The 72,089-nt window shown below is 35.7% G+C and overlaps 1 protein-coding gene across 1 annotated transcript; it reads right to left on the reverse strand.

Moving 5' to 3' along the window:
- Positions 1-8,003: 8,003 nt before the first annotated feature.
- Positions 8,004-39,798, reverse strand: CUNH1orf185 (chromosome unknown C1orf185 homolog). The gene is made up of 5 exons (XM_029227502.1): positions 39,782-39,798; positions 30,782-30,886; positions 19,991-20,126; positions 9,609-9,639; positions 8,004-8,404 (listed from the first exon to the last, which is right to left on the reverse strand). Exons 1-5 carry the CDS (start codon positions 39,796-39,798, stop codon positions 8,004-8,006), a joined length of 690 nt encoding a protein of 229 aa, XP_029083335.1.
- Between the last annotated feature and the right edge of the window lie 32,291 nt (positions 39,799-72,089).

The following is a 72,089-nucleotide window of genomic DNA, read 5'->3' on the forward strand; positions in this document are numbered from 1 at the left end:
TCAGTTGGTAGGAAGAAGCGTGAAGCTGTTAGTTGTGTCCCTTTGATATATTCCAAGTACATCAAAGGGACACAACTGTGTCTCTGTGCTCCCCACCTCTCCCAATTGCACAGCCTCGCAGATCACCTCAGTAACCTGAGTTAGGCAAGAAGGAAGTGGACCTCTTGGGCAGCATCCAGCACAGCTGGGAGAGGCAGGCACTCACTCACATGCTCTCCCTTTCTCCTGTGGGAAAAATTACAGGCTGTGGGGGTCTTCCTGGCACCAAGTCCTGCCACCTTGAGGTAGAGGTGACATGGGCAAAGTGAAACTCTTTCTCTAACCCTCTTCAATATATTTATTTTCAGATTTTTTTTTTCTTCTATGGTGTTTTGGAACTTCTCCACTGGATTAATGGACTCCCACAAAGTACCTTCATCTGTGGGTGATTGCTTAAATTGATGTGGAGCCCCAAATCTGCATATAAATGCCCCTGCAATCCAGGGCACAATATTTTTTAAAATTTATTTTTATTTATTTAAAATTTTTTCCAGTTTTATTGAGATGTAATTGACATATTAGTTTAAGGTGTACAGCATAATGATTTCATACATGTATGTATTGCAAGACGGTTGTCACAATAAGTAACATCCATCAGCACACAGTTTTGCAGTTTTTTTTTTCTTGTGATAGGAACTTTTAAGGTCTACTCTCTTAGCAACATTCAAATATATAATACAGTGTTGTTAACTAAAGTCACCATGTTGTACACCATATCCCAGAAATTATCTCATAGGTGGAAGTTTGTACATTTTGACCAACTTCACCCATTTTCTCCACCCCTCATCCCTAGCCTCTGGCAACCACTAATCTTCTATGAGTTTTGCTTTTTGAAATTCCACATATAAGTGAGATCATACAGTATTTGCCTTTCTCTGACTTATTTCTCTTAGCGTGATGCTCTTGTGGTCCATCTATGTTGTCACAAATGGCAAGATGTCCACTATATAGTCCTATACACTATTCCACTGTGTATATATACCAAATTTTCCTTTTCCATTCATGTGTTGATGGACACTTGTTTCAATGTCTTAGCTATTGTAAATAATGCTACAATGAATATAAGGATGCAAATGCCTCTTTGAGATAGTGTTTTCATTTCCTTTGGATATGTACCCAGAAGAATTGCTGGACCACATGGTAGTTCTACTTTTAATTTTTTGAGGAACCTCCATACTGTTTTCCATAATGGCTGCACCTATTTACATTCCCTCCAACAGTGCACAAGTGTTCCATTTTCTCCACATCCTTGCTAACACCTGTTATCTCTTGTTTTTTTGATGACAACCATTCTAAAAGGTGTGAGGTAACATCTCATTGTGGTTTTGATTTCAGTTTCTCTGATGATCAGTTATACTGAGGAACTATCCATGTGTCTGTTGGCCATTTGTATGTCTTCTTTGGGAAAATATTTGTTCTGGTCCTCTGCCACGGCTCACTCTTGAACTGTTACATAGGTGAAAATCCAAGTTATCCAGGGGCAAAACAAGAGCTGAAAGAGCCAGACACTTCAGCTGTTGTCTACCACACTGGAGACAGATTTAACCTATAAAGACTAACTTGATCTGAATAAGAGGAAAAGCTCTAGCTCAATAAATAGGTCTAATTTGAATCACTACAATATAATTGAGTGGTGGCTCCTCAACCACATCCCAGATTTAAGCTTGTTCTCAGACCCAGAGCCCTTTGGATAAAAGATGGCCTTTGATGAAGGACCCTGCTGCTCTCCTAAAAATTGACACTGTAAATCTTCCTCCTAGGCTTCCCCCCCAGATATTTGCAACCATTTGCCAGTGTGATGGTGCATTAGGCTAAGGGAAATAACCAGATTTTCAAAAAGGATTACTAGATAATTTTTGTGAACTGAAACTAATTACTGGAGTTCTAAAATGTCACGGTAGTCCACTAGTCAAATAGGGGTTTATGGAGCTCAAGTCACTAATGTAGTGGTGGTTTGGGTCCATCTCAATGGCTCCAGTAAATTCCAAACCAAATCCATGGTTCTCTCTCCAGTTCCAGAAAGCATAATTGGAATAGACATACTTAACAAAATCTCCATATAGGTTCTCTAACCCATGGAATGAGAGCTATTATGGTAGCAAAAGCCAAGTGGAAGGCACTAGAAGTGCTTCGCCATACCAAAATAATAAACCAAAAGCAATAGCACATAGAGACATTGGAGAGATTAATGTTGCTTGAAGGATGCAGGGATGGTGATTCTTGCCACATCTTCTTTCAGCTTGCCTATTTGGCCTGTGCAGAAGACAGATAGATCCTAGAAAATGAAAGTGGATTGTTCCAAATGACTTATTCATGTAGTCCCTCTAATTACAGGTACTGTTTGGGTGTTGTTTCATTGCTGCAAAAAATCAACACTTTGCCCACAACATGCAGTTGACCACACGATGCAGTTTTGTTTCATCTGGAAGGATTGGCACTACACCTTCACTGTTCCACCCCAGGGTTATATTATTTTTCTAACCCCCTGTCATAATCTAGTCCAAATGGGTCTTGATCTTCTTCATTACACAAGAATGGACACCACAGGATATTTGTGGTACCATGCTGACTTGACATAGTGAGTGAGAATTAGTAACTATCCTAGATAGTTTGATAAGATATATGCATGTCAGAGGGTGGAAATAAGTTCCACAAAATTCAAGGGCCTGTTGCCTCAGTAAATTCTAGGCATCCAGTGGTCTGGAGCATGTCCAGATGCTCCAAGATGAAAAACTAGTTGCTGCATCTGACTCCTCCAACCACTAAGAAAGAGGCACAATGGATATTGGAGGCAACATAAACCTCATTTGGGGGTGCTACTTTGACTCACTGAATAACTTGGAAGAGTTCCAATTCTGAGTATTGCCCAGAAGAATAGAAGGCTCTGCAGCAGGTACAGGTTACCAAGTTAGTTTTTCTGTCCCTTGGGCCATATGGTCCAGCAGATCCATATTATTTGAAGTTTCTGGCAGATAGGGATACTGTATGAAGACTTTAGCAGGCAAATATAGGTTGATCAGAGTTTATAGGATTCCAAACAAAGTTATGTTATCACCTGCCAATAATTATCCTCCTTTTGGAAACACCACCTAGCTTGCCATTAGACTAGTAGAGACTTACCATGTGACCATGGCCACCAAGTTACCTTTGAGTTGAGCTGCTCACCATGAACTGGATGTTCTCTGATTCACTAATACGTAAAGTTAGGTATACAGATCTACACTAGATCAAAAATGGCATTAAAACATATAAAATTGAATTTGAGTGGATTCTGAAGGCACAAAGGAATTGTATGAGGAAATGGTTAATATACTTGTGGCTCTTACTGCTGCTGCATGGTCTTCTCTCTTTCAACATATATCTATGACTTGTCACCAATTGACTGAGGAAGAAAATCCTTGACCCTGGTTCACAGATAGTTCTGCATGGTATGCCAGCATCAGCTAAAAATTCACAGCTGGAGTACCATAGCCCTGCTCATGTATGGCTCTGATGGGCAGTAGTGAAAGATAGTCTCAGTAGGCATAACTCTGAGCAGTGACCTATCTGTATAGCCTGGAAGAACAAATGTTCAGACTGTATAGATTTTCACTGATTCATTGGCAGTGGCTAAGGATTTGGCTGGATGGCTGCAGACTTGTAAGGAGTACAAGGAGTCTAAGGAAGATATATGTAGGTAAATTACTCTGAATGGGCACAGAATGTGAAGATAAATTTGAGTCCCTTGTAAATGCTCCCCAAAGGGCAATATCAGAAAAAGACGTTAATAATCAAGTGGACAAGATGATCTGTTCCATGGATGTTAGTCAGCCTCTTCCAACAGCTACCCTTGTCCTTGCCCAATGGACTCATGAACAAACTTGCCATGTTGGAAGGGATGAAAGTTACTCATGGGCTTAGGAACATGGACTTCCACTCACTAAGGCTGCCATGACCATAGCCACTTCTGAGAGCCCCATCTGCCAACAGCAGAGACCAACACTGATTTCCCATTCCCTGGGGGGAGTATGAGTCAGCCACTTGGTAACAGGTGGATTACATCAGACCACTTCTACCAAGAGAAAGACATCACCTGTGTTCTCTCTGGAATATACACTCACTTTGGATATGGATTTGCCTTTCTAGACACTGTGCTTCTCCCTTTACCACCATCCCTGGATTTCAGGGTACCACATTCACCATCATGGTATCTGAAAAGACTGTTTCTGACCAGAAAATAATTTTACTTAACATGAAATGAGGTATGTCAGTAGGGTCATGCTCATGGAATTAACTCTTCTTACCATTTTCCCCATTACCCAAAGCAAGAACCGATAGAATGGTGTGGAGGTTGGTGGGGGGCACTTTTTGAAGACCCAGTTTTAGTGGCAATAATTTTCATGGCCCAGACAGATAATATCCTCCAGGATGTGGTATATATATGTTCAGGTACTAAGATATGGTGCTGTTTGTCTCTTGGCTAGGATTCTCAGGTCCAAGAGAGAAAGGGTGAAAATGAGAGTGACTCTTCTATTACTCCTGGTAATCCAGTGGTGAATGCTTTACTTTCTGTCTCAGCTGTGACCATGTGACAAGTTACAAAAATGATGGTAGTAGTTACAGGCATTTCACTTCCTACTTTGAAATGAATATATACCAGTTCTTTTTCTTTTCTTCCCCTATCTCATTCCCCTACTAGCACATGTGAATAGTGGCTAACCTTAGGGACTTTGTATCCTCCACTGGGGAGAGTGTTGGTGTATTGTTTATTATAGGAGGGATCTTGCATCATGGAATGTAAGAACATGATTGCTACTTTGTTATACAGACGTTTTAAATATTGTTAAAGTGTAAATGAATGCCAAACTGATGAGTGGACTGAGGTGATTTGTACTCTGTTACCTCATTAAGCTTGAATTATGTTTCCCAGTATCATTTCCCCTGTATGATTCCGGGCGAGAGTTGGCCAAGAGAGGAATATGTGCAACATTTGGAAGGCAGAATTTAAGCAGAAGCCATTTCTCTGTGAAGGTCATCATGCTTAGATGTGGCAACAGCAGAGAGGACAGTGGGTTCCAAATTGCCCTCACTCTCCTCTGTCGTGTTTCCAGTCCTTCTTCCCAATGTCCAGCTTTTCCTCCTAACTGCTGACCCTATTGACAAACAATAGCCCCAGGGTGACCATCAGAGAGTTGGCAAAATACTGTCAAGGCAGTAGCTACTCAGAGGCACATCTTCCTGTAGATATTCTCACAAGCCTTTCCCCCACCCCTCTCCCCCCACTCCACAGTCTCACTGTGGCAGTTGGACAAGGTGGCTTCTCAGATTATCTGACTGGTGACTTCCCTGATTCTCTGACTTCTCTCCTAAACTTACTTCACTTCCCCAGCTTCTCCTACAACATGTAAGATACAATTCCTGTAATAAATTCCTTTTCTCATACATGATAGTGGTTCATTTTCCCCAATCAAAACTTGACTGGTATGAATAGAGAAATTCCTGATGGACTTTGAGCCTGTTCTGTCTGTTCCTGAGGCCCAGTTACAACCTTGTGTTTCCTGTATTTAGTTGCTTAACCATTATTTGATTCTATTTACAAAATAAAAAATTTTTCCTAAGCTAATTTGCGTTGGTTTCCAGGTATTTGTGATTAAAAAAAAAACTGTAACCAACACCCTATGGCAATGTTAATTATGGATCTCTTGTATTTCTTCATGCCTGTGAGCAGAGACACAGACTGCCAAACTCTTTTCAAGGATTTTTATGTAGCAAAGAGTCTTGGAATATATTGTGGCTTCCTATGGTACAAAGGGCACATGTGCTTACTGCCCATTATAAAATATCTGTTTCCCTCACTCAGTGTTCCTTTCCCGTTATGCAATCCACTGTGCAGGTATTATTTGGGCCTCTTCCTACTGCCCCGTGGGAACTGGAGCTCAGGAAATGAGGCAAAAATGATGTTACTTTGGCTATTGCTATTGCTGTGACTGTCCTTTGTCGCTGACCTAAGAGACATGAAACTGTTGCAGGTTAACTTGTCAGCTGGTATGGATGGTGAAATCTCAGATCCTTCACAGTTCTTGAAAATAAGATTATTTTAGACTGGTGTAATTTCATATGAACTGCTCATTAGGCTTTTCGAATAGAACAATGTATATACCTATGATACAAAGTAACATTTTAATAAACAAGTAAATGTATTAGGTTTTGAAGAAATAAACTCAGTTTATTCTATCACTACAGTGTGACAATTACTTTAAGTGCATAGATCTCTTTATTTCTCATTTGTAATGACAAGAATTTGGTTAGGATGCTTTGGTTATAGTAACAGAAACAAAATTCTACTTTATGCAAAAAAGGTAATTTATTTAAAAATTACAAGGGTACCTTACCAAAGCTAAGAAAAACAGTTAAAAACAGGGCTCAGGGATGGTGGCTAGTAACAGAAATCAAATCTTGTTAGCTTAAGCAAAAAGGGGAATTTATAATTAGGATACAAGGTTGCCTTACTAACCCAAGGGTGGGAAACATGAAGGGCTGGAACAAGGGAATGGAGCACCATTAGAAAGCCAGGAATCACATTCTCCTCATCTCTCATCTCTATTCTTCACTTTGCAAATATTTCACTGCTCTCTCACTGCAGATTTCCTGTTTTTTTTCTTTCTAAACCACAGGGTGGGACATGGCAACTCATAGCTACCTAATTTATGTTTCCTCTATTCCAGAGATTAGTCAGACTAAGGCTAGAATCTCTTGTCTTCAACCCCAAATTCCTAGGGAAGCTTTAGAATCTTACCAGATTTAGAGATGACTTTCTTCTCTGAGATAGTAAGATAGAAGTTGGTAGAACACCAAGAGACAGAGACCAATTCAAAATACTTTTTACCTCTCCTTACAAACCTTGAGCTGAAATAGCTTATTTTGATTTAGGAATGGATATAGAGAGATGTTCTCACAACCCATGAGATGTTCTCACAACTATAACCAGTAGAAATGACCAGGTGCTTCAACAGAGAGAGGTGTTCTAATGCTTTTTAATATTCCCCCTAGGAGGGAAGTGATCAGCCTGGATAATGCTACTACCATATTTGAGACAAGTTTCTTTTCATTTATTGTAATAGGCATGATTTATCTCTTGGGAAGATATGCACAGGTCCTGGCATGAGTATTTTAAGCACAAAAGGTAATATTATATTTTGTTAATTGTTTTTCCCAAGAGAAAGAAAAACAGAGACTAATTACATGAAGGGTATTTGTGAGAAAGAGATTAAAAGAGATTAATTACAGGGTGGGTGTCAGAAATCCCTCAGCGCCATAAATAGAAATTTGACCAAGGGTCTCTCAAATTAGAGAGGAATTCTGGTTCATCTAGCTTGAGTCACATGTCTATGAACATAGCTGCTCACATCTTCATCATAGTGGGGTAAGGGCTGGAGGGCTATTCTGAGAAACAGACATGGGAAAGGGCAAAGAAAATTATTTTCTGTATTCTTCACAGTGTTCCAGGCTCCCCTAGAGGAACAAAGTTATATTGCTTACGAAAGTCATGGCATAATAAGATTTAAATGGTAGGTGATTTATGTATTTAAAATTCAGAATAGCTGACGGAAGTATTCTTCCCAGCCTTACCCACATTGAAATAAAACTGAAAATGTCAAAGTATAAAGAAATGCTGCAAATGTTTTATTAAAAATGTATTTGTGCTGAAGATTTCTTAAAGTATTTCTCCTATGTGTTGAAATACATTCCTATTATTTATTATGTCCTTTGATGAGATACAAGGAGTTAAACTTAATGTTTATGATATTGCTCTAGTTCTTCCTGTAATTTTGTTTCTAGAAATAATTGGCAAGGGAAGTAGACCACTCTATGGTAAAGATCAAGAAAAGCAATATTAGCACGGACACGTTAAGAGACTCAGAAGCTGGTAATTCAGTTTTAACTTTACATGATTTCAGTGTACACAAAGTTTCAAAAGAAAAAAGTCATTCAATATTATGTTGAAGGTTTTGTATTTCAACCTCTGTATTTCTTCGTGTAAATATTCCCTTAATGTTGTCATCTTTTTGATCATCATAAAGTGTCATATTTAGTACATTTCCAGTACATTCTTCTAATGGAATGGTTGACAAGTATGAAAATACTTTCTCCATTACAGGCTCCCTGAGAAAAGGCATTGGAGGGCTCTTTTTCACTAGGGAATCATCAGAAAACCAGTCATCAGCTACTTCTATACTTTGGCTGTAATAAGAATCAGATGGTAACGTTGATAAGCTTAAGGTAACACTGCCGGGATTTGTTGCCGAGCTAGTCTCTGAGGGGTCACAAATGACCTTTTTTGTTGCAAGGCAGAATTCATCTTTAGAATAATCTTTAATTGCTGTAAAAAAAAATTAGATTTACTATGAATATTACATATTTATGAGTCAAATCTTAATTATAAGGATAATGTTACTTTCTAAAATTCAAACTCTTCTTAGGGTTTTAATGAACAGGATGATGCAACAGTGAAAATGCTAAGTTGCTATCATCATCCATACAATGTTAAGTATGTAATGGGGAATCAGCAATATTTTCATGATAATCAAGAGTACAAAAATCTATTCTAAATAAAATCAACCTGTTTTAACAGGAGAAGATTCTAAACAGGTTAGAAAGCTCAGTTCTGGAATGTCCCTTACAATTAGAGATGGCAGACAGTTTCTTAACTATTTATAGCTAAATATTGTCTTATTTAAAAAATAAATTTAAAAATGCCTCCTTAAGCAGGTAGATTACAAAATGTTTGATCCACAGTGGGAAGGGCCTATGAGTTGGCTTTATACCAATTAAAGTAACAACTAACATTCATATAGTGCCTTACAATTTACAAAGCAGTTCAATATACTTCCAGATCTCATTTATCCTCTCAGTTTTTCTTCAAGGTAGTTATTAGCCTTACTTCACAAAAGGTATGACTGAGATTGAGACTTAAAGGAATGTCATCAAAATCAGATACAAAATGGACTTCAATCTAGATTTGTGTTACTCTAAGTCCCATGCTTCTCCCACTACATTATTTATGCTGCACAGTTGTAAATAAAAAATGTTAAGTTTTAGAAAAGATCACATTTACACCATATCCTAAAATATCTTTTATAATATTTTACATGTTAATTTTTGATATGAATATATAACATTAATTGTTAATGCTGTTTTAAATACCTTATTACATTTTATATTCAGCATTTCTAAAATTATGTAGGAGGGTAATGATTTGAGGTACTAAGTCAATATCTAAAGGGTTACAAAACACTCATGTCTTTTAACTCTCCATCATTACTATATGGCATTGACTGTGATACCTTTGGATTTAAAGAAGGGACAAAAATTAAAATTTCACATTTTAATTTAAGACATTATAAATTTTGTTTTCTAAAAAATATATGCCCATTCATATACTAATAAATGTTTCCCTTGAATTTTTATGATTTTAAAAAATATTTAGATACTTAGGATATATTTAGGATAGCCTCTTGATTCTTTAAAATGTGAACTGCTGGAAGTTGATTACAATTTATTCTAATAAATTGTTGAGAGAAAGTACCTTTTTTGTGCTGTTTCCATTTTTCTTTGCTCCTCCTACATAAAAAAACATTATTTGTGTTTTAAAAATTAATAGTTTTGAAACAATTTGATATATATTTATATAAGAATAATATATTTTAACATCATAATAAATTTTTGATAGAATCATATTTTCCACAATCTGAATTTATTTTACCAAACTATATTGACAGGAAAGAAAAAGTGTTGAGGTATCATCTGAAAAGAATGTGAATTGGTTCAAGAAGGCAGTCTCCAGGATAGGGAATGAAGGGTGAAATAGAGTTCAACAGGATTATTTCTCTCCATTCTCACTAACTTAGAGTCTCTTGGTTAAAACTAGAGAGGGCTAAAAAAGTAATTACAATTCCTAGACTTGCTCATTCTATTAACTAATAACAACAAAAAAGTGAATTCTGGCAGAAGCCTTTTATAAAAATGCGACTATTCTTTTGAAGCAAGTAAAACATTTGATCAAACAATACATTCCAGATGTGTTCTGGGAAGTGTGGTGGTGTAGTAGTTCTCAAACAGGGCATCAGAATTACCCGGTGTGTTTATTAAAATGCTGATTCTTGGACATAATATCAGACCCTACTAAAACAGATTTTCTGGCAGTAGGGTTTAGGAGTATGCAGTGTAACACACTCCTCAAGCAGTTCTGATTCAGCTTTTCCTTAGACCACTAGATAAACAATGAGCTAGTGCATAGGGTGTTTGGTATGCAGTGGGTGAAGACAGAGAGATAACATTGTCTCTTGTGTTATAGGGGAACAGTGTGGGTATTCTATGCTGATTTTCATTGTCTTGTTCACCGAAAAAGGCTTGCTTAGGATATACATATATATAGGGTATACATATATATGGGATATACATATATATAGGATAACACATAAGTACTTTTTTTTTACAACTTACTTTACTTTTTGGTCATTTTCAACTTTTATTAATATAAATGCCAGTATAGGCTCCTGACTTACCTTGCCTGGATTTAGGACCAATTCAATTTGTGACTCCTGTACAAATTATATTAGAACATTGCTTCTCACACTTTCACGTGCCTATGTATCACCTGGGGGAGCTTGTTAAAATGCATATTCTAACTCAGTAGGTTTGGGGTGGGGTCTGAGATTTTGCATTTCTAACAGGCTCCCAGGTAATGCTGATATTGTTGGTCTGGGAACCACAGAGTAAGGTCCTAGACTGATTAAAATTCTACCCAAACTAAGGGAATGACAAAATGGGCATTCTTATATATTGCTATATATAAATAGGTATAATTTTTCTGGAGGGCAATTTAACATATCCATTTCTAGAAATTTATTATGCCGGGTAAATAATCTTGGATTTGTATAAATATTCAGTTACCAGAATGTTCCTCACAACACTGTTTAGCATTTTTAAAACCTACAATTTAAAATTCTAAAAGTAAGGAAATCTTTAAATATGTTAAGATATGTGGATATTAATACAATGAGTATTCTTTCAAAATGATGCTATAGTATCAGAAGTAAGTAAAGACTCAAAAAAATGATGGGGACGTATAAAAAAGACAGAGGAATAATCTTAAACAAGTGGCTCACTGGTTAAATTTAGGAAAATTTGAGCATCAAAATAATGATAGTAATGGATTATAATCTGCTGAATAAAATAGAAGCCTATGAGTCTATATTAATAATAAATAAAATAAGGAAGAGGGTAGGGCTTCTTTCTCACAGTAGAAAGCCAAATGACAAATATGGATAGGAGTGGCAGAATTAGAAAATCATCATATTGTTACAGTTTTGTAAAGATTAGCTCAAGTAATAATTTATATAGCTAGTAAGTAGAGTTTGATGAAGAGGAGGATATTTACATGTTTTCAAAGTGTCACCACACAGCTTGTTTATTAACTGTAAGGGTAAAAACAGAAATAATTCAGTGAGGAAAGAACAGACATCATCTTGATTATGTGATCAACTAAAATCACCAGTGAAGAGCAGATGTACACTCTACGCCTTCAGATGTGATAAACTGCAAGGAAAAGTCACACTGAGGAACAGTCTATGATCTATAAAATAACTGGCTTGTATTCTTCAAAAATGTCAATATCATTGAAAGACAAAGAATGGAAATTTTAAAATATTTTGAACTAAATAATTACGAAAACAAAACATAAAATTTGTGGGATGCAACAAAAGAAGGCCTTAGAGGAAAATTTAAATATTAAATGTTTATATTATAAAAGAACAAAAGTCTAAGAATAATAAAGCATAAAACTCCAGGCAAGACTGATTTAGGAAAAGAGAAATATAATCAGGAATAAAAAGAGTACCATCACTAAAGATTCTATAGATTTTAGAAGCATAATAAGAAGAAACTACTAAAAACTTTCTGCCAATAAACTTAACAACTTAGGTACAATGGACAAATTTACTGAAAAAAATTTCTAAAACATACAAAATAGAAATATTTTGTATGTTCCATATCTGTTAAAGGAGCTAAATTCATAGCCAAAAATTTTCTTAGGCTTCCCTCGTGGCGCAGTGGTTGAGAGTCCGCCTGCTGATGCAGGGGACATGGGTTCGTGCCCCGGTCCGGGAAGATCCCACATGCCACGGAGTGGCTGGGCCTGTGAGCCATGGCCACTGAGCCTGCGCATCCGGAGCCTGTGCTCCACAACGGGAGAAGCCACAACGGTGAGAGGCCCATGTACCAAAAAAAAAAAAAAAAATTTTCTCTTGAAGAAAAATCCAGACCTTGATGACTTCATTGGTGAATTCTAGAAAAAAGTTTGAGAAAGCAATATAGCCAATTCTACACAAAAATTTTTCAGAAAGTAGAGGAGCAGGAACCATTTCCCTATTGTTTTGTGACGAGAATAAAACTGTGATCCTGAAATCTAACCAGATACTACAAGATAAGAAAATTATAAAATAATATCCCTCGTTAACATAGATGCAAAAATTATTTAAAATATATTAGTAAATCAAATCCAGTGGGGTTTATTCCAGGAATACAGGGTTGATTTAACATTTGAAATTCAATGTAATTCACATTAACAAAATAAAAGAGAAAACTCACGTGAACAATTTTAAAAGATGCAGGAAAAGCATTTGGCAATATCAGCAACCCTTCATGGCAAAACAAACAGACAAACCTCTCAGGAAACTAGGAATAGAAGGGAATTTCCTCAATCTGACTATACGCATCTACAAAAATTCTATAGCTAATTTCCTATTTAATGATGAAAAGCTGAATGTATTCTAAGATCAGAATATAAAAAGGATATATGTTCTCACTACTTCTGTTCATCATTATACTGGAGGTCCTATCCAATGCAATAAGATGAGAAAATAAAATAAAAGCATAAACATTGGAAAAGAAATAAAACTGATGTTTTTCACAGATCTCATGCTTGTACATGAAGAAAACCTTTTGTGGTCCTCAAAAAAACTACTAGAAGTAATAAATAAATTTATTTATAAAGGTCATAGAACACAGGTCAACTGTAGTAAAGATGGCAATTCATTACAAACTAATGTATAAACTAAATGTAACTCTTGGGACTTCCCTGGCGTTCCAGTGGCTAAGACTCCACGCTTCCACTGCAGGGGCCATGGGTTCGATCCTTGGTCAGGAAACTAAGACCCCCATGTGGTGTGGGGTATGCTGCGTGGTGCAGCCAAGAAAGAAAAAAAAAAGGTAATTTTCATCATGATCTCAACAAGATTTTTTTCCAGCTAAAGTTCACCTTAAAATGTATATGGACATGCAAAAGAATAAGAAAACCTAAAACAATGTTGAAAAAGAAGAATGAAATTGGAGAAATCATACTGCTCAATTTTATAATTTACTATACAGCTAGTGTGTGATATTGGTAGAGATAGACACACAGGTCAATAAACCAGATAGAGAATGCAGAAACAGACTAACACATATATGCCTAACAGATTTTTCACAAAATTTGCAAAAACAATTCAATGGAAGAGGATAGCCTTTTCAAAAAATAGTGCTGGAATAACATGACATCAATAGCCCCCCAAAATGAACTTTGATTTAAACCTCACACTTTATACAAAAATTAACTAAACATGGATCAGAGATAGAAATATAAAATGTAAAATGGTAATAGCCAAAACAATCTTGAAAAAGAAGAACAAAGCTGGAGAACTTACTGATATCAAAACTTACTACAAAGCTATAGCAATGAAGACAGTGTGGTATTGGTATAAGGATAGATATATAGATCAATGGAATAGAACTGAGATTCCAGAAATAAATGCTCACATTTACAATCAGTTGATTTTTGACACGAGTGCTAAGACAATTTCATAGGAAAATAATACTCTTTTCAACAAATGGTGTTGGGACAACTAGGTTTATACATGCAAATAAGTGAAGTTGGACCCATACCTCATACTATATACAAAAAACTAACTCAAAATGGATCAAACACTTAAATATAATAGCTAAAACTATTAAATTCTTAGAAGAAAACAGAGGTATAAATCTTTATGACCTCAATTAAGGAATGATTATAGATATGACACCAAAGACACAAGCAACAAAAGAAAAAATTAGGTAAACTGGACTCAAGAAAATTAAAAACATTGGTTCTTCAAACAACACCATAAGAAGAAAAGACAACCCACGAAACGGGAGAAAATTTTTACAAATCATATATCTGATATAGGATATGTATCTAGAATACATAAAGAATACTTAAAACTCAACAAAAAGACAAATAGCCCAAATTTTAAAAATGGACAAAGCTTTGAATAGATATTTCTCTAAAGAAGATATACAAATATCTAATAAGCACATGAAAGTATTTTCAATGTCATTAGGCTCTAAGGAAATGCATATCAAAACCATGACAAGATACCACTTGATGCCCACTAGGATAACTACAACAAAAAAGACAGGTTAAAAACAAGGGTTAACAAGGGTGCCACAAAATATAATCTTCATATACTGCCTGTGGGGATATAAAACGGTGCAGTCACTTTGGAAAAAAGTCTGGCAATTCTTCAAAAATTAAACATAGAGTTACCATATGACACAGCATTTCCATTCCTTGGTATATACCCAAGAGAAATGAAAACATATACCTGCACAAAAACTTGTATACGAATATACATAGTGACATTATTCATAATAGTCAAGAAGTGGAAACAACTCAAATGTCCTTCAACTGATAAATGGATAAACAAAATGTGATATATCCACACACAATAGAATATTATTCAGCCATGAAAAAGAATAAAATATTGATATATGCAATAACACAGATGGACCTTGAAAACATTATGCTAAATGAAAAGGCAGATACAAGAGACCTTATATTGTATGTATCTATTTATAAGAAATTCCAGACTAGGCAAATCTATAGGTACAGAAAGTATAGATTAGTGGTTGTCTAGGCCTAGGAGGATTGGAGGAAAATGGAGGGGCAGTGATTGCTAAAGGTACAGGGTTTCTTTTTGAGGTGATAAAGGTGTCCTAAACTGATTGTGAAGATGGTTCTATAACTCTGTGAATATCTACCTAAAAGCTACTGAATCAGATACTTTAAAAAGGCAAATTGTATGGTATGTGAACTATACCTCAATAAAGCTATTAAATATAAAACAAAGCAACCTAAAACTAAGAAACTTTTAGAAGAGAACTTAGAAACAAATCCTTGTGACCTAGGGTTAGACTAAGAGTTATTGGACATGACACTTAAAGTATGATTCAAAAAGGAAAAATATACAACTCAACAACAAGGAAGCAAACAACCCAATGAAAAATGGGCAGAAGGCCTAAACAGACATTTCTCCAAAGAAGAAATACAGATGGCTAATAGGAACATGAAAGATGTTCAACAGTGCTAATATTAGAGAAATGCAAATCAATTACAATGAGGTACCACCTCTCACCAGTCAGAATGGCCATCATTTAAAAATCTACAAATAACAAATGCTGGAGAGCGTATGGAGAAAAGGGGAACACTGTTGGTGGGAATGTAAGTCGGTAAAGCCACTATGGAGAACAGTATGGAGGTTCCTCAGAAAACTAAAAATAGAATTACCATATGATCCAGCAATCCCACTCCTGGGCATGTATCTGGGCAAAACTATAATTCAAAAAAATACATGCACCCCTATGTTCATAGCAGTACTATTCACAATAGCCAAGACATGGAAACAACCTAAATGTCCATTGACAGATGAATAGATAAAGAAAATGTGGTATATATATATATATATATATATATATATATATATATATATATATATATAATGGAATACTACTCAGCCATAAAAAAGAACAAAATATAAAGCCATTTACAGCAACATGGATGCAACTATAGATTATCATACTAAGTGAAGTAGTCAGAAAGAGAAAGACAAATACCATATGATATCACTTATATGTGGAATCTAAAATATGACACAAATGAACCTATCTACGAAACAGAAACAGAATCACAGACATAGAGAACAGACTAGTGGTTACCAAGGGGGAGGGGGTTGGGGGAGGGGTGGGGTGAGAGGTTGAGGTTAGCAGATGTAAGCTTTCATATGTAGAATGGATTAACAACAAGGTCCCACTGTACAGCACAGAGAACTATATTCAATATGCTATGGTAAACTAACGGAAAAGAATATTAAAAAATGTCTATATATGTATAAATGAATCACTTTGCTGTACAGCAGATTAATACAACATTGTAACTCAACCATCTTCAATAAAAACAAAACAAAAAGGTAAAATGGATAAACTGGACTTTACCAAAATTAAAACTTACGCTGTTTTTCATTTTGAGAGGATGAAAACACAAGTCATCAAATGGGAGAAAATATTAGTAAATCACATATCTGACAAAAAGACTTGTATCCAGAATATACTCTCTAAATTAAATAGAAAGATAATCCAATTAGAAAATGCACAAGAGACTTGAAGAGACTCTTCACCAAAGAAGATATATGGATGGCAGAAAATTAAAAATATGAAAAGCTGTTCAACATCACTACCCATTAAAGAAATGCAAATTAAAATCACTAAACACATTTAAATGGCTAAACTTTAAAATGCTGCTAAGTACCAAATGATAAAGAGGATGCAAAAACATGATTCTCTTATACGTTACTGGTGGATATGTAATATGGTACAATCTGGAAATCAATCTGGAAATTTCTTTAAAAATTAAACATATTTACCACATGATCCAGGAACTGCATTTCTGGGCATTTATTTTAGTGAAACTAAAACTAACGTTTTCCAAAAAGCCTATACACAAACGATCATGGCATCCTTATTTTGTAATAGCTCCTAAATGGAAACAACCCAAATACTCCTCAATGGATAAATGGTTAAACAAACTGTGATATCTCCACACAATGTTACACTACTCAGCAATAAAAAAGGAAAAAAACTATTGATACATGCAATGATATGGAGGGATCTTAAGGGCATTATGCTAAGTGAAAAAAAGCCAAGCTCAGAAGGCCATATGCTATAAGATTCCATTTATATAACATTCTAGAAATGAAGAAATTATAGCAATGGAGAAAAGATCAGTGGTTGCCAGAGGTTAGGGAAAGGGAGTGGGGGAGTGACTATAAAGGGTAGTATGAGGGAGTTCCTTTATGGTGATGGAGCAATTCTTCTGTATGTTGATTGTCGTGGTGGTTATACAAACCTATACATATGATAAAATGTCATAGAATTATATATAAAAACAACAAAAAGTGAGTACATGCATAAACTGGTAATCTTTGAGTTAGGTCTGTAGCCTAAATTTCCTGGTTCTGATAATGTATACTTATAATAAAGTATACTTTTCATAAAGTATACTTATATAAAATGTCATTGGGGGAAGTGGGTGATGGGTATACAGGACATCTTTGTAATTTTTCTGCAACTTTTTGGTCTGTAATTCAGAATAAGATAAGATAAATCTATTGTATTTATATTTACTAACAACAAACAGTTGGGAAATAAAATTTTTAAATCAATACTATTTACCATAGCATAAAAATAACTATAAATAAAACTAAAACAAATGTGAAGGACTTCTATACTGAAAACCACGAACTAAAATAAAAGAACACCTCAACAAATTAAATTAATAAATTTAAATTAAAGAAGTCAATAAAAGTAGAGTGGGACTTTCCTGGTGGCACAGTGGTTAAGAATCTGCCAACCAATGCAGGGGACATGGGTTTGATCCCTTGCCCGGGAAGATCCCACATGCTGTGGAGCAACTAAGCCTGTGTGCCACAACTACTGAGCCTGCGCTCTACAGCCTGCGAGCTGCAACTACTGAGTCCACGTGCCACAACTACTGAACCCTGTGTGCTCTAGAGGCCGCATGCCACAACTACTGAGCCCGCATGCTGCAACTACTGAAGCCCACATGCCTAGAGCTCGTGCTCCACAACAAGAGAAGCCCATGCAGTGCAATGAAGCATAGTCCCCGCTTGCTACAACTAGAGAAAGCCCGTGCGCAGCAACAAGACCCAATGCAGCCAAAAAAAACTTTGACAGTTTGGCAACAGAATTAAACACCTCTTACCATTTGATCCAGCAATCATGCTCTTGGTAGTTACCCAAATGAGTTGAAAATATATGTCCACACAAAAACCTGCACATGAATGTTTATAGCAGCTTTATTCATAATTGCCAAAACTTGAAAGCAACCAAGATGTCCTTCAGTAACTGAGTGGGTAAATAAATTGAAGTAGATCCATACAATGGAATATTATTCAGCACCAAAAAGAAATGTGCTATCAAGCCTTAAAAAGACAGAGAGAACTTTAAATGCATATTAATAAGAGAAAGAAGCCCAAAAAGGCTACATACTGTATGATTCCAACTATATGACATTCTGGAAAAGGCAAAACTATGGAAAGAGCTAAACAATCACTGGTTGGAGGGAAGGATGAACAGGGATGGAACAAGAAGATTTTTAGGGTAGTAAAACTATTGTGTCTGATACTATGATGGTACATACATCTCTGTCTCTCTGTCTTTCTGTCTCTTTGTTCCTGTTTATCTCTGTGTGCATGTGTGTGTGTGCCTGTCTGTCTCTCTCTCTCTCTATATATATAGATATGTCAAAAGCCATAGAATGTCGGATTCAAGAGTGAATACTAATGTAAACAATGGACTTTAGGTGATGATGTGTCAGTGTAGGTTCATTAGTTGTAACAAATGTACCACTCTGGTGCACGATGTTGATAGTGGAGGAGGCTGCACTTGTATGGGGGCAAGGAGTATATGAGAATTCTATTTTTTTCTCAATTTTGTTGTGAACCTAAAACTTCTTGAAAAAATTAAGTCTATTAAGAAAAAACTACAGTGAGATACTATTACACATCCATCAGATTGTTAAAAATTTAGGAGCTTAAAAACATCAGTATTTGTTGATATGGAGCAATCCTAGCAATTATGCATGCCTGAGGGGAATGTATATTGACAAAACTACTTTGGAAAATAATTTGAAGTTACCTAATAATATTAAACATGCACAAATCCCATGAGTCAGTGATTCTACTGTTAGGTACATTCCCTGTGGAAATTTCCTTTAAAAAAACCAACTGAAAACAACTCAAATGTCCATAACATAAAATTTGATATATTAATACAATGGAATATGATATAACAATAAAAAATGACGAATGATGGGTATATGCACCAACCTGGATGAGTCTCAGAAATGTAATAGAAAAAGGGGAGACTATATTAGACGTGGAGTCCAAAACATATAAAATTTAATAATGCATTGATTAGCTATATCATAGTTTTAAATTTCTACTGGTGTCTCCCTTGTTTCACATTGTCCATACAACTATTTTGATGCCATATAACAGAAAGTTAATTATGTGTCTGCCTTTCCCACTTGTACTACACTAGCACTTTTAAAGTAGGGTTTGTATCTTACTATCCTCAATAGGTAGGGCCCAGAGCTCAGAATGTAATGAAGCCTTAATAAACCCTTATTAATTTCAATTAGCATTTTGTATTTAATTTCAATTAGTTGGTTTGGTTAGGTTATTTGGTTATCTGAGTATCCTCTTATCTCCAAATCTCTTTCTTCTGATAGGCTTGGCAATTTTTGCTTTGTTTTTTATGCCATTTATCTTCATCCCTGTAACAATTCCAATATGGGGAATACAGGTTCTCAGGCTAGAGATACAGAGAAGCAACTGTAGAAGGAGACATTTTCATTTAGTCTTTCAGTTTCCTGTAATATAAACTCTAACTAGTTTGGGTAATTTAAATTTAGCTCCTTGTTATTGTACCTCAAATTTAAAAATAATAGTGGATAATTTAAATAATTTAAAGACAACAACGCTAATGACATGGTGTCAAAAGAAATTATTTGAAAACATTGCTATAAAATATTACACACTACCTGTAATTGGAAATTTCCAGTATGAAAATTTTGAGAAATAAAAACACACTGAGAATGAGATTTAATCTTTGCCTTTGATGGTCTTTGTCTGCATCTCTCATCAATTGTTTTAAATTTGGAATCTTGAAATATTTCTCTGAAAAATATTTTATAGAGAATATTATTAAACATGAATTATAAAACAAAATTATTCTGTTTCCAACAGTTCTACATAAACGTTTTAAAATCAGAATATATTATATATTTATTTTTAAAAGCACAAATCAACTTATATATTCCCTTTTCATATGTTACTGATTTCATTACACGTATTTTGTCCATAGACCATAAATTAAGCTACTTCTTCGCAGAGTTAATATTTCCAGTTTGAAGATTAACCATCAGTTTTTGATAACCTTCACTCTGGTTGTGAGAAAATTAATCGATTTAATGTCAATTAGTCTTTTCATAGATTTGCCTTTAATGGCAAAGGAAATTAAATGAAATGGAACTCAGTGGCCAATTTTATATTTAATAATGTCTCTGGCAAAAGTAAGTAGAAGGAAACTGAATTGAAACTAATGACTTACAAGGGAAGAGTACCTGTGATCTTTATGCATGCAGCCACAAGTAATTTTGAGAGAAGGTTAGAAATAATGAAGCAGCAAGTAAACTGATCAAAGCTGATCAAAGATAGTTAAGTATAAAGGAATGTAGTTTCTAATAGTAATTCTAAACTTAACAATTTAAAAAATAATGCTGATTGCCTTTTCTTCTTTCCGAGGTACTAGAAATTTTCCAAATTAATTCAAGAGATCATATTATGTTACTTATTGCAGTATTAACAATTAAAATTCATTCATTTATTGAATTCAATTGACTTAACAAATATTTACCGAGTACTTACTATGCGCCATGCATTATACCGGATGTTGTATATACAGTGGCAGGGGAAAAAAAGCACAGCCACTATACTCATGGAACTGTCATTGCTCTCATGGAGCTTAAACACTAGCAAGGAAGACAGGTATTAATAAAACAATCACAAGAAAATGAAAAATTACAACTGTGGAAAGTGTTATCAAGGAAAGCTACCTGCTACTCTGTGAGTATATAAGAAAGGGAATTAACTTGGTTAGAGAGGTCAGGGAAGGCTTTTCTGAGAATGAGATGATTGAATTAGGCATCTGAAGAAATGGGAGTAGTTATTAGATAGAGTGTAGTGGAGGAGGGGAGTTGTAGGAGTAAGAATATTCTAGTCAGAGAGAATATCAAGTGCAAAAACCTAGTGGCCAGATTAGGACAGTGTAGCAGAAGCACAGAAAGCAAGAGGGAAAGGTGGAGATGAAACTGGAGAGTATGCATGGGCAGACATGTAGGGCCTTAAAAGTCATGTGACTTTGTCTTCATCCTAAAAGCAATAGCAAGTCCTTTATAATGTAGTGGGAATGGGGTGGAAGGGTGGGGTGACTTGATCAGATTTGCATTTGGAAAATATCTGGCTGAAGTGCGAAGAAGAGATTAAATGAGGAGTATAGTGAAGGTAAAGGGTCAGTTATAACTCTGTAGGACTATGTGGGGGATAATGATAAGCTGGATAAGGTAGTGCCAATGATAATGGAGAGAAATGGATAGATTTGAGCAATTAATGAAGTAAAATAAATAGAACTTGGTGATTGTTCGAATTTAGTAGGGGTGGGAAAGAAAGAGGGAGATATCAAGCATGTCTACCATTTTTCAAGGAAAAAAACAAAACAAAACAATCCTTCCTTGACCTCACATTTTCTTCCAGTTTCTGCCCCTTTCAGCAACTCCCCAACATCAAAAAAAAAAAAAAAGCTTCTTAAAAGGATGTATATACTTGTCTGAATTTTCTCTTGTACTTTACACAAAAGTCAGCTTCTGAACACATCACTCCACCAAAACTGTTCAAGGCTACCAATAACTTACATGTTGCTATTCCAAAACTTATTTCTCTATCCTCATCTTTCTCAACCTTTTTTTTTTTTTTTTTTGCGGTACGCGAGCCTCTCACCGTTGTGGCCTCTCCCATTGCCGAGCACAGGCTCCGGACGCACGGGCTCAGCGGCCATGGCTCACGGGCCCAGCCGCTCCGCAGCACGTGGGATCTTCCCGGACCGGGGCACGAACCCGTGTCCCCTGCATCGGCAGGCAGACTCTCAACTACTGCGCCACCAGGGAAGCCCAAACATTTTCTAATTTTGACTTGCTTGACACCACACATCTTTCTGCTTTTCCTTTTCAGATGTTGTTGATTCTTCCTACTCTTTTTCTATATGTCTAATATTGGTGAGCTGAAGACCAGTCCTATGTTCTTCTCTTTAAACAATCACTCCCTGGTTAGTCTCATCCAGTTGTATGACTTTTTTTAATTGGAGTATAACTGCCTTACAATGTTGTGTTAGTTTCTGCTGTACAATGAAGTGAATCAGCTATATGTATAAATATATCCCTTCCCTCTTGGACCTCCCTCCCTCCCACCACCATCCTACCCATCTAGGTCATCACAGAGCACCGAGCTGGGCTTCCTGTGCTTTACAGCAGGTTCCCATTAGCTATCTATTTTACACATGGTAGTGTATATATGTCAATCCTAATCTGCCAGTTCATCCCACACTCCCCTTCCCCCCATGTCCACCCACCGGTTCTTATGTCTGCACCTCTATTCTTGACCACAAATAGGTTCATCTGCACCATTTTTCTAGATTCTACATATATTAGTTAATATACAATGTTTGTTTTTCTCTTTCTGACCCACTTCACTCTGTGACAGACTCTAGGTCCATCCACACCTCTACAAATGACCCAATTTCGTTCCTTTTTATGTATGACTAATATTACATTGTATATATGTACCACGTCTTCTTTATCCATTCATCTGTCAAGGGACATTTAAGTTGTTTCCATCTCCTGGCTATTGTAAATAGTGCTCCAATGAACATGTGTCCTTTTGAATTATGGTTTACTCAGGGTATATCCCAGTAGTGGGATTGCTGGGTCATATGGTAGTTCTATTTTTAGTTTTTAAAGGAACCATCATACTGTTCTCCACAGTGGCTGTATCAATTTACATTCCCACCAAGAGGGCAAGAGGGTTCCTTTTTCTCCACACCCTCTCCAACATTTATTGTTTGTAGATTTTTTGATGATGGTCATTCTGACCAGTGTGAGGTGATACCTCATTGTAGTTTTGACTTGCATTCTCTAATAATTAGTGATGCTGAGCATCTTTTCATGTGCCTCTTGGCCATCTGTATGTCTTCTTTGGAGAGATGTCTATTTAGGTCTTCGGCCCATTTTTTGATTGGGTTGTTTGTTTTTTTGATATTGAGCTTCATGAGCTGTTTGTATATTTTGGAGATTAATCCTTTGCCCATTGCTTCATTTACAAATATTTTCTCCCACTCTGAGGGTTGTCTTTTCATCTCGTTTATGGTTTCCTTTGCTTTTAAGTTTAATTAAGTCACATTTGTTTATTTTTGTTTTTATTTTCTTTACTCTAGGAGGTGGGTCAAAAAAGATCTTCCTGTGATTTTTGTCAAAGAGTGTTTTTCTTATGTTTCCCTCTAACAGTTTTAAAGTGTCCAATCTTACATTTAGGTGTTTAATCAGTTTTGAGTTTATTTTTATGTATGGTGTTAGGGAGTGTTATAATTTCATTCTTTTACATGTGGCTGTCCAGTTTTCCCAGCACCACTTATTGAAGAGACTGTCTTTTCTCCATTGTATACTCTTGTCTCTTTTGTCATAGATTAGGTGACCACAGGTGCATGGGTTATTCTCTAGGCTTTCTATCCAGATCTCTATTTCTGTTTTTGTGCCAGTACCATACTGTTTTGATTACTGTAGCTTTGCAGTATAATTTGAAGTCAGGTAGCCTGATTCCTCCAGCTCCACTTTTCTTTCTCAAGATTTCTTTGCCTATTTGGGGTCTTTTGTGTTTCCATACAAACTGTAATTTTTTTGTTCTAATTCTGTGAAGAATGCCATTGGTAATTTGAAAGGGATTGCATTGAATCTGTAGATTCCTTTGGGTAGTATAGTCATTTTCAAAATATTGATTCTTCCAATCCAAGAACATGGTATATTTCTCCACCTGTTTGTGTCATCTTTGATTTCTTTTATCAGTGTTTTATAGTTTTCTGTGTACAGGTCTTTTGCCTCCTTAGGTAGGTTTATTCCTAGGTATTTTATTGTTTTTATTGCGATGGTAAATGGGATTGTTTCCTTAAATTCTCTTTGTGATATTTTGTTGTTAGTGTAGAGGAATGGAAGAGATTCCTGTGCATTAATTTTGTATGCTGCAACTTTACCAAATTCATTGATTAGCTCTAGCAGCTTTCTGGTGTCATCTTTAGGACATTCTATGTATGGTATCATGTCATTTGCAAACAATGACAGTTTAACTTCTTCTTTTCCAATTTGTAGTCCTTTTATTTCTTTTCTGATTGCCATGCCTAAGACTCCAAAACTATGTTGAATAAGAGTGGCGAGAGTGGACATCCTTGTCTTGTTCCTGATCTTCAAGGAAATGCTTTCAGTTTTTCACCATTGAGAATGATGTTTGCTGTGGGTTTGTCGTATACAGCCTTTATTACTTTCAGATAGGTTCCCTCTATGTCAACTTTCTGGAGAGTTTTTATCATAGATGGGTGTTGAATTTTGTCAAAAGCTTTTTCTACATCTATTGAGATGATCATATGGTTTTTATTCTTTAATTTGTTAATATGGTGTATCATATTGGTTGATTTGCATATATTGAAGAATCCTTGCTTCCCTGGGATAAATCCCACTTGAGCATGGTGTATGATCCTTTGAATGTGTTGTTGGATTCTGTTTGCTAATATTTTGTTGAGGAATTTTGCATCTATATTCATCAGTGATATTGGCCTGTAATTTTCTTTCTTTGTGATTTTTTTAGTTTTGGTATCAGGGTGATGGTGGCCTCATAGAATGAGCTTGGGAGTGCTCCTCGTTCTGCAATTTTTTGGAAGAGTTTGAGAAGGATAGGTGTTAGCTCTTCTCTAAATGTTTGATAGAATTCACCTGTGAAGCCATCTGGTCCTGCACTTTGTTGGAAGATCTTTAATTACAGTTTCAATTTCATTACTCGTGATTGGTCTGTTTATATTTTCTAATTCTTCCTGGTTCAGTCTTGGAAAGTTGTACCTTTCCAAGAATTTGTCCATTTCTTTCAGGTTGTCCATTTTATTGGCATACAGTTGCTTGTAGTAGTCTCTTATGATCCTTTGTATTTCTGCGGTGTCAGTTGTAATTTCTCCTTTTTCATTTGTAATTTTACTGAGTCCTTTCCCTTTTTTTTGATGAGTCTGGCTAAAGATTTATCAATTTTGTTTATCTTCTCAAAGAACCAGCTTTTAGTTTTGTTGATCTTTGCTACTGTTTTCTTTGTTAGTATGTCATTTATTTCTGCTTTGATCTTTATGATTTCTTTCCTTCTACTGACTTTGGTTTTGTTTGTCTGTTTGTTTGTTTGTTCTTTTTTCTCTAGTTGCTCTAGGTGTAAGGTTAGATTTTTTATTTGAGATTTTTCTTGTTTCTTGAGGTGAGATTGAATTGCTATAGACTTCCTCTTAGAACTGCTTTTTGTCATTGTCATCTGTTTCTATGTATTTTTTAATTTCCTCTTTGATTTCTTCAGTGATCCTTTGCTTATTTAGCAGCTCACTGATCAGCCTCCATGTATTTGTGTTTTTACAGTATTTTTCCCAGTAATTGATTTCTAATCTCATAGCATTGTGGTCAGAAAAGATGCTTGATATGATTTAAATTTTCTTAAATTTACTGAGGCTTGATTTGTGACCTTGGAAAATGTGATCTATCTGGAGAATGTTCCATGTGTACTTGAGACGAAAGTGTATTCTGCCACTTTCATGTGGAATGTCCTATAAATTTCAATTAAATCTATCTGGTCTATTGTGTCATTTAAAACTTGTATTTCCTTATTTTCTCTCTGGATGATGTGTCTTTTGGTTTAAGTGGGGTGTTAAAGTCCCACACTATTGTTGTGTTACTGTCAATTTCCCCTTTTATGGCTGTTAGCATTTGCCTTATGTATTGAGGTGCTCCTATGTTGGGTGCATAAATATTTATAATTGTTATATCTTCTTCTTGGATTGATCCCTTTATCATTATGTAGTGTCCTTCCTTATTGCTTGTAACAGTCTTTATTTTAAAGTCTATTTTATCTTATATGAATATTGCTACTCCAGCTTTCTTGTGATTTCCTTTTGCATGGAATATCTTTTTCCATCCCGTCACTTTCAGTCTGTATGTGTCCCTAGGTGTGAAGTGAGTCTCTTGTAGACAGCATATATATGGGTCTTGTTTTTGTATCCATGCAGCCAGTCTGTGTCTTTTGGTTGTAGCATTTAATCCATTCACATTTAAGGTAATTATTGATATGTATGTTCCTATGACCATTTTCTTAATTGTTTTGGGTTTGTTTTTGTAGGTCCTTTTCTTTTCTTGCGTTTCCCACTTAGAGAAGTTCCTTTAGCATTTGTTATAAAGCTGGTTTGGTGGTGCTGAGCTCTCTTAGCTTTTGCTTGTCTAAAAAGGTTTTAATTTCTCCATTGAATCTGAATGAGATCCTTGTCGGGTAGAGTAATCTTGGTTGTAGGTTATTCCCTTTCATCACTTTAAATATATCGTGCCACTCCCTTCTGGCTTGTAGAGTTTCTGCTGAGAAATCAGCTGTTAACCTTATGGGAGTTCCCTTGTATGTTATTTGTCATTTATCCCTTGTTGCTTTTAATAATTTTTCTTTGTCTTTAATATTTGTCAATTTGATTACTATGTGTCTTGGCATGTTTCTCCTTGGGTTTATCCTGCCTGGGACTCTCTGCATTTCCTGGGCTTGAGTGGCTAATTCCTTTTCCATGTTAGGGAAGTTTTCGAGTATAATCTCTTCAAATGTTTTCTCAGACCCTTTCTCTTTCTATTCTTCTTCTGGGACCCCTATAATTCGAATGTTGGTGCATTTAGTGTTGTCCCAGTGGTCTCTAAGATTGTCTTCAATTCTTTTCATTCTTTTTTCTTTATCCACTGCTTGGCAGTTATTTCCACCATTCTATTTTCCAGCTCACTTATTCGTTCTTCTGCCTCGGTTATTCTGCTATTGGTTCCTACTAGTGTATTTTTCATTTTAGTTATTGTGTTGTTCATCACTGTTTGTTTGTTCTTTAGTTCTTCTAGGTTTTTGTTAAACATTTCGTATTTTCTTGATCTTTGCCTCCATTCTATTTCCAAGATTTTGGATCATCTTTATTATCATTACTCTGAATTCTTTTTCAGGTAGGTGCCTATTTCCTCTTCATTTGTTTGGCCTTTTAGGTTTTTACCTTGCTCCTCCATATGTAATATATTTTTTTTGTCTTATCATTTTTTTTTGATGTGTGGGACTGTGCTCCTGTCTTACTGGTTGTTTGGTCTGACGCTTCCAACATTGGAGTTTGCAGACAGTTGGGTAGAGCTGGGTCTTGGTGGTGAGATGAGGACCCCTGGGAGACCTCACTCTGATTAATATTCCCTGGGGTCTGAGGTTCTCTGTTAGTCCAGTGGTTCAGACTTGGTGCTCCCACCACAGGAGCTCAGACCCAACCCCCCCCAGCCCATGAACCAAGATCCTGGAAGCCATGTGGCATGGCAAAAAAAAAGAAAAAGAGAGAAGAACAATAAGAAGGAATAAAAATTTAATAAATTTAGAACACTAACAGATATATTAGAAAAAATAAAAATATAAATGAAACAACACCTGAAAGGTAAAACAGAACCACAATAGTAGGGAAAAAAAAAAGGGGCCAGAAAAGGCCTTGGCTGTGTGGGGCGAGGCTTAAGCAGGGGCAGGGTTTAGGCAGGGGGTGGTGTCTGGGCTCAGTACGCACATGGCTGGAAAAGGCCCTGGTGTGAATGGGGGGGCAGGGCTTAGGCTCAGCATGGCTGGAGGGGGCTCAGATTGCCTCTGACCTCAGAGTGTGGAGGATCATGCCCGGGACCCCAGCAGGCTTGCAGGGTCCCGAGTGGGGGCGGGGAACACTAGTCCCATTCCCCCGATCTTCAGATCCCCTAGGGTCCCTCCCTGTTCACCTCTACTCTTCCCCCTTCTCTTGTTCCCACGTCCCCAGGACCCATGTGGATGGAGGGTCCTCAGAAGGTAGAGGACCAGACCTGGGACCCCAGCATGCTCCCCGGGGCCTGAGTGGGCAGGGGAAACGCTGGCTGCATTCCCCTCTGATCCTCCAAACCCCTGAGGGTCTCTCCCTGTCCCTGTTAATCCCCTTGTGGTGAATGGGTCTCTCCAGGCATGGGAACCCCTTCCCTCTCCCAGTCACCCCTCAGGGGTGCCAGTACCATCTCACCTCCACTTCTCTTCCTCCCTTGCTCCCCCCAACGTCCTACCTAGTCACTTGGGGGTTCCTCCCATCCCCTTGGGTGTCAAGGCCACCCACCAGCATCTGGTAGCTGCCCTAGTTGTGAGGAGATGCAAATTCCATGTCCTCCTACTCCACCATCTTGACTCCATGCCCCCCAGTTGTATTATTTTATATATCCTCTATACATTGATAACCTAAATCTTCAGCCCTGATTTCTCCCCTGAAATTCACACACGTATATCTGACTGTCTAACATTTTTACTTGGATGTTTCATAGGCTTTCAAACTTACATCCAAAATACAACTCCTAGTTTACCACCACTCCCTCAACTTGTTTCCCTCCCAATCACCTCCTCATCTCAGTAAATGGCATGATTAACTACTCAGTTGCTCATGATAAAAATGTAGGTATTAGCATTAACTCTGCCATTTCACTTATCTTTCCTTACCTCATCCAATCCATCAATAAGACCTGCTAACTTTACCTGCAAAACTACCCCAAGTCCAGCCCCTTCTCTTCATCTCCTCTACTTCCATATTAGTCTAAGACACAATCATCCTTAACATGGACTGTGCAGTAGCATCCTAACTTGCCTCTCCGCTTTTACTCTTGTTCCATTAACATACAGGATTCATAGAGACATAAGAAACATCTTTTAAAAATATGAATCAGAACTCTCATACATTGCTGACGGGGATGTACATCCATCTTGGAAAACTGTTTAGCAGTTTCTTTTAAAGCTAATCATACTATCCACCAATTCTACTCTTACCTAAGGGGAGTGAAAGCACATGTACAAAAAGATTAGAATGTTCACAGCAGCCTTATTTCCTAAGGGCTAAATGTTGGAAATGACCTAAATGTCCATTAACAGAAAAATGGATAAACAAGCTGAGGTAAATTCATACAATGTAATACTACTCATTAATCAAAAGAATGAACAGATAAATGCAACAGCATAAATGAATCTCAAAAATATTACATTAAGTGAAAAAAGCAGACATAAAAAGTCCATTTATATGAAGTTCAAGAATAGGCCAAATTAATCTATGGTGATAAAAATCAGAATAATGACTGCCTCTGGGTAGGAGGTGGGGAGAAATTCCTGGAAAGCAGGATGAGGGATCCTTACAGGATGATGGAAAATGTCTATATCTTGACTGGGGTTGTGATTACATGGCAATATATTTGTTGAAATTCAACATCATATATTTAAAATCTATATCTCAAATTTTTAAGTGTTACTAAAATGTAAATCATCTATAGGTGGCATTGTAGTCTTCAAAATGGGAATAATATTACTGCAACTTCATGGGGCAGTTATGAGGTCTAAATGAGATAACTACATATAAAGCACTTAGAACAGTATGCAGTAAACCCTTGATTTTAGCTATTATTATGATGATAATATCATTCCCTTGCTTAAAACCTTCTGATGGCAGAAATAATAAAATCTAAATTCCATGTTTTAGCCTACAAATTCCTGTGTGATTTGACCCTTATCTCCCTCTTTAATCTCATCATTATTTCCCTCTCACTTCAGTCTACTCACACTGACTTTCTGTTTACTGAACAATACCAAGATCATTCCTACTTGGAGTTTCTGTACTTGCTATCACATTAGCTTAGAAAAAAGCTCTTCCACAGGGTTGTCACATGTCTGGCTTCTTTTTTTAATCTAAGTCTCAGATTAAATACTACCCACTTGAAGAGACATTCCCTGACCACTTTATTTGTTAATTATCTGTCTCCTCCCAGTGGCACTGCAAGTCTGTGAAAGAATGAATTAGTGAATAATTTCTGGTTTTCTGACTTGTGCAAGTGGATAGATAGTATGTATTCATTTGCTGAAATAGGGAATACCGGAAGAGTGTGTGGGAAGATCGTATTACAATTTAAATTTTTTAACATGAGCCAAAGCAAATACTGAACCAATTAAATAATAAAAAACAGCAAATTTTAGGGTTGAAAGGAACTGAGGTATCAAGTATCTTTTTTCCATCTCTGGCAAAAGACTACATTTAGACCATACCAGAGATTCTGTCAGCTCTCTTCTTAAATATCTCCTAAAGAAAGTCTTTTTCTCTCAGTAATGTTTTTAACCTCTAAATTAGTAGTCAAAATTTTTAAAGTTTTCTAGCCTTCTATTATAATTCAAACCCATGTCTTCTACAGAATAAAATAGATCTCGTTATTACTTAAAATTTTAATGCATGAAGATTGCTATTATACTACTAGGACTTCTCTTTTCAGGCTACCCTAAACATGTAAAGTTTTCTCTCCCCAATCAAATTACAGAATCAATATTATTATAGTTATTTAAATTTAATACCATTTGAGAAAATCTTTCACTGAATTTTTAAAAGAAAAGTCAAATATTCTAATAAATCTTACCTTCGTTTGCAAATCAGGAACCACAAAGCTGATGCCAAAGCAAAGAAACCAATTCCCAAAGTAACAGCACCAGCAGCCAGAAAATAGGTTAAGTGGTTAAAAAACACCTATACAAATAAATTATAAAAGATTATTTCAGGCATATACCTTCATTCTCTATGTAAAATTAAATGACATAATAGCTTAACACATAATGTAGTGTTAATAACACATAATGTGTGTTAATACACAGTAACACCCATAAAAACACACATAATGTGCATTAATAACACATAATGTAGTGTTTAAGACATTAATGAGGAGGTTGGGAGACCTGAATTCTGGTCCTTTGCAATTCTAATAAATTTCAAGACCCTGAGTTTGAGAATTACTCGGGGCCTCATCCTCATTAGGGCCCAGGGCACATTTCTTTGACCCTACCAAAATTTGAGACCTAGGTTTTGCTTGTTTTTATACAGCTGTCACCTCCTTTCTTCTTATCTAGTTGTCTCCCTTTCCAGACCAGCTGTGAATTTTTATGCTACTTTTCCAGTATCATTCTTTGCAGTCCTTCAACATAAGAGGATTTCCATTTTAAGATTTTTATTATCAATCACTACAAGGAGGTAGGTGAGGGTTGTAAAGAACAAATATGAGGAATCTTTAAAGACCTTAGAAATCTTTAAACATTTTATCTCTACTTTTTCTCAGGAACAGTAAAAGATCATAGCCAAAAGCTAAATAAAAACAATGTAAATAATGATATATCACAGGTTTATAACTGGAAAAGCCTACAGGAATTATATGGTATAACTCCTTCATTTTCCAGATGAAAAAACTGAGGCCCAGGTGAAAGCAGTAAGTGAAGTAAGGTCATGCAGCAAATTAAGGGCAGTCCTCTGTTTTTTTCTATTATCGTATCCCTGCTACCAAACATCTTAATACTGGTATGTATTAAAAAGAATTAAGAATAAAGAAAGCATGAGATATTTATAGTTAGGTTTGTCAAGTATTCATTAAGATTCTGAAATCTGCTACCTAAGCATAAAGCAAGCTGTAGAAAGCTTTCACAGAAGGCTGTATAGAATTTGAAGGGCCTTAAGACAACTTAGGAGTATATTATTTTGGGAAAAAGTGGTTTAAAAGTATAAATCTAATAGAAGATCTTTATGTGTGAACATATTGTAAGTTCCAGTAAGGGTATGAGGTGATAAAGACTTTGTTGTTCCCATACTTTTGTTGTTTTCTAGGTAATTTCCAACTTTCTAGACAGTGCTTCTCAAATCTTAGTTTTCTTTGGGTTCAGAAATATCTACATTTGGAAATTAATTAATGGTACAAAAAAGTTACATAAGGCTATTTATCAAAGTGAAACAATACGAAAAAACACCTCCAATTTTCATTTTTATATATGAAAAAATATAGATATTTTGGACCAGATAATTTGTTGTGAGGGGCTGTCCTGTGCATTGTGCCAAAGGTATCTCCAGGCATTACCAAATGCATTCTGATGGGCAGAACTGTCCTCAGTTGAGGATCACAGGCATAGTGGTATAAGGAAATATCAGATAGGATTAAAAGATAAAAGCAAGATAGATAACACACATATTTTTTAAAAATTTAAAGATATAGTTGTGCTCAAATATAAGATAAATATTTCTATGGACGAAAGTAGAAAAGCAACACACAGAAATAAGTAGGAGCTAAAACCACAAGCATGCTAGGCACCGAGATCTGGAAGCAGGAATTAACTAGAAGCAGAGAATATCAGTGAGAGAATTCCCAGACCAAGCCATCCTCTGGCCTGGTGAATGACCAACTCAAAAGAGGACCAAGGAGGAATCTTGGAAATTATAAATTAAAAAATTTCAAGATGGAGTACATGCTTCTTTAAATACAAAGAATTAATGAAATGAAAGATAATACTGAGAGATTCACCCAATTACATAAAAAAGTGAAAATATGATAAATTATGAGACTTGGAAAAGATTAAGAGTATATAGCATAAAACTAATAGGGGTCCCAAAAGAGAGAATAGAGAAGTAGCAGAGAAGCAATATTAAGAGATACAGCCTAAAAAGGTTTTTTCTTTTCCTTTTTTAAAATTAATTAATTTATTTTTGGCTGCGTTGGGTCTTCATTGCTGCATGCGGGCTTTCTCTAGTTGCGGTGAGTGGGGGCTACTCTTTGTTGCGGTGCACGGGCTTATTGCAGTGGCTTCTCTTGTTGCGAAACACGGGTTCTAGGCATGCGGGCTTCAGTAGTTGTAGCACGCAGGCTCAGTAGTTGTGGCTCGCAGGCTCTAGAGCACAGGCTCAGTAGTTGTGGCACACGGGCTTAGTTGCTCTGCAGCATGTGGGATCTTCCCGGACCAGAGATTGAACCCATGTCCCCTGCATTAACAGGTGGATTCTTAACCACTGCACCACCAGGGAAGCCCAGAAGGTTTTCTCTTTAAAAAACTTTTTTTCAATTTACACTTACTAAAATTCACTTGTGTGTGTGTGTGTGTGTGTGTGCAGTTCTGTAAGTTTTGACAAATATAAAAAGTATTTAATCACCACCACAAGCAAGTTACAGAAAACTTCCATCACCCCAAAACATTTCCTTGTACAGCCTCTTAGTAGTCAAGTACTAACTGCTGGCAACCACTGATTATTTTCCATCCCTATTCTCTATCCTTATGTTTTTGCCTTTTCCAGAATTTCATATAAATAGAATACAGCATGTTGTCTTTTGAGTCTGGCTTTTTTAACTTAGCATAATGCATTTGAGATTCAGCCATGTTGTTGCATGTATCAGTAGTTTGTTTCTTTTTATTGCTGAGTAACATTCCACTTTATAGATGGACCACAGTTTATTCCCCAGCTAAGAGACGTTTGGTTGTTTCCAGTTTGGGGTTGTTAGGAATAAGGCATACTATACATTTGCATACAGTTGCTTATTTGAACATAAATTTTTATTTCAGTAGGCTCATATAACAAGTATATATTCAAATTTATAAGAAACTACCAAACTGCTTTCCAAAGTGGCTGTTCTGTCTTGCTTTCCCACCAGCAAATACAACAGTTTCAGTTGCTCTGTATCATGGCTACCACTTGATATTGTCAGTTTCACTTCGGCCATCCTAATAGATGCACAGTGGTATCTTACTGTGGAGATACAGTGGTATCTTCCTTAAAAAAAAGGAAAAGAAAAAACCCTTTTAAGCTGCATCTCTTAATATTGCTTCTCTGCTACTTCTCTATTCTCTCTTTTGGGACCCCTGTTTTAATTTACATTTCCTTAGTGAATAATTATGTTGAGCGTCTTTCCACATGCTTATTTGCCATCCATATATCTTATTCAGTGAAGTATTTGTTCAAATCTTTGCTGATTTTTTTAGAATTCTTTATATATTCTGGATACAAATCCTTGGTCAGATACATGATTTGGAAATATTTTCTCCCAGCTGTGGCTTGTCTTTTCAATTCTCTTAATAGTGTCTTTCACAGAGCAAAACTTTTTAATTTTAGTGATATCCAATTTATCAACTTTTTTCTTTTATGGTTTGTGCTATGGGCTGTATCTAAGAACTCTTTGCAGGTCACAAAGATTTTCTTCTATGTTTTCCTATAAAATATTTCTAGTTTTATGTTTTACATTTAATTCATGATTCATTTTGAATTAATTTTTGCATAAGGTGAGAGGTAGGGGTCAAGTTTTTTTGGTTTTTTTGTTTTGGGATATGTGTATTCAGTAGTTCCAACACTATTTGATGAAAAGACCATCCTTTCTTCATAGAGTTGCTGTTGCACCCTTGTCAAAAATCAATTAGCTATATTTGTGTCTGTCTATTTCTGGAATCTCTATTCTGTCCCCTTGGTATACGTTGTCTATTCTTTCACCAATAACAACAATAATAATAATCTAATATTTATACAGCAAATACTATATGCCAGGCACATTCAAAGTGATTCACTCATTTAAATTCAAAGATGTTCACTCATTTAATTCTCACAACTCTATAAGCTAAGTATTATTATTTCCCCACTTTACAGATGAGGAAACAGATGAGGCAAAAATGAGGTTAAGTAACTTGCTCAAAGGCATACAACCAATAGAGAACAATAGTAATTAAAAAATTGCTAAAGTCCTTCTTTACCTAGTATAGACAATGAATATCTTTAGATTTTGTGAGAAAAACAGCTAAGTATAAATGCTAAATATTTAAGGGTATCATAAAAGAGGATATCTAAATGGCCAATAAATATATGAAAACTTCATTAATAATCACAGAAATGCAAATTAAACCACAACGAGTCAATACGACAACCCTGTACAATGCCTAAAATGAAAAAGATGGAAAATATCAAGTGCTGTCAAGGTGGCAGAGTAACATGAATTCTCACTCACTGTTGGTGGGAATGTAATTTTCTATAATACTTTGGAAAACTGTTTGGCACTATTATTAAAGCTGAACATATACATACCCTATGACCCAGCAACTCTTAGACATATACCAAACTGAAGTACATATATATTTTCTTAAAAATATATGCTAGAATGTTGATAGCATCACTTTTACGTGTGTATGTTGATAGAGACACAAACTGAAAACTACCCAAAGGCCCACTGATAGTTAAACGGATAAATTTTAAAAGTTTAATTGATTTAAGGAAGCAAAATGTTCTATAACAATGGGAAAGAATAGAGTACAACTATGCCAAACAAAGTGGATAAATTTCATAAATAATGTTGGGCAAAAGAAGGCAAACAAAGACATCGGGGGGAATTCAGGGATGCTGGTAATTAACGTACTGTTTCTTGAACAGGGTGCTGGTTATAGAGATGTGTTCAGTGAAAATTCAAGCTTAACACTTATGACTTATGAATAAACTAGATCTATATGTATCATCATAAATAGAACTGAAAAACCTAGTGTTCAGTGAATAAAGCGATTTCCATAAATTTATATTCATTATTCTAATCACATACTGATTCCATTTATGCACATTAAAAGAAAACACAAAATAATACTTTTTAAAAAACAATGTGACAGAAGTATTAAAATACACCATACTCATGATATTAGTTGTGTCTGGGGAGGAAATGAGGGGAATGGGACTATGGATTGAATATGAACTTAAGACTTTACCTGTAATGTTTTCTTTAAAAAATTAAAAATCTGAAGTTTATATGACCAAAAAATATTTATTTAGTAGAAGATTACATGAATGTTTGTTATTCTTTGTCCTTTTCTTTTTACTTTTCTCAAGTATAAAAAATATAAAAACAATAGGATCTCAATTTTGTAAAAAAAAGAAAGAAAGAAAAGAAAAAGGGAGAAACATACTTTTATAAGGAAAATAATCAATATTGGCTACTCCTGGGGTAAGGGCTTAGTTATAATTTTCCACTCCAGACTTTTCTGTACATTCAGATTTTCTAGCATGAGAATCTTAGAAAAATCAGGAACAAAAATTTTTAATCTTAATATGTGATTCTTGACTCCTTTACTTAGTTAGTACAACTCTCATTGCAGCAAATTCTCTATTGTTATCACTGTGTTTACAGCCTACTTAGCTTCCTCCTCCTTAAGATCTCTGCCCTCCTCTTTATCCTTTTTGTAATTCTCCATTTGGGAAGAAAATAGGTGTGACTAGTAAAACACCATTCTACTCCCTGGTTTAAATGGGCCATTTATATCTCAGGGGAATTCCAGTGAGCTCTAGAGAATATGAAAGTTCCCAAACCACTTTACCAAGAGAAAGACAAATTACATATTTTCTAATGCCTCCAACAAATCACACTTTATCTATAAATCAATCTGTAAAATGAAAAGGCTTGACTCTATGATCATTAAGATCCCCTCTCACTTTGAAGATTTAGTCAATATATAAGTTAAAGAAACACTATATACAGAGGTAGGAGTTTTACTTTCTTGACTCTGCCCTTAAGTATGCTATCTAAAGTAATGACTCCTCACTTTCAACAGTCACTTTATTATGTGACCCTGTTTCTTTGTCTTTAATAATTGCTATAATAAATAGTCTTCTTTACTTATTGGTTTACTGTCTATTGTCTGTCTTCTTCTACTAGAAGATAAATCTTTCTCACTCTGGTATTCTTAGAGTTTAGAATAATGACTGGTTACTCAAAAATGATTGACTATTCAATGAATAAACGATAGGCACTGTGCTAGATGTTAGTATTAGAAAAATGAATAATAAAGGTATGTGGGTTTTTCTTGTTTTTTTTTTGTTTGTTTGTTTGTTTTTTGGCTGTGCCACTCAGCATGCAGGATCTTAGTTCCCTGACCAGAGATCAAATCTGCACCCCCAGCTGTAGAAATGTGGAGTCTTAACCACTGGACCGCCAGGGAAGTCCCTAGGTATGTGGTTTAGTAGGAAGTTCATATATGTGGAAAAGAATAAGTGCAATTAAAAAGGTATTATAATGGAAGAAATAAATACAAAATACAGATACAGGAAGATCTGTAGAAAGATAGGAGAAAATTTTTTTTAAATTCCATAGTCTAGTTAAACATGGTTTGAGAACTTTCTATTGCCAAACCCTTGCCAAGAATTGGTGACTGAGGACTTCTTTGGTGGCACAGTGTTTAAGAGTCTGCCTGCCAATGCAGGGGACACAGGTTCAATCCCTGTTCCGGGAGGATACCACATGCTGCAGAGCAACTAAGCCCATGCGACACAACTACTGAGCCTGCGCTCTAGAGGCATGAGCCACAACTACTGAGCCCATGCACCACAACTACTGAAGCCCACATGCCCTAGAGCCTGTGCTTTGCAACAAGAGAAGCCACTGCAATGAGAATCCCGCACACCGTAACAAAGAGTAGTCCCTGTTCGTCACAACTAGAGAAAGCCCACATGCAGCAATGAAGACCCAACACAGCCAATAAATAAATAAATAAACGAACAAAAAAAAAGAATTGGTGACTAAAAGATAAGTAACACATGGTCATAGAGTTTAAAATCTGGGGGGTACAACATTTAAACAGAATATTCATTACAATATTCTAATTATTATGATAATGACCTGTTGACAGCACTAAGACAACAGAGGCACTTTGACTAAGTGCAGGAACAGTTTCTTAGGGAACACCTGAGCTAAATCTTACAGAATAAGTAAGAGATAGCTAGCCAAAGATATTAAATCCTAAACCAGGGTATGACCCTTTCACCTTAAGATAAACAAAACTTTCTCTCTATGCACAGTAACCTCCAGCTTACAGTTGATCCTTTTCTTACCATTTGCAGCCAAAACTCTTAAAATGAGAATTTCTACTTCACAACTTCTATTCCCAAGGTCATTAATAACTTCATTAACATAAAATTGAAAGGTCACTATTGACCATTCTCTCTCTCTCTTACCTTGGCATAAGTAAAATAAATTCACTTGGTTTTTTCCCATTTCTCTGTCTATAATGTTATTGCCTTTATAGGTTCCTCTTCCCCAGTCTGTCTATCCTTTAACCTATCTATCTATAGCTGGATATATACATATCCTTTAACATATCTACATATGGATATATATAGATATATAAAGGATATAGATAAATATAGACATGGATATAGGTGTTACTTATCTGTATCTATGCCTATATCTTTAACCAGAATTACTATATATTTGTGTCAGGAGTAGTTTCAGATTAACTTTTGTAGTGATTCCAGAACTGAATGTTCGGTTTTATTTTTTGAGTATTCAATACCTTTTTATTATACTCTCCTAGGGTTTTGCCAGATTTCGTCTCAGGTTTACTCCAGTTCAACAAATGCTTATTGAACACCAAATATGTGTGAGATACTGTTTGAGACACCAAGGGAGGGATAAAAGGCCATTGAAGTAAGAATGAATCCTTACCCTGAGGTTTAAAAATCTATAAAAAAATATAAGCAGGGCTCATATGCAACTGGTATAAAAAGTTGACCACACTGATTTCTTTTTAGTTGTTGGCTGCTCTGATTGAATACAAAGCTAACTAGGAAGAACTTGTACTTGGAAGAGATACTTATTATGCTGGTTGGATTTTAATGTTATTATTTGAAAAATGGGAGTCATATTACCTGTCTCATATAATTAGAATAAGGAATAAATAAGATAATGTTGCAAGGAATTACTAACATAGTAAAGAAGACGACATCTCAAACAGCATGCATATACCAGGCCATAAAGCAAGACTCAACAGTTTTATAGGATTATTACAGATACCACATTCTCTGACAATAATACAATTAATTTTAAATTAGTAACCTAATACATACTCTAGGAAAAGCTTCCATACTTGGAAATTTTTAATCACACTGTAAATAACTCTTGCATTAAAGAAGAAATCAATGGAAATTTGGAAATTACATAAAACTAATCAATAAAGAAGCACTATGTATAAATGCTTGCAGCAACAAAGCTGAAGACAAATTCAAGGGGAAAAAAAAAGCTGAAAAAAAATGAGCTTAGCATTCAAATTGCAAGTTGAAAAAGACAAGCAAATTGAGTCCAAATAATGTGGAGGAAGAAAATAAAAAAGAATAGAAATTAGTGAAAAAATATTAAGATTTTAGGTAAACACTAACAAGATTAACAAATCTCTAGTAAGAGTAACCAAATTTTAAAAAAGAAGGCACAGGTAAACAATTTCAAAGATGAAGAAAGAACATAATTACAGTTACAGCAGAAATTAAAATAAGAAAATACTTTCAACAAATTTATGCTAGTATATTCTAAAACTTATACTAAACTATATATACCTAAAAAGTGACTTACAAAAAGTGACTCAAGAATAGAAAACTTAAATGAACATGTATCCATTAAACTGAATCAACAGTTACAAAATTTCCCCCAAAGAAAGCAGCAGGCCCCAATAACTTTACAATTTCTACTGTATACCCATGATTCAAGTATTTCTTATCTTATACAAGCCCTTCCAGAGAATAGAAAGAGGTTTCTGGCTGTTTGTCCAAATGTATTTTCCTCTTCTTCCCAGGCAAAAAGATAGACTACATGTCCCAGCTTCTCATACCATTAGGTGAAGCCATGCAACTGAGTTCTAACCAATGGAATTTGAATGGAAGTGATGTCATAAAAACCTCCTAAGCACCTTTCTCCATGTTCTTTCTCCCTTTAGGCTTGACTGGGATGGAGATGAACCTCAGGGAACTTTGGAAGCCATGTATCATCATGGATGTAATTGACATTTACAGAACACTCAACCTAAATGAAATGAAACACAACATATCAGGATTTGTGGGATGCCACCAAAGCAGTATGTAGGGGAAAATCAATACCAAAAAACTGCAGTATTAGGGAAAAAATGTGTGAATAACCTTAAAAACTAAAATAAGTAGAGCAAATTAAATCCAAAGTAAAGAAAAGAAAAAAATCTAAAGACCAAGTGAAAACCAATGAAATAGAAAACAGAAAAACAATAAAGAAAATCAATGAAACAAAAACCTGATTCTCTGATATCTATATAATTGATAAACTTCTAGCTAGATTGACCAATAAAAAGAAAAAAGGCACAAATTATCAATACCAGAAATGAGAGGGCTTCTGTGGTGGTGCAGTGGTTAAGAATCTGCCTGCCAATGCATGGGACATGGGTTTGAGCCCTGGTCCAGGAAGATCCCACATGCTGTAGAGCAACTAAGTCCATGCTCCACAACTACTGAGCCTGCACTCTAGAGCCCACAAGCCACAACTACTGAGCCTGCATGCCACAACCACTGAAGCCCACACGCCTAGAGCCTGTGTTCTGCAGCAAGAGAAGCCACTGCAATGAGAAGCCCATGCACCACAACGAACAGTAGCCCCTGCTTGCCACAACTAAAGAAAGCCTGAGCCCAGCAACAGAGACTCAATGCAGCCAAAATTAAATAAATAAATTTATCTTAAAAAAGAAATGAAAGATGTGACATTACTACAGATTTTACAGATATTAAAATAATAATAAGGCAATATTATGAACAATTTTATGCTAATAAATCTAACAACTTAGATGAAAGGGAAAATTCCTTAAAATAAATAATTTTCAAAGTTCACTCAAGAAGAAATAGATAACATAGATAGACACACATCTACTAAATAAATTGAAATTGTAGTTAAAATTCTTAAAAAGAAACTCCATGTCCAGGTGCTTCACTGGTAAATTCTACCAAACATTTTAAGGGAAAAAATAGTATTAATTCTATACAAATGCTTCCAAAAATTTGAAGACAAGAGAATTCTTTTTTGATTTATCCTATGAGGCTGACATTATCCTGATACTAAAGCCAGGGAAAAAAAGAGGGAGAGAGAGAGAAGTGAGAGAGAGAAAGAGAGGAAATTACAAACTGAACAGATATGCAAAATGCATCTATGGACACAGATGCAAAATTCTAAACAATATTTTAGCAAATTAAGTCCAACATTATATTAAAAGGATAATACATCATGACCAAGTGGGGTTTATCACAAGAAAACAAGGTTGGTTTACCATGAAAAAAACAATCAATGCAATTCACCATATTAAGAAGTTAGAAAAGAAAATCCATGTGATCAATATGGATCTGTGTCAATAGATGAAAAATTTTGTAACATCCATTCCTGATTTTAAAAAAAAAAGCTCTCAGAAACTAGGATAGAAGGGAATCTCTATCCTAGTTATCAGATTCCCCAACCTGAGAAAAGTCATTTATTGAAAACATCAGACTTAATGGTGAAAGACTGAATGCTTTCCTCCTAAAATCAGTAACAATACAGGGATATCCACTCTTACAACTTCTGTTCAACACTGCACTGAAGGGTCTAGCCAGTGCAACCAGGTATGAAAAAGAAATAAAAGACATCTAGAGTAAAATGGAAAAAATAAGAGTTGTATTCTCAGTGCTTTTGTCTGAATGTTTCTGTGCCCCCCAAATTCATATGTTGAAATGCTAATGCCCAATGTGATGGTTTTAGGAGGTGGGGCCTTCAAGAAGTGGTTAGGTCATGAGAGTGGAGACCTTGTGAAAGGGATTAGCGCTCTATGAAAAAGATCCCACAGAGCTCCCTAGCTCCTTCCACCACTTGAGAACACATCAAGAAGCAAGAAGAGGGCTCTTACCAGACACAAAACTTGATCATTTTGGCCCCCATATATCAGATTTAAAGCTTCCAGAACTGTGAGAAATAAATTTCTGTTGTTTATAATACATCCAGTTTGTGGTATTATGTTATAGCAGCTCGAATTGACTAAGACACACAGAGAACATGATCATCTATGTAGAAAATACTGTGGAATTTTAAATAAACTAGTACGAAAATTAAGTGAGTTTAATAAGATTGCAGGATACAAGAACAATGTACAAAAAAAATGTCTTCTGGTACTGTTAACTCCTAGAAGAAAACAGAAAAATTGTTTCATGACATTAGTCTTTGAAATTATTTCATGAATATGACACCAAAAGCATAGATTAAAAAAGCAAAAATAGACAAGTGGGACTATATCAAACTAAAAACTTTCTGCACAGCAAAGGAAACAATCAACAGAGTGATAAGGCAACATACAGAATGGAAAAAATATTTACAAACCATAAGAGGTCAATTTCCAAAATATAAAAGCTACAACTCAATGGCAAAAAAACTAATAACCCAACTTAAAAATGGGCTAAAGACTTGAATAGACATTTCTCCAAAGAAAACACATAAATGGCCAATAGGCATATGAAAAGATGTTCAACATCTCTAACACTTAGGGAAATGTAAATCAAAACCATAATGAGATATAACCTCACACCAGTTAGAATGACTATTTTCAACAACAACAACAACAACACAAAAGAGGATACAGAGAAACTGGAACCCTTGTACACTGTTGGTGGAAATGCAAAGTGGTGCAGCTCCTATGGAAAACAGTATTGAGATTCCTCAAAAAATTAAAATTAGAACTACCATATGATTCAGCAATCCCACTATGGGTATTTATCCAAAAGAAATAAAAACAAGATCTCAAAGACACATTAGCACTCCAATGTTCAGTACAGCACTATTCACAATAGCTAAAATGTGTAAAAAAAACTAAACATCCAACAGTGTATAAATGGATAAAGAAAATGTAGTATATACATACAGCCTTAAAAAAGAATGAAATCCTGCAAAATATGACAACATGGATGAACCTGAAGGACATTATCCTAAGTGAAATAAGTCAGTCACATTAGGACAAATACTGTGTAATTCCATTTATATGAGGTACAATCAAACTCATAGAAACATAGAGTGGTGGTTGCCAGGGGCTGGAGGAAGGAAGGAAATGAAGAGTTGCTAATCAATGGGCATAAAGTCTTAACTATGCAAGATGGATAAGTTCTAGAGATCTGCTGTACAACACTGTGCCTATAGTTAACAGTACTGTATTACACACTTAAAAATCTATGAGGGTACATTTCATAATTTTTTAAGTGTTCTTACCACAATAAAATAAAAATTTTTAAAAAGACAAAACAAAAAGAAAAGTCTTTCTATATAATATCAAAAACAATTGGAAGGGCAGAAGTTGAGACACAGAGGTAGAGAACAAATGTATGGACACCAAGGGGGGAAAGCCGTGGGTGGGTGGGGATGGTGATCTGATGAATTGGGCAACTAAGACTGACATGTATACACTGATGTGTATAAAACTGATGACTAATAAGAACCTGCTGTATAAAAAATAAATAAAATAAAATTCAAAAAAAAAGTGCCATAATGTTTGCCTTCCTTCTGTTTAGGATAAGAAAAAAACAAAAAAACAATTGGAAGCTGAAATGTTCAAAAATTACCATTTGCAACAGCATAAAAATATGAAATACTTAGGGATAAATCTGATAAAAGATGTGAAAAGCCTGTACATAAGCAACTACAAAATATTGCTAAGTGGAATTAGGGATGACCTAAATAAAAAGAGACACATACCTTGCTCATGGGTTGAGACACATACTACTGTTCTGATATTAATTCTCCCTAAATTGATCTATAGTTTCAATGCAATCCCAATCAAAATTCCAGTAGGCTTTTTTATAAAAATTGATAAGGTGATTCTAAAATTCAGATGGAAATGCAAAAGACCAAGAATAGTTAAAACACCTCTAAAAAAAGAAGAAAAAGTTGGAGGGATAACTACATGATTTAAAGACTTATTATAATTAAAATAGTAATCAAAACAGCATGGTATTGACAACCAGGGCACCTACCAGGCGCTGGTGGGGGACCTTGGAGACTTAAAGTGATGGGAGTAATCCCCATGCAACTGGGTGGGATGTTGGGGGAAGAAGGGGCGAAGGAAAAGTGGAGGCAGGATGGGACTGGTGCCACTGAGGGGCAGCTGGGGAAAAGGAGGGGTTCCAACTCACAGCAAGGGAATCAGCTGGGACAGAGAGAGACCTTTGGGAGATTGGGGGATTGGAGGGGGATGTGGCCAGCATTTCCCATGCCAGCTCAGGCCCCGGCCAGACTGCTGAGGTCCTGGGCCTGAACCTCTGCCCTCTGGGGACCCATCAACCTACGCAGGTCCTGAGACTAAGCATGGCCCCCCAAGGCCTTTTACAGCCATGCACTCCTGAGCCTAAGCCTGCCCCCACCAACTGCCCCCATCAAGGCTTTTTCTGGCTTTTTTTTTTTTCTGTTGTGGTTCTATTTTCCTTTGTTCTTGTTTGCTTTGCTGTTCATTCATTTTTATTTTTTCTAATATATTTTTTATTTCTCTAATTTAATTTATTTTTTATTCTATGTTATTTTTCTGCTCCTTTTTCCTTGTTACTTTTTTTTTTTGCAGTGCTGCATGACTTGTGGGTCTTGGTTCCCAGGCTGGGGGACAGGCCAGAGCTCCTCTGGTGGGAGCAAGAAGTCCAAACTGGTGGACTACAAAAAAAGTCAGACCCCAGGGAATATTAATTGCAATGAGGTCTCCTGGAGGTCCTCATCTCAGCACCAAGACGCAGCTCTATCCCACTGCCTGCAAATTCCTGTGCTGGACACCTCAGGCCAAACAACCAACAAGACAAGAACACAGCTCTACCCATCAAAACAAAACAATATGTTACAGGCAAAGGAGCAAGGTAAAAACCTACAAGATCAAATAAATGAAAAGGAAATAGGCAACCTACCTTAAACAGAATTCAGAGTAATGATAATAAAGACAATCCAAAATCTCAGAAATAGAATTGAGGCACAGATAGAGAAAATACAAGAGATGTTTAACAAGGAGTTAGAAGAACTAAAGAACAAACAAACAGTGATGAACAACACAATAACTGAAATGAAAAATACACTAGAAGGAATCAATAGCAGAATAACTGAAGCAGAAGAACGAAAAGTGAGCTGGAAGATAGAATGGTGGAAATAACTGCCAAGGAGCAGAATAAAGAAAAAAGAACGAAAAAAATTGAAGACAATCTCAGAGACCACTGGGACAACACAAAATGCACCAATGTTCGAATTATAGGGGTCCCAGAAGAAGAGAAATAGAAAGGGTCTGAGAAAACATATGAAGAGATTATAGTTGAAAACTTCCCTAACATGGGAAAGGAAATAGCTGCCCAAGTCCAGGAAACACAGAGAGTCCCATACAGGATAAACCACAGGAGACAAACCAAGATGCATATTAATCAAACTAACAAAAAGTAAATTCAAAGAAAAAATATTAAAAGCAGCAAGCGAAAAGCAACAAATAACATAGAAGGGAATCCCTATAAGGTTATCAGCTGATTTTTCAGTAGGAACTCTGAAGGCCAGAAGGGAGTGGCAGGATATATTTAAAGTGATGAAAGGGAAAAAGCTACAACCAAGATTACTCTACCCAACAAGGATCTCATTCAGATTTGACAGAAAAATCAAAAGCTTTACAGACAAGCAAAAGCTAAGAAAATACAGCACCACCAAACCAGCTTTACAACAAACACTAAAGGAATTTCTCTAGGCAGGAAACACAAGAGAAGTAAAAGACCCTCAAAAACAAACCCAAAACAATTAAGAAAATGGTAATGGGAACATACATGTTGCTAATTACCTTAAATGTAAATGGATTAAATGCTCCAACCAAAAGGCACAGACTGGCTGAATGGATACAAAAACAAGACCCATATTTATGCAACATATAAGAGATCCACTTCAGCCCTAGGGACATATACAGACTGAAAGTGAGGGGATGGAAAAGATATTCAATGCAAATGGAAATCACAAGAAAGCTAGAGTAGCAATACTCATATCAGATAAAATAGACTTTAAAATAAAGACTGCTACAAGAGACAAGGAAGGATGCTACATAATGATCAAGGGATCAATCCAAGAAGATATAACAAGTATAAATATTTATGCACCCAACATAGGAGCACCTCAATACATAAGGCAAATGTGAACAGCCATAAAAGGGGAAATCAACAGTGGGGAACTTTAACACCCCACTTACACCAGTGGACAGATCATCCAGAAAGAAAATAAATAAGGAAACACAAGCTTTAAAAGACACAATAGACCAGATAGATTTAATTGATATTTATAGGACATTCCACCTGAAAGTGGCAGAATACCTTTCTTCTCAAGTGCACATGGAACATTCTCCAGGAAAGATCACATCTTGGGTCACAAATCAAGCCTTGGAAAATTTAAGAAAATTGAAATCATATCAAGCATCTGTTCCAACCAGAGGGCTATGAGATTAGAAATCGATTACAGGAAAAAAAAACTGTAAAAACACAAACAAATGGAGGCTAAACAGTGCTAAATAAAAAAAAAGCACTGAAGAAATCAGAGAAAATTTTAAAAATACACAGACATGAATGATAACGAAAACATGATGACCCAAACCTATGGGACTCAGCAAAAGCAGTACTAAGTTTATAGTAATTCAATCTCTCCTCAAGAAACAAGAACAATCTCAAATAAAAAATATAACAAGAACAATCTCAAATAAAAAATATAACCTTACACCTAAAGAAACTTGAGAAAAAAGAACAAACATAAAACCCAAAGTCAGTAGAAGAAAAGATATCATAAAGATTAGAGCAGAAATAAATGAAATAGAAATGAAGAAAACAATAGCAAAGAACACTGAAACTAAAAGTTGGTTCTTTGAGAAGATAAAAAAACTGATAAATATTTAGCTAGACTCATCAAGAAAAAAGGGAGAGGACCCATATCAATGAAATTAGAAATGAAAAAGGAGAAATTATACCTGACAGCACTGAAATACAAAGGATCATAACAGACTACTACAAGCAACTATATGCCAATAAAATGGACACCCTGGAAGAAATGGACAAATTCCTGGAAAGGTACAACTTTGCAAGACTGAACCAGGAAGAATTAGAAAATATAAACAGACCAATCACAAGTAATGAAATTGAAACCATAATTAAAGATCTTCCAACAAACAAAAGTGCAGGACCAGATGGCTTCACAGGTGAATTCTATCAAACATTTTGAGAAGAGCTAACACCTATCCTTCTCAAATTCTTCCAAAAAATTGCAGAGGGTGGAGCACTCCCAAGTTCATTCTACGAGGCCACCATCACCCTGATACCAAAACCAGACAAAGATATCACAAAAAAATAAAATTACAGATCTATATCTCTGATGAACATAGACCTAAAAACCCTCAATAAAATATTAGCAAACAGAATCCAACAAAACATTCAAAGGATCATACACCATGTTCAAGTGGGATTTATCCCAGGGATGCAAGGATTCTTCAATATATGCAAATCAACCAATGTGATACACCATATTAACAAATTAAAGAATAAAATCTATATGATCATCTCAATAGATGCAGAAAAAGCTTTGGCAAAATTCAACACCCATTTATAATAAAAAACTCTCCTGAAAGTAGGCATAGAGGGAACCACGTCAATGTTATAAAGGCTGTATATGACAAACCCACAGCAAACATCATTCTCAATGGTGAAGAACTGAAAGCATTTCCTCAAAGATCAGGAACAAGACAAGGATGTCCACTCTCACCGCTCTCATTGAACATAGTTTTGGAAGTCAGCCACGGCAATTAGAGAAGAAAAGAAATAAAAGGACTACAAATTGGAAAAGAAGAAGTAAGACTGTCACTGTTTGCAGATGACAATGATACTACACATAGAAAATCCTAAAGATGTCATCAGAAAACTACTAGAACTAATCAATGAATTTGGTAAGGTTGCAGCATACAAAATTAATGCACAGAAATCTCTTGCATTCCTATACACTAACAACAAAAGATCACAAAGAGAATTTAAGGAAGCAATCCCACTTATCATCTCAATAAAAAGAATAAAATACCTAGGAATAAACCTACCTAAGGAGTCAAAAGACCTGTATGCAGAAAACTATAAAACACTGAAGAAAGAAATCAAAGATGACATAAGCAGGTGGAGAAATATACCATGTTCTTGGATTGGAAGAATCAATATTTTGAAAATGACTATACTACCCAAAGCAATCTACAGATTCAATGCAATCCCTATAAAATTACCAAGGGCATTCTTCACAGAATTAGAACAAAAAATATTACAATTTGTATGGAAACACAAAAGATCCTGAATAGCCAAAGCAATTTTGAGAAAGAAAAACAGAGCTGGAGGAATCAGGCTACCTGAATTCAGACTATACTACAAAGCTACAGTAATCAAGACAGTATAGTACTGGCACAAAAATAGAAATATAGATCAATGGTACAGGATAGAAAGTCCAGAGATAAACCCACGCACCTATGGTCACCTGATCTGTGACAAAGGAGAGAGGAATATACAATGGAGAAAAGACAGTCACTTAAATAAGTGGTGCTGGGAAAACTGGACAGGTACGTGTAAAAGTATGAAATTAGAACACTCCCTAACACCATACACAAAAATAAACTCAAAATGGATTACACACCTAAATGTAAGATTAGAGACTATAAAACTCTTAGAGGAAAATATAGGAGAAACACACTTCGACATAAATCACAGGAAGATCATTTTTGAACCACCTCCTAGAGTAATAAAAATAAAAACACAAATAAATAAATGGGACCTAATTAAACTTAATAGCAAAGGAAACCATAAACAAGATGAAAAGACAACACTCAGAATGGGAGAAAACATTTGCAAATGAATCAACGGGCAAAGGATTAATCTCCAAAACATACAACAGCTCATGTAGCTCAATATCAAAAAGACAAACAACTCAATCAAAAAATGGGCAGAAGACCTAAATAGACATCTCTCCAAAGAAGACATACAGATGGCCAAGAGGCACATGAAAAGATACTCAACATCACTAATTATTAGAGAAATGCAAATCAAAACTACAATGAGGTATCACCTCACACTGGTCAGAATGGCCATCATCAAAAAATCTACAAACAATAAATGTTGGAGAGGGCGTGGAGAAAAGGGAACCCTCTTGCACTGCTGGTGGGAATGTAAATTGATACAGCCACTGTGGAGAACAGTATGATGGTTCCTTTAAAAACTAAAAATAGAACTACCATATGACCCAGCAATCCCACTACTGGGACATACCCTGAGTAAACCATAATTCAAAAGGACACATGTACCCCCGTGTTCATTGGAGCACTATTTACAATAGCCAGGACATGGAAACAACCTAAATGTCCCTTGACAGATGAATGGATAAAGAAGATGTGGTACATATATACAATGTAATATTACTCAGCCATAAAAAGGAATGAAAGTGAGTCATTTGAAGAGGTGTGGAAGGACCTAGAGTCTGTCATACAGTGTGAAGTGGGTCAGAAAGAGAAAAAAGAAATATCGTATATTAACGCATGTGTGTTGAATCTAGAAAAATGGTATAGATGAACCTATTTTTAGGGCAGGAATAGAGATGCAGACACAGAGAAGAGACGGGTGGACACGGGGGGAAGGGGAACGTGGATGAAATGAGAGATTGGGATTGACATATATACACTACCATGTGTAAAATAGGTAGCTAGTGGCACCTGCTGTATAGCACAGGGAGCTCAGCTCGTGCTCTGTGATGACCTAGAAGGGTGGGATAGTCAATGAGAGAGGGTATATCTGAATACATACAGCTGATTGACTTTGTTGTACAGCAGAATCTAACACAACATTGTAAAGCAATTATACTCCAATTTAAAAAACAAAACAAAATGACAACAGCAACACAACAGCATGGTGTTGGCATGAAGATAGACAAATAGATCAATGGTACAAAATAGAGATTGCAGAAATAAACCCACATATAAGAAGACAACTGAGTTTTGACCAAGTGTCAAAGACAATACGTAGTGCTGGAACAACTGGATAACCATTTGCAAAAAATAAACTTAGAACTATATCTCACAAAAATCTCATATAAATTTTAACTCAAAATTAATCAAAACCTAAACATACCTAAAACTATAAATTTCTAGTAGAAAACATAGGGGAAATATCTTTGTGACATAGAGCTAGGTAAAGGTTTCTTAGATATGACACCAAAAGCACAATTCAAAAAGAACAGATGGACAAATCAAATTTTAAAACATCTGCTCTTCAAAAGACATTACTAAGAGAATGAAAAGACAATCCACAGACTGGGAGATAATCTTAGTAAAGCATATATCTGATTAAGAAGTTGCATCCATAATTGGGTGATTGGGATTAACATATACACACTACTATATATCAAATAGATAGCTAATAAGAACCTACTGTATAGCACAGAGATCTCTACTCAATACTCTGTAATGACCTATATGGGAAAAGAATCCAAAAAAGAGTGGATATATGTATATGTATAACTGATTCACTTTGCTGTACGGCAGAAACTAACACAACATTGTATATCAGGTATAAACCAATAAAAATTAAATTTAAAAAAGAATTTGCATCCAGAATATATAAAGAAATCTCAAAACTCAACAGTAAAAAGAAAGAAAAACTCAACAGTGACAAAATGAACAACCCAATAAAAATAAGCAAATTCTATGAACATACCCTTTACCAAACAAGATATATATATACAACAAATAAGTGTATGAGAAGATTCCCCACATAATTGGGACAGCTAAAATTAAGGATTGACCATACCAAAGATCGGCATGGAATTGGAACTCTCATACCTTGCTGGTGGGAATGTACAATGGTACAATCACTTTGGAAAATAGTTTGACAGTTTCATGAAAAGTTAAACATATGCCTACCATGTGACTCAGCCATTCTATTCCTATATATTTATCCAAGAGAAAAAGAAATATACATCCATACAATTTTCATAGCAGCTTTATTTGTAACAGTCAAAAACTGTGTGTTAGGCAGGATTCTAAGTTGGTACCAAGATTCCTGCATGTATTCCCCTGGTATACATGCACCTACCTTCTCCCAGTTATTAAAAAAGTACTAATCTAGGTACTACTTTGAAAAGATTGTGCAGATGTTATTAAGGTCTCAAATCAGTTGAGTTTAAGACAGGGAGATGACCTGAGGGGCCTGACCTAATCACCTGAGCTCTCTGCTACTGGTTTGAAGATGGAGGGAGCCATGTGGCAAAGAATGAAGACAGCATCTAGCAGCTGAGAGAGACCCCTAACTGACAGCCAGCAAGAAAATGGGGACCACAGTTCTACAGCTAGAAGAAACTAAATTTAGTGAACAACATAAATGAGCTCGGAAGTGGCTTTTCCCCCAGAGCCACAAAAAAGAAATGCAGCCTGGCAGACACCTTGATTTCAGCCTTATAATACCATAAGCAGAGAAATTTGGCTACAGTGTGCCTGGACTTTTGCCCTACATAACTAAAAACCAATAAATGGGTGTTGTTTTAAGCAGCTAAGATTGTAGTAACTTGTTATGCAGCAATAGAAAACTACTACAAACTAGAAACAACTCAAGTGACAATCAACAGATAAATGAATAAACAAGTTGTAATATATTCATACAATGTAAAACTCTCATCAATAAAGAGAAATAAACTATTGATACAAGCAACGTGAATAAATTTTAAAATTCTGCTGAGAGAAAAAAGCCAAAAAAAAGTCTACATATTATATGATACAATTTTCATAAAACTTTTAAAAATGCAAACTAATGTACAGTGACAGAAAGCAGATGAGAGATTGCTTGGAGATGGGGGACAGAGAAGGGTGGGAAGGGGGGATTACAAAAGGGTACACAGATATTTTGGGGTAATGAATAGGATCATTATCTTGATTGTGATGATGTATATTTATACATATGTCAAAACTTTGTCAAAAGTGTCAAAAATGTGTTTCAATTATTCCTCAAGAAGCAGTTTTTAAAGTAAAAATTAAATTATAATATTTTAAAAGAAGAGATGAAAGAAAATTTGAACACAATGAAAATGAAATTAAATGCTACATGTTAAAAAATAAATAAATAGAAGAGTCTCTGGGAACTTTCTTTTTGCTTGTTTTTAGAACCATTTAAGTTCTACAATGAAAGACGGATCTGAAACCTTGCTAAAGTAATTATAGTGGATATTCATTATTTGTGGATTCTGCATTTGTGAATTCATTACACACTAACATTTATTTGTAATACAAAAATCAACACTCACAGTGCTTTTGTGGTTGTTTACAGATGTGCGTATGGGCAGTGGTGAAAATTTTGAGTTGAAGTGCATGTTTTTAACTGAGCTCAAACAAGGCAACATTCTGCCTTTTTGCTGCAGCTCTCATACTATAAACAATAGTTCTTTTTGTGATTTATTTAGTGCCATGGTTTTTGCATTTTTGCAATTTTTGTTGGTGAGTTCGCTGTTTAAAATGGTCCCCAAGCATAATGCAGAACACTGTCTAGTGTTCCTAAGTGCAAGATGGCTGTGATATGCCTTAAAGAGAAAATGTGTTGCTATATAAATTTTGCTCAGCTATGAGTTATATTGGGGCTGTCGGCTGTAAGTTCAATGTTAATGAATCAGCACTATACCTTATGAAGTGTCTTTAAACAAAAGCACACACAGAATAATATAATACATTCATTGTTTGATGAAAATGTTGTAATCAGAGGCTTGCATGAACCTAACCCTGTATTTTCCCCTAGGAGTAATGTTTAAGTATTTGTTAATTCAGTTTTCACAGCTCTTTATAGAACTTAACTACCATGAATAAGGAGAATTTTGTTTTCAATGAACTATAGATCTAGATCCTATAATCTAGGCTTATATGGGTAGTCAGAAGCTTTAGAAATAATTATTTCTCTGATAACTTCTGCTTTGCCTATTTTTTATTTAAGTAAATTAAATACAATAAATTATATAGCTTTTTCTACTTATTCTCCACTGTAGATACTCTAATTTTCCTCCTTTACACTCAAGTTTTCAATCCTATCTACTATCCTTAATTTCAGATGACTTCTGTCCATTTTATGCTTTAAAACATGAATTTCTTCTTACTTAAAAGCATTTTAAAATGTTATAAAGCTGCCTACGTTTTCCTCTAAGAGTTTGATAGTTTCTGGTGTTACATTTAGGTCTTTAATCCATTTTGAGCTTATTTTTGTGTATGATGTTAGGGAGTGATCTAATCTCATACTTTTACATGTACCTGTCCAGTTTTCCCAGCACCACTTATTGAAGAGGCTGTCCTTTCTCCACTGTACATTCCTGCCTCCTTTATCAAAGATAAGGTGACCATATGTGTGTGTGTTTATCTCTGGGCTTTCTATCCTGTTCCATTGATCTATATTTCTGTTTTTGTGCCAGTACCATACTGTCTTGTTTACTGTAGCTTTGTAGTATAGTCTGAATTCAGGGAGCCTGATTCCTCCAGCTCAGTTTTTCGTTCTCAAGATTGCTTTGGCTATTCGGGGTCTTTTGTGTTTCCATACAAATTGTGAAACTTTTTGTTCTATTTCTGTGAAAAATGCCAGTGGTAGTTTGATAGGGATTGCATTGAATCTGTAGATTGCTTTGGGTAGTAGAGTCATGACATAAATCACAGCAAGATCCTTTCTGACCCACCTCCTAGAGAAATGGAAATAAAAACAAAAATAAACAAATGGGACCTAATGAAACTGCAAAGCTTTTGCACAGCAAAGGAAACCATAAACAAGACCAAAAGACAACCCTCAGAATGGGAGAAAATATTTGCAAATGAAGCAACTGACAAAGGATTAATCTCCAAAATTTACAAGCAGCTCATGCAGCTCAATAACAAAACAATAAACAACCCAATCCAAAAATGGGCAGAAGACCTAAATAGACATTTCTCCAAAGAAGATATACAGACTGCCAACAAACACATGAAAGAATGCTCAACATTATTAATCATTAGAGAAATGCAAATCAAAACTACAATGAGATATCATCTCACACCAGTCAGAATGGCCATCATCAAAAAATCTAGAAACAATAAATGCTGGAGAGGGTGTGGAGAAAAGGGAACACTCTTGCACTGCTGGTGGGAATGTGAATTAGAACAGGCACTATGGAGAACAGTATGGAGGTTCCTTAAAAAAGTACAAATAGAACTACCATATGACCCAGCAATCCCACTACTGGGCATATACCCTGAGAAAACCATAATTCAAAAAGAGTCATATACCAAAATATTCATTGCAGCTCTATTTACAATAGCCAGGAGATGGAAACAACCTAAATGTCCACCATCGGATGAATGGATAAAGAAGATGTGGCACACATATACAATGGAATATTACTCAGCCATAAAAAAAAAAGAAATTGAGCTATTTGTAATGAGGTGGATGGACCTAGAGTCTGTCATACAGAGTGAAGTAAGTCAGAAAGAGAAAGACAAATACCATATGCTGACACATATATATGGAATTTAAGAAAAAAAAAAAGGTCATGAAGAACCTAGGGGTAAGATGGGAATAAAGATACAGACCTACTAGAGAATGGACTTGAGGATATGGGGAGGGGGAAGGGTAAGCTGTGACAAAGTGAGAGAGTGGCATCGACATATATACACTACCAAATGTAAAATATATAGCTAGTGGGAAGCAGCCGCATAGCACAGGGAGATCAGCTCGGTGGTTTGTGACCACCTAGAGTGGTGGGATAGGGAGGGTGGGAGGGAGGGAGACGCAAGAGGGAAGAGGTATGGGAACATATGTATATATATAACTGATTCACTTTGTTATAAAGCAGAAACTAACACACCATTGTAAAGCAATTATACTCCAATAAAGATGTAAAAAAAAAAAGAGAAAATCTTTTTTTAAACATAAAAAAAGTTATAAACCTTATAGTTACAGGAATTGCATAAAACTCCTTCCTTATATAAAACAATATGATATTCCAACTTTCCTTCTTAAATTTACTTTTAAATAACTTGATTCAGTTTTTACATGAATTGACAAGAAACGTTATTGTATTTGTTATAAAATTTTTATTGGAGATACATTTTGCCATATCACCAAATAGACTCTTAATAAAAATCCTACGTGAGAAATAGGATTTTCAAAGGCAACAAAAGCAAAAATAAACAAGTGGGACTACATCAAACCAAAAAGCTTCTGCACAGCAAAGGAAACCATCAACAAAATGAAAAGGCTTGTAAAAATTGGGAGAAAATATTTGCAAATACGATAAGGGGTTAATATCCAAAATATATAAAGAACTCATACAACTCAACAGCAAAAAACCAAAATTTGATCAAATAATGGGCAGATGATCTGAATGATGGCCACGTGAAAAAGTGTTCAACATCACTAATCATCAAGGAAATGCAAATCAAAACCACAATGGGGATATCACCTCACACCTGACAGAATGGCTATTATCAAAAAGACAGGAAATAACAAGTGTTGGTGAGGATGTGGAGAAAAGGGAACACTTGTGCACAGTTTTGGGGAGTGTAAATTGGTGCAGCCAGTATGAAAAACAGTATGGAGTTTCCTCAAAAAATTAAAAATAGAACTGTCATATGATCCAGCTATTCCACTTCTGGGTATTATCCAAAGGAAACAAAAACAATAACTCAAAAACATATATGCACCTCTCTGCTCATTGCAGCATTATTTACAATAGCCAAGACATGGAAGTAACCTAAGTATCCATTAATGAATAAATGGATAAAGAAAATACTGCATATATACACACACACACACGCACACACACACACAGTGGAATATTATTCAGCCATAAAAAGAAGGAAATCTTTCCATTTGTGACAACATGGACAGGACTTGAGGGTTGAGGGTATTATGTGAAGTGAGATAAGTCAAAGACAAATACCATATAATATCACTTACATGTAAAATCTAAACAAAACAAACAAAAGCAAAAACCAGAACTCAGACACAGAGAACAGATTGGTGATTGCCGGGGGTGGTGGGGTGGAGGGTGGATGAAATGGATGAAGGTGGTCATAAGGTACAAACTTCCAGTTATAAAATAAGTAAGTCCTGGGGATGTAATATATAGCATGGTAACTATAGTTAATTACACTGCCTTGTATATTTGAAAGTTACTAAGAGAGTAAATCTTAAAAAGTTCTCATCATAAGAAAAAAAATCTGTGCCTAAAAAAAATTATTTTTCTTTTTGTCAAGGAGAATAATGTAGTTGACCATGTTTCCTTTTACAGTTTGCCTTCTAGGAAGCTCAGAGTTAAATTTTACGTTAAATATAGTTAATATGAAGACTTTCTATTTCAAAAAAATATTTTGCCAATTCTGAATCTTTACTCCTTATTTCTATTATGTTATTGAATGTGTTCTTGCTATAAGACCTTGTGGTAAGTTGTGTTGCATTCTTGACATAAAAGACCAGTACATGACTTTGGGCTTCCCTGGTGGCACAGTGGTTAAGAATCCACCTATCACCACAGGGGACACTGGTTCGAGCCCTGGTCCAGGAAGATCTCACATGCCGTGGAACAACTAAACCCGTGTGCCACAACTACTGAGCCTGCGTTCTAGAGCCCATGAGCCACAACAACTGAAGCCCGAGCGCCTAGGGCCTGTGATCTGCAACAAGAGAAGCCACCGCAATGAGAAGCCTGACACGGCAACGAAGAGTAGCCCCCACTCACCACAACTAGAGAAGGCCCATGAGCAGCAACAAAGACCCAGTGCAGCCAAAAATAAATAAATAAATTTTAAAAATTAAGAGAAATAAAAAGGCTAGTACATGACTTAAAGCTAATGCCCTAGCCTTACCATCACAAACCAGGAAGAACAGTTTAATATCAAATATGCCAAAATCAATATTTCTACTTAGGGAAAATGCTTTCCACTTTCCAATGGATAATACTAACTAATTTTATTCATCTGTAACTTTTGCATTGGGTGGGTAAGTTTTACAGCTAGCTCATCCTGAAGGTTTATCTGGACATAATATTAAAAATCAGATGGGCAGAAATTATAAGCAAGTCTTTAATGACTGATGCCAATTATAACAACAATTCTTTCAGAAAAGAGTTCAGCCCAAAACAATCTATTCTATGTTCAATAACAAAACAACAGCAACAAGCAAACAAAAAATACAAATAAAAACCTCTTGATACTTAGATAAAGGAAGTGTAGTCACAATTGTAGATAGTCTTGGGACTCATCTGTTTTTGAAGATGGGCTAGCCCTAGGGGGAAAAGTATCAGAAATTCTGAGCTAAATTCTGATTCTGCTTCTTGATGTCTACTTTGGGTGGGGCTGGGGGAATGGCTGGAAAGATTAAATTAGCTAATAAAATTAAAAACATATTTTCAGACTTACTTCACTTCAGTATGATATTCTCTAGGTCCATCCATGTTGCTGCAAATGGCAATATTCTTTTTTATATCTGAGTAATACTCCATTATGTATGTATATATATATATATATATATATATATATATATATATACCATTTCTACTTAAACCAATCATCTGCTGGTGGGCACTTGGGTTGTTTCCATGTCTTGGCTATCGTATATAGTGCTGCTATGAGCCTTCGGATGCATGTATCTTTTCAAACTAGAGTTTTCATCTTTTCACTCTGCCCAGGAGTGAGATTGCTGGATCTACTTTAGTTTTTTAAGGAAACTCCATACTGTTTCCCACAGTGGTTGCACCAATCTACATTCCCATCAACAGTATAGGAGGGTTCCCTTTTATCCATACCCTCTCCAGCTTACATCATTTGTAGACTTTTTGATGATAGCCATTCTGACAGATGGGAGGTGATACCTCATTGTGGTTTTGATTTTCATCTCTCTAATAATTAGTGATGTTGAGCATTTTTTCATGTGCCGTTGGCCATCTGTATGTCTTCTTTGGAGAGATGTCTATTTAGGTCTTCTACCTGTTTTTTACTTGGATAGTTTGTTTATTGAGTTGAATGAGCTGTTTGTATATTTTGGATATTAACCCCCTGTCTGTCACATCATTTGCAATTGATTTTTTCCCATTCTATAGGTTGTCTTTGTTTTGTTGATAGTTTCCTTTGCTGTGCAAAGGCTTTTAAGTTTCATTACGTCCCATTTGTTTATTTTTATTTCTTTTGCCTTGGGACGCTGATGTAAGAAAATATTGCTATGGTTTATGTCAGAGAATGTTTTGCCCATGTTCTCTTCTAGAAGTTTAATGGTGTCATGTCTTATATTTAAGTCTTTAAACCACTTTGAGTTTATTTTTGTGTATGGTGTGAGGGAGTGTTCTAACTTCATTGATTTACATGTGGCTGTCCAGTTTTCCCAACACCACTTGCTGAAGAGACTGTCTTTTCTCCATTGTATATTTTTGCCTCCTTTGTCATAGACTGATTGACCTTAGGTGTGTGGGTTTATTTTGGGGCTTTCTATTCTGTTCCATTGAGCTGTATGTCTGTTTTTGTGCCAATAACAAGCTGTTTTGATTATGCAACTTTGTAGTATTAAGTGTGGAAGAGTTATGCCTCCAGCTTTGTTCTTTTTCCCCCAGGATTGCTTTGGCAATTCTGGGTCTTTTGTGGTTCCATATAAATTTTAGGATTATTTGTTCTAGTTCTGTGAAAAAATGTCATAGGTATTTTGATAGAGATCATGTTAAATCTGTAGATTGCTTTGGGAAGTCTTCCCATTTTAACAGTGTTGATTTTCTAATCCATAAGCATGGGATATCTTTCCATTTCTTTGAATCACCTTCAATTTCCTTATCATGTTTTTATAGTTTTCAGCATATAGATCTTTCACCTCCTTGATTAACTTTCTTCCTAGGTATTTTATTTTATTGATGCTTTTTTTTTTTTGGCTGCATTGGGTCTTCCATTGCTGTGCGTGGGATTTCTCTAGTTGCAGTGAGCAGGGACTGCTCTTCGTTGCGGTGCGAGGGCTTCTTATTGCAGTGGCTTCTCTTGTTGCAGAGCATAGGCTCTAGGCGCGCAGGCTTCAGTAGTTGTGGCACACAGGTTTCAGTAGTTATGGCTTGCGGGCTCTAGAGGGCAGGCTCAGCAGTTGTGGCTCACGGGCTTAGTTGCTCCACGGCATGTGGGATCGTCCCAGACCAGGGCTTGAACCTGTGTCCCCTGCATTAGCAGGCAGACTGTTAACCACTGCACTACCAGGGAAGCCCTTTGATGCAATTTTAAGTGGGGTTGGTTTTTTTGCTTTCTCCTTCTGATATTTCATTGTTAGTGTAAAGAAATGCCACAGATTTCTGTATATTATTATTGTAGCCTGCTACCTTGCTCAATTAATTTATTAGTTGTAATAGTTTTTGTGGGGAGAATTTAGGGTTCTCTCTATAGAGTATCATGTCATCTGCAAAGAGTGACAGTTTTACCTCTTCCCTTCGAATTTGGATACCTTTTATTTCTTTTTCTTGTCTGATTGCTGTGACTAGGACTTCCAATACTATGTTGAATAGAATTCATAAGAGTGGGCATCCTTGTCTTGTTCATGATTTTAAAGGAAAGGCTTTGAGCATTTTGCTGTTGAGTATTATGTTGCCTGTGGGTTTGTCATAAATGGCTTTTAATGTGTTGAGATATGTTCCCTCATACCCACTTTGGTAAGAGTTTTTGTTTGTTTTTTGTAAAGACCCAAACCACCTCATGGCTTTCGGAGGAAGGGTTTTTATTATTTATTTATTTATTTGGCTGCGTTGAGTCTTCATGGTTGCGTGCAGGCTTTCTCTAATTGCAGCGAGTGGGGGCTAATATTTGTTGTGGTGCATGGGCTTCTCATTGCAGTGCCTTCTCTTGTTGTGGAGCACAGGCTCTAGGCACACAGGCTTCAGTAGTTGTGGCACGTGGGCTCAGTAGTTGTGGCGCATGGGCTTAGTTGCTCTGTGGCATCTTCCTGGACCAGGGATCGAACCTGGTGTCCCCTGCATTGGCAGGTGAATTCTTAACAACTGCGCCGCCAGGGAAGTCCTTTGGTAAAAGTTTTTATCATGAATGGATGTTGAATTTTGTCACGTTTTTTGTCTATTGAGATGATCTAGTGGTTTCTGTCTTTCCTTTTGTTAATGTGGTGTATCATACTGATTGATTTGTGTTATGTTGAACCATCCTTGAGACCCTGGAATGAATCCAACTTGATCATGGTGTATGATCCTTTTTGTGTATCATTGGATTCAGTTTGCTAACATTTTTTTTAAAACTTTTGCATTTATATTCATCAGAGATATTGGCTTGTAATTTCCTTTTTTGTAGTGTCTTTGTATGGTTTTGTTATCAGGGTGGTTGTGGCTTCATAGAATGAATTTGGGAGTGTTCCCTCCTCTTCAGTCTTTTGGAATAGTTTGAGAAGGTCAGGTATAAATTCTTTTTATGTTTGGTAGAATTCCCCAGTGAAGCCATCCAGTCCTGGACTTTGTTTTCAGGGAATTTTTGTTTTTTTACAGATTCTATTTCACTTCTAGTGTTTCTTCTTGACTCAATTTTGGCAGGCTGTATGTTTCTAGAAATTTGTCCATTTTCTCTAGGTTGCCCAATTTGTTGGCATATAACTGTTCATAGTACTCTCTTATGATTTTTTGTATTTCTGTGGTATTGGTTGTTATTTCTTCTCTTTCATTTCTTATTTTGTTTATTTGGGTCCTCTCTCTTCTTCTCTTTACTTCTTTTAGAATTCAATATCAAGAAACAGTCTTTTTAGACCAACTGACAATGTGTTCATTTGTCAGATATAAGAATTATATACCCAGTGTTTCCTTGTCTTGAATACAAGAAAGTTCAAACTAAAATTTATGCCTGATTATGGGAATTATGTTAACTAAAATTTTAAAATTATGACTCTTCTATTTCTCCTTCCATTTTTAACTTTTATATCTTAATCAGTTCTACTATATAACTTTTACTGAAAGCTACTTTAAATCCTTTCTGAAAGTAAGAAAGTTATACATTTCTTAAATTTGTTGGAACTTTGTTAGTACTTCAAAGAAAAGGGCCCCATACTATTCACTTTTGTGTCCCTGGGCACTTTAAAATTTATCCTTAAATTTTGCTTGCAGCATAGTACACAATAGAGATTGAACTATGAATGGCTCATATTATCATTTGAAGAATTGCTACACAAAGGGAATGGAATTCATTAATTCCATAATTATTTACTGAGCACCTACCATGTGCCAGACACCATTTTGAAGCCAATGATACGGTGATGAACAAGATGAGGGTCCTGAGACTCATATTTTAGTAGGAGAGGACAAATAATAAACACATAAGCAAATAAGCTACTTTCAGAGAGTAATAAAGGTCTTGAAGAAATCACCTGAGAATCTGGTGGAAGTTGGAAAGGATACCTCAAGATAATGTGTATTTTCATACTACCATACATGAAAAGATCTGAATTGTCAATTTGAAAGGGATACTGCCTGTATCACCAGTTCAATCTTTGGGGGCACTTTTTTTAAAATAATGCTAAGGAGTCTCATTTAAGGATTTAGAAGTAGAAGATGTTGAACACTGTATCATTAGAGCATCAAAATAACACAAGCAATTATGTTATTTAAGCTCATTATACGAACAACAGAACAGTCTGTTGACTTTCACTAAGGTAGTCTTCTATTTTTATCTCTTAAGTTTCCTCTTCATTCTCCTAGGTTCTCTTCACTGTAACCTTTCTTCCAAAAGATGAGTGGATCATAAGCTGAAAGATAAACATGTAACACCGGCTAGGATAAGTACTTAAGTTTTAGTTTCCCTGATGTGAATTAGATAGGTATAATATCATTGAGGCCATTGTTTTCTCTTCTTCATGCAATTGCAGCATCCTCTGGTGGGCATTATTTTATTTAATAGCTTTTGAGAAAAGCTTTTACAGCTTTTGAGAAACAGCTTTTACGACATTTAGCACAGAAATAAAATATTATAGTGCTTCATTATTTTCACTAAGTTACCAACTTCACAAAGTATTATGTTAGTGCTTAGCATCAAATTTAAACAAGCATCTGAGAGATATGCAATTACATAAGTACAAATAATAATGACACTACTACAAATAAATGGTAATACATTATTCTGGAAAATCTTCAGTTGAATTTTGAGGGGAAAACAAAAATTTATCATGAGATTTAAATTCTCTAATTGTGCCCTATCTTTTTACATATTTTGACTTCTATCCCATGGTACATTTATTAGCTACTCAGAAAAACTAAAAAGCACAACTGAAAAATGTAAAATAAGTTATTTAATATAATTTTTTATCCAATGGGACAAAAATTTATTTGTTTCTAATGAGTAATACAAAATCAATGAAATAAAACAGCATAATTTATAAAACAAATAGCAAAGATTCTTAGTTTTTATAGAATGATTTACAACTCAATCTCATAAATAGGTACTGATAATCTATAATAGAACATATAAGAAAAGTTGGAGATTAGTGCTTTTTCATTTCTGTAATCTATTTCCTTCTAGTTATAGATGTTGCTGCTTTCCAAGGAGAACCTGTAATAAGGAAAAGGGTCTCAAGAGAACAAAGACAAAGTCATGATAGTGGGATTAGTTGGAAACCCATCCCAGAGCCTGAGATTCCAATATCAGAGATAGGGATAGAATGCCAGGAGAGTAAATTATGTGTGGCTAACACATCATAAATGCTTATTATAACAAATAACTGAAGAGAAGGTGGGACTTAAGTCAGAACTTAATGGATGCATAAGCTAAGAGTAAGTATAAAAGAAAGAGGGACTCAAATGCTTATGAATCAAGAGGGGTACTCTAGAGTTGCCAAATTCTAACCAGAGGTGCAATTATAGCTGCTGTCTGGGCACAGAGAACAAAACCAAGAGTATAAGACAAGTAGTTAGCCAGCCTAGAAGAGTCACTAGGGCATTTTTATTTCTTTAATTGAAGTATAGTTGACATAGAATATCATGTTAGTCTCAGGTATACAACAGAGTGAGTCAACATTTATACAGTATGAATTTATCACCACAATAACTCTAGTATCCATCTGTCACCATACAAAATTATCGCAATATTATTGACTATATTCCCTATGCTGTACATTACATCTCTGTGACTTATTTTATAACTAGAAGTTTCTACTTTTTTTTTTTGCGGTACGCAGGCCTCTCACTGTTGTGGCCTCTCCCGTTGCGGAGGACAGACTCCGGACGCGCAGGCTCAGCGGCCATGGCTCACGGGCCTAGCCGCTCCGCGGCATGTGGGATCTTCCCGGACCGGGGCACGAACCCGTGTCCCCTGCATTGGCAGGCAGACTCTCAACCACTGCGCCACCAGGGAAGCCCAGAAGTTTGTACCTCTTAATCCCCTTCACCTATTTCACCCAACCACCTCCCCCCAATCCCCTCTGGGGACCACCAATTTGTTCTCTGTATTTATGTCTGTTTCTGTCTTGTTTTGTGTGTTCATTTCTTTTTCAGATTCCACATATAAGTGAAATCATACGGTATTTGTCTTTCTATCTGACTTATATATATCACTTAGCATAATACCCTCTAGATCCATCCATGTTGTTGCAAATGACAAGATTTCACTCTTTTTTATGGTTGAGTAATATTCCACTTTATATATATACATTCCACTTTATATATATACATATATATAATATATATTATATATAATATATATAATGCATTATATATATATATATACACACACACACACACACACACACCACATCTTATCCATTCATTTATTAATGGGCTCTTAGTTTGCTTCCATATCTTGGCTATTATAAATAATGCTGCAATGAATATAGGGGTACATATATTTTTTGAACTGGGTTTTCATTTTCTTAACCAGGACATTCTTATGTTACTTTTAAGATCTCTAGAATGGCTGCTAGTGTTTGGCATTTTCAAGTTTATAAATCTCTGCTATCCTAAGCTGACACTTTATCTAAGATTGGTGCTCTGATTGCCACCTAAAATGTGACTGTTTACTTTCCTGAAGTTTCTATTCTAAACTGTTACTGAACTGACTGAACTCCACTTTCATAACTCCATGAAATTTTATCACTGAAAGTACTACTACTTTTTTCCCCCATTCCTTTCTAATCCTGATAAGAAACTCTGAAATAAAATAAGCATATATGTTAAGCTCATTATACATTATGAAATGATAAAATATATGACTATAAATTAATTTAACCTCCTCAAAACTGCAAAAGAATAAAAAGGAAAAAGTAAAGTAGACTAATCTTTTCTACAACAGAAACTTCCAAGTCTTAGAGAATCAGGTCAATACAATCAGCAAATCTTATTGCAAGCAACCTTATAGATATAACTGTTTATATTAAATATGTTTTATATAATTCCATTCATGAAAGTACGTATGTGAAAGATTTCCTTATAGTCACTGTTGTAATATAGTTTTTATAAAGACTATTTTAACTCAGTTTTGCAGCCCTGGCTAGAGGCTGGTCAGTTCCCTTTCTTGAGGAGCCAATGAAATTCATACCCCCAACAACCTCCGTTACAGAGCTCTCACACTTCAAATCACTGTACACTCACCCTAACTGCTCCAGGGCCAGGTAACAGACAACCAAGAACAGCCCCTATGTTCCAAAGCCTATGAAATTATTCAAACCAGCCCACCTTAAGCCTCTTTACCCTGTCTCACCCTATTCCTTCTCACAGAAATCAAAACAGAGGCACTTGCCTACTGTCCCCAACTCTCCCTCTGCCTTGTGATCTACCCTGGTACTTCCCCTGAGTGGGCCTGTGTGGCATACTGCTTCTTTCTAGGGAGCTATGAGTATAATAAACTGTAAAATTCTTTCTGGTTTCCTCTCTTTTGATCTGAATCTGGCCTCACATACCTCATTCGAGGTAATATGGATAAAACAAAAGTCAATAGGGAATTCCCTGGCAGTCCAGTGGTTAGGACTTAGCGCTTTCACTGCTGGGCCTGGGTTCAACCCCTGGTCAGGGAACTAAGATTCCACAAGCTGGCTGCACGGCGTGGCCAAACAAACAAAAAACAAGTGTCAGTAATAGTTGTCAATAGGGTCTATAGCTCTACCATAGACAACTATGTCCTGTTACTTGGGAGCTGCTACAAATCAGCGAAAGTGACTATATGTTACCCCAGTAACTACCGTTTTATTTTAGCACAGTTCCAGTGATGCATGTATTAACCTAATAATGCTGAACCTGAAACTTTACCATTTGATCTTTTATTATCAAAAATTCTATTCTTAAGTTTGATTTTTAAAATGACAATATTAATAAACAAAGAAAAATCTTTCAAACAATTTAAACTATCTTTTGAAGAAATTGTTACAAAGAAATAACCATGTTGGATAAGCAAGGCAACAAGGTAGAAGGACTAACTGAAATCTAACATAAAAGTAAGCACAAATGAAGAAAAACTTCCTACTATCCCTTGCACTGGAACAAAATCTTCTGGTATTGAGATAACTGTATGGACATTATGCAGAAATTGACCTATATGCAAGAAAACTTGAAACATTGCATACATCACGACAGGAAATGTTAAATTAAACAATTTAATAAATTGAACCGCCAGCATAGTTATAATGCTTGATCTTTTTTTTTTTTTCCAGTTTTCCTGTGATCCCCATCAGGAGATGTAATAGCTAATGAGCTGGGCTGCTAGAGCTGAAGTTACTTTTTAAATATGCTATTTTCACAAGTATACTATTACGTGTACTAGAAGTAAATCTAGGTGTAGAATAACAAAAACAGTCTGGGAAATACTAAGTAGGGTTGGTCACACACTCACTTAATGTATTTCACTTTGCTTTGTTGATGTTCTTCATCTCATCCCCAAAAAAGATCTCTAAAATAATTACAACTTGAAAGGGAAGAGACTTTAGCCGTTATCTTTTTAGTGTTCTTATTAATAATATTCCAGTGCCATTCTACCTTATCTAGATGTAAAGTAAATCAAAGATTGACAGCAAGTTGTGGTTTACTTCCCACTCAGAGTTGTAAGTGTCTACAACCAGACTAAGTTTTCATCATAAAATAGTTTTATGTCCATCAACAGAGGAGTGGATAAAGAAGATGTGGTACATATATACAATGGAATATTAGCCATAAAAAGGGAGCAAAATAGTGCCATTTGCAGAGACGTGGATAGACCTAGAGACTGTCATACAGAGTGAAGTAAGTCAGAAAGAGAAAAACAAATATCATATAATGTCGCTTATATGTGGAATCTAGAAAAATGGTACAGATGAACTTATTTGCAAAGCAGAATAGAGACACAGATGTAGAGAACAAACTTATGGACACCAAGCGGGGCAGGGTGGTGGAATGAATTGGGATACTGGGATTTACATATATACACTACTATGTATAAAATAGATAACTAATGAGAACCTACTGTATAGCACATGGAACTCTATTCAGTGCTCTGTGGTGACTTAAATGGGAAGGAAATCTAAAAAAAGGGGGATATATGTATATATATAACTGATTCACTTTGCTGTACAGCAGAAGCTAAACAAAATTGTAAAGGAACTATAGTCCAATAAAAATTAATTTTTAAAATAAATAGTTTTAGAGAAAACAAGAAAAAGCTTCTGCTTGCCGCACATACTTCTTTTTTTCCCCTCCTTTCACCAGTTTTTTAGGCATAGATACTTTTTTTCATTGACTTTGATCTATACTCCAAAGCCCCCAGCCTCACTCATTACATTCTGACTGTTAGTTTTTGTCACCTTATTAATCTCTTTCATTTTTGAAGTTTTCCAGATATAGAAATTAAATGCTCTTTCTTAAACATTATAAACTAAAGCCGATATTAAAAAAAATAGATGTCTACCTTGTCTGAGAAAAGATAGAAATTATAGATAGCAAAAATTCTTAGTAACACTAAATTTTTAAAATTGTGTTAATTTGAAGGACTTAAAATTCAGTCAAAATGTTAAATCTCCCAGTTTTCTAGTTTTTTATACTTTAGTTATAAATTCCACTAAAATTCTTAGTTGTCCTGCCCAGATCTGGGTGGGTTAAAAATAACGACCAATAATGTCCACAGATCATCAACTAAAAACTGCTAAAGATAATTAAATGGTTTAAGAAATTTCCTACTTCTTGTACTACATCACAAAACTGCTATTTCATAAATTTAATCATTACTCTCACAGCTTACACTATGTATAATTGTGAATGACTTTCATCTTATTAAATATACTTTTACTCATCTTCTTCTAACTGATTAGAAGATTAGATTACATTCTGATTACATTCCTACCTTGAAGTTAAAATAAAGGACTTTATTGGCTGGGGGGTGATGCCAACAAAATGGTGAAATAAGAGTTTTCTACCATCTTCCCCTCAAAGAACACCAATTTTGACAACCACCCATGGATGAGAATGCCTTTGTGGAAGTCTGGAAGTCCAGTTGAGAAGTTCTAGCGCGTCGTTGGAGGGAAAAAAAAAATCTGAGATTGGATGCATTGAAGAAGGTAAAAGGAACAGTTTTACTTTACCCCCAAGGCGGCACAGTTCAGTGCCAAGAGAGATCTTCTTGGTCCATGATTTCTCCCATGGGAAAAAGTGAGAGCATGTGAGTAAGCACCCAGATTTCCCTAATTGTTCAGGATGCTGCCAAAGAGGCCCATTTCTCCCTTGAATACTGTCATGAACTGTACAATAGAGGGTCAGAGAGGGGCTGAAAGAATGGCACCCAGGGCTCAGAATACAACATAACAAAGGGACACAGATCCTACTAACCACTTCATGAACTCCATCAGGAAGCCCGCACACAATCCACTGGTGATGCCATTTCTGAGGATATAACAGCTGGCCCATGGACAGCCCAAACACTCTGCAGGCCTCATCCACACCCTGACATCCCAAAGCCGGTTCCCTGTGCATGCCCTCAGAAGTGAGAGCAGGTCTTTGCAGATGGCTAGTGAGCACATGCAGAATGCTGGCCTGACTCTGGAGGATTGAAAGAAAGCACACAAACAAGCATTCAACATTGCCCTAAGGAAAGAAAATGGAAAGTTGTCAGTACCTGACCTGACTTTCAGGATAAAGAAAAGACACACAGACTTAAGAATTCCCCACTAGAAGGGAAAAAGAAGTGTGGAACATAGAGAAGGACTGAGAAATCCTCAGAATCCCTAATAGGTCAGACAGAAGGTATTTATCTCTTGAGGCCAGTCAGTTAAGACTAGAAGAGGCAATTGTTTCTTCAAATGTTAAGACAGCAACACAAAACTTCCAGGAACAAGAAAAAATGAAGAAAACGTGACACCATCAAAAGAATGCAATAATTTCTAGTAACCAACCCAAAGAAATGGAGCTATGCAATTTGCACGAGAAAGGATCCAAAATTCTAACACCCACTTATACCAATGGACAGATCATACAGACAGAAAATAAATAAGGAAATACAAGCTTTAAATGACACAATAGATAAGATATTTTCGTTGATATTTATAGGACGTTCCATCCGAAAGTGGCAGAATACACTTTCTTCTCAAGTGCACGTGGAATATTCTCCAGGATACATCACATCTTGGGTCACAAATCAAGCCTTGGAAAATTAAAATTGTATCAAGCATCTTTTCTGACCACAATGCTATGAGATTAAAAATCAAACGCAGGAAACAAACTGTAAAAACACAAACACATGGAGGCTAAACAGTGCACTACTAAATAACCAAGAGATCACTGAAAAACTCAAAGAGGAACTCAAAAAATACACAGAAACAAATGACGATGAAAACATGATGACCCAAAACCTATGGGATGCAACAAAAGCAGTTGCAAGAGGGAAGTTTATAGCAATTCAATCTCACCTCAGGAAACAAGAAAAATCTCAAATAAACAATCTAAACTTACACCTAAAGCAACAAGAGAAAGAAGAACTAAGAAAACCCAAAGTCAGTAGAAGGAAAGAAATCATAAAGATCAGATAAGAAATAAATGAAATAGAAATGAAGAAAACAATAGCGAAGATCAATAAAATTAAAGGTTATTTCTTCAAGAAAATAAACAAAATTGAAAAAAGTTTAGCCAGACTCATCAAGAAAAAAAGGGAGGGACACAAATCAATAAAATTAGAAAAGAAAAAGGAGAAATCACAACTGACACCACAGAAATACTAAGGATTATAAGAGACTACTACAAACAACTATATGCCAATAAAATGGACAACCTGGAAAAACTGGACAAGTTCTTGGAATGATACAATTTTCCAAAACTGAACCAGGAAGAATTAGAAAACATAAACAGAGCAATCACAAGTAATGAAATTGAAACTGTAATTTAAAATCTTCCAACAAACAAATGTCCAGGACCAGATGGCTTCACAGGTGAATTCTATCAAACATTTACAGAAGAGCTAACACCCATCCTTCTCAGGCTCTTCCAAAAAACTGCAGAGGGAGGAACACTCCCAAATTCATTCTATGAGGCCACCATCACCCTGATACCAAAACCAAAGATATTAAAAAAAAAACAAACAGAATCCAACAACACATTCAAAGGATCATACACCATGCTCAAGTGGGATTTATCCCAGGGGTGCAAGGATTCTTCAATATATGCAAATCAATCAATGTGATATACCACTTAACAAATTAAAGAATAAAAACCATATCATCATCTCAATAGATGCAGAAAAAGCTTTTGAAAAAATTCAACACCCATTTATGATAAAAACTCTCCAGAAAATGGGCCTAGAGGGAACCTACATCAACGTAATAAAGGCTGTATATGACAAACTCACAGCAAACATCATTCTCAATGGTGAAAAACTGAAAGCATTTCCTCTAAGATCAGGAACAAGACAAGGATGTCCACTCTCACCACTCTTACACAACATAGTTTTGGAAGTTTTAGCCATGGCAATCAGAGAAGAAAAGAAATAAAAGGACTACAAATTGGAAAAGAAGAAGTAAAACTGTCACTGTTTGCAGATGACAATGATACTATACATAGAAAATCCTAAAGATGCCACCAGAAAAGTGCTAGAACTAATCAATGAATTTGGTAAGGTTGCAAGATACAAAATTAATGCACAGAAATTTCTTGCATTCCTATACACTAACAATGAAAGATCACAAGGAGAATTTAAGGAAGCAATCCTATTTACCACTGCAACAAAAAGAATAAAATACCTAGGAATAAACCTACTTAAGGAGTCAAAAGACCTGTATGCAGAAAATTGTAAAACGCTGATGAAAGAAATCAAAGAGGACACAATCAGATGGAGAAATATACCATGTTCTTCGATTGGAAGAATCAATATTGTGAAAATGACTACCCAAAGCAAGCTACAGATTCAGTGCAATCACTATCAAATTATCAATGGCGATCTTCACAGAATTAAGACAAAAAATATTACAATTTGTATGGAAACACAAAAGACCCTGAAGAGCCAAAGCAATTTTGAGAAAGAAAAACGGAGCTGGAGGAATCAGACTCCCTGGCTTCAGACTGTACTACAAAGCTTTAGTAATCAAGACAGTATAGTACTGGCACAAAAACAGAAATATAGATCAGTAGTACAGGATAGAAACCACAGAGATAAACCCACACACCTATGGTCACCTAATCTATGACAAAGGAGACAAGAATCTACAATGGTGAAATGACAGCCTCTTCAATAAGTGGTGCTGGGAAAACAGGATGGCTACATGTAAAAAAATGAAATTAGAACACTACCTAACACCATACAAAAAAATAAACTCAAAATGGATTAAAGACCTAAATGTAAGACCAACCAGACACTATAAAACTCTTAGAGGAAAACACAGGGAGAACACTCTTTGACATAAATTGCAACAATATTTTTTTGGATCTGTCTCCTAGAGTAATGGAAATAAAAACAAAAATACAAATGGGACCTCATTAAACTTAAAAGCTTTTGCACAGCAAAGAAAACTGTAAACAAAATGAAAAGACAACCCACAGAATGGGAGAAAATATTTGCAAACAAAGCAATGGACAAAGGATTAATCTCCAAAATATACAAACAGCTCATGTAGCTCAATATCAAAAAAACAAACAACCCAATCAAAAAATGGGCAGAAGACCTAAACAGACATTTCTCCAGAGAAGACATACAGATGGCCAAGAGGCACATAGAAAGATGCTTAACATCACTAATTATTAGAGAAATGCAAATCAAAACTACAATGAGGTATCACCTCACACCAGTCAGAATGGCCACCATCAAAAAATCTACAAACAATAAATGCTGGAGAGGGTGTGGAGAAAAGGGAACCCTCTTGCACTGTTGGTGGGAATGTAAACTGATACAGCCACTATGGAGAACAGTATGGAGTTTTCTTAAAAAACTAAAAATAGAACTACCACATGACCCAGCAATCCCACTACTGGGCATATATCCTGAGAAAACCATAATTCAAAAAGTTACATGTACCCCAATGTTCATTGCAGCACTATTTACAATAGCAGGACATGGAAGCAGCCTAAATGTCCATTGACAGATGAATGGATAAAGAAGATGTGGCACATATATACAATGGAATATTACTCAGCCATAAAAAGGAATGAAATTGAGTTATTTGTAGTGAGGTGCATGGACTGTCATACAATGTGAAGTAAGTCAGAAAAAGAAAAACAAATACTGTATGCTAATGCATATATATGGAATGTAAAAAATAAAAAAAGAAAAAAAACGGTACTGATGAACCTAGTGGCAGGGCAGGAATAAAGATGCAGATATAAAGAACAGACTTGAGGACACGCAGTCTGTGTGTGGGGGAGGGGGAAGTTGGAACCAAGTGAGAGATTAGCATTGACATATATACACTAACAAATGTAAAACAGATAGCTAGTAGGAAGATGCTGCATAGCACAGGGGGATCAGCTCAATGCTTTGTGATGACCTAGAAGGGTAGGATAGGAAGGATGGGAGGGAGGCTCAAAGGGAGGGGATATGGGGATATATATATACATACAGCTGATTCAGTTTGTTGTACAGCATAAACTAACACAATATTGTAAAGCAATTATACTCTAAAAAAGATGTAATAAAAAAGATGTGGTACATATATACAGTGGAATATTACTCAGCCATAAAAGGAACAAA

This window comes from Monodon monoceros, unplaced genomic scaffold, assembly GCF_005190385.1.
Source record: "Monodon monoceros isolate NGI ecotype Baffin Bay Population unplaced genomic scaffold, NGI_Narwhal_1 Super_Scaffold_18, whole genome shotgun sequence".
Classification (NCBI taxonomy): domain Eukaryota; kingdom Metazoa; phylum Chordata; class Mammalia; order Artiodactyla; family Monodontidae; genus Monodon; species Monodon monoceros.

What these genes read in the sequence shown, in the direction of transcription:
- CUNH1orf185 (XM_029227502.1), bottom strand. An exon ending in TTCCTGATTTGCAAACGAAG is followed by an intron (nt 20,127 to 30,781) that starts GTAAGATTTATT and finishes AATATTTTTCAG; the next exon opens with AGAAATATTTCAAGATTCCA. An exon ending in AAAAATGGAAACAGCACAAA is followed by an intron (nt 8,405 to 9,608) that starts AAAGGTACTTTC and finishes TCTAATTTTTTT; the next exon opens with TTACAGCAATTAAAGATTAT.